The sequence below is a fragment of the Rhinatrema bivittatum genome, chromosome 2, assembly GCF_901001135.1.
Source record: "Rhinatrema bivittatum chromosome 2, aRhiBiv1.1, whole genome shotgun sequence".
Taxonomy (NCBI): domain Eukaryota; kingdom Metazoa; phylum Chordata; class Amphibia; order Gymnophiona; family Rhinatrematidae; genus Rhinatrema; species Rhinatrema bivittatum.
The window spans coordinates 529,866,943-529,939,031 of NC_042616.1; the positions used below are offsets into that span (position 1 = coordinate 529,866,943).

Below are 72,089 nucleotides of genomic sequence, written 5' to 3' on the forward strand. Positions count from 1 at the left end.
CGCTTTCTTTCTGTACACTTCCTTCTCTCTCCTGGGCCTCCTGTTCCTTCCTGGAATTGGCTCGTTGTATGCCTTCCTGGGGAGCTCCACCTCCTGCTGTCTTAGGCTTAAGGTGGACTGGGCCAGATCTCTGGATCCGATCCTTTAAGTTGTTTTGGGGTTTTCTCCTGTATATTCCTTCACATGCCCTCCCCCTTAGTTCACACTTTTTAGGTTGCGTGCTTGCCCTTCCTAGGGGTATACTCCTAAGAAAACCCCTCTTACTCTCTTCCTTCCCAGTGCTGGGCTGGGGCTGTTTAACCCATCTAAGGTTTCCCTTCTCCATCCCATTTGCGAAACTGTTCAAGGGTTCGCAGGATGCCCACTGTTCCTCATTTGTTCTTTACTTTGCTTACCAGGTATCTGGAATACCCCAATTCCCTTTGGCAACGGTGCCATTGGATTCTTGTTGACAGGCCATCTGGCCTGGCTCAGTTGTCCATAAGCTGACCCCACAGGTTTCTAAATTTGGGAGAACTGCACCCTAAAACCACTGGATACGGGAGCTCGGGAAGTATTCCCACGTCCATAATGGTTTGCCCCACTGGAGTTGTCAGCAAAACCAGACTAGTTGGGTACTGCTGTTGGTCACCATGTACACAGGTGAATGTCACCTTCCTCTTGTAATTAATTTGATCTTTCTGGGCTAAGTCTTTCATATGAGGGTCTTTTTGCATCCTAAATCCACTAGAGCCTGGGAGGGCACCTCATTCAGCTCCACTGAAATTACAAAGTTTGAAAGTTCCCCATGTGGTCCATCTGCCAAGTTACAGCTTGCAGTTTTGCAAAAGTATTTGCTCATTCTTGCTCCCACTCTTCATTCTCCCATTGAGGACAGTTCTTCCTTTTTTTTTTTTTTATTCTTTATGCATTTTTATAAATTATAACAAGAATTCCTCTTGAAAATGAAATACAGAGATATTACACTTTCTTTCAATCTCAATAACAGGAAATTATACAGAAAAAGGAAAAAATCTACAAAATCTCTGTAACAAAAGTCCTCAAATAGGGGGGGGGGAGGGTTTTTCCCAACCTAAAAAGAATTATAAGGACATTACCCCTTATATTTAACCAAAACAAGCTTAATAGCTACAGAGACCATTTAAACTATGAAGGACATGCAGTATCAATATTGAAACTTACTGGTGTTACCACTGCCTTCCCCAACAAAAATCACGTCAATTAGGGGGGGATTAAAGAATATATACGTATCGTTACTATATTTTATAATGCATTTGCACGGAAATTTCAAGAAAAATGCCCCCCCAACATGCAGAACTTGTGGTTTTAATAGCAGAAAGGCCTTCCTTCTTTTCTGTGTCTCTCGAGAGACATCCGGAAAGACTCTAATACTGCAGCCAAGAAATACTTCATTCCTGTGACTTCATTCCTGGACCATGACAAAGAGCCACTCTGTCATGGTCCAGTGCTAAAGACACTATCAGTGTCGCTGGTAGTGCCATTTCAGTATCTGATCTCTCCAAAAAATTTGTTATATCCAAGGATTGATTTTGCACCAGTTTATTTAATGTTCCTCCTTGTAATTGCTCCCCATATTGTCTTGGTTTGGATAAATAAAAGATTTTTGTAATCGGAGGTACTGCTGCTTCTTCTATTTTTAATTCACAACACAAAAATTCAGCCGAAGGGGAACTCTGGTAGAATAGCGTTGAGCAACCTTCATAAATGGCCTCAGTATATTTGTGGCTTATTAGTTGAAGCCTATAACATTCTGGGCAAGTATAATCATAGGTTGCATACACGCTTTGATGGCACCAGTAGGTGCTGAAAAAGTGACACAACCACTGTGTGACTTTAAAAACACTAGTGTGTGTACACTTATCTTTGTTTGAACGCAGGAGAAGGGCAAAGAAGTCCTGAAGCGTGGCCTCCGACACCGTGGTGTTTCGGAGTCTGTTACTCCTTCATCAGGGACCTTCAGGAAAAGATGAGCCTTCAGTATATTTCTGCGTGCAAAGATAAAATTATCAGAGTTCGTAACATGCTTTACTGCAAAGAATGCAATGGCTTGGTTTGGAAAATTGAACTTACTTCGCAGTTTCTCGGTCAGTGTGTAAATTCTGAAGCGGCGATTATCTGTGCGCTGGAACAAGTGAACATCTCTTAAGAATAAAGCATAATAACTTGCTCTAATTTCTCAAATGGTGTTTAAAAGTTAACCAAACTTACGTGCACTGTGGAGATGACACCTGCCAGCTTGCCGTTCAAATACTGACAACTTGCGCGCCAAGAAGACGCTGACTTTAAAGGGAATCTGTCGAATCGTTGTTTGACAGGAAATGACGTACAAGATTACAAATATGGTCATGTCCATAAAAGGCAAATGACGTGGTGGGAGAACCCCTGGGTGACTAACTCCAAATAAGGACAATGACGTCATGAGGACGGCCATCTTAAAAAAATTTTTGACGAACAAGGAGAGTGATAAAACCACATTGCAATAAAGCTATGAAGACGATAGCGTTCAAAATTTAAATCTGACGTGACAACACCAAAAGGCTACTTACAATGAAATTTGAAATTATTAAATTATAGAAAACCATTCGACTTTCTCATTAAGTCCGTGTGGCTCTATGCTTTGTAGTTTGAAAATCCATCCATTTTCTTTATAATTCAGCAAACTGGAACGATCTCCACCTCGCCAATTTGGAGGGATATGTTCAAGTATCACCCATTTGAAATCTGAGAATGTGTGTGTGTGTGTAATACAATGTTGAACAACAGGTGCTTTTATATCCTTGTTATTAATCCTACTCCGGTGTTCAGTGAGACGAATGCGTATCTTACGTTTGGTACGTCCCACATATATTTTCTTACAGGGACATTGTAAAGCATAAATCACACATTCCGTGTTGCAGGTGACTTCTTGCTTGATCCGAACTTTAAATCCTGTCTGTGGATCTTGCCAATGGGTGCCCACATGTGCCTGAGGGCAAAAGGAGCAACTACCACACGGGATTTGTCCGTTCTGCAGAGGATGAGATACTATATTAGAGACTGCCTTGACTACCCTCTGTTTAATGTTGGTCCCACGGGAATACGAGAACATGGGAGGATCTTGAAAAATGGCATGAGGACTTAGAATATGCCAATTGTTTAAAATGGCTGTTTTGATATGAGTAGTGAGATTAGTGTATGGAAGTACGCAAATTAAATTCGGTGTTTTTTTCTTTTGTTTATATTGTAAAAGTTGCTCTCTGTCTGAGAAGGTGGCTCTCTTGTATGCTCTTTTGATCACGCGTATACTTGCCCAGAATGTTATAGGCTTCAACTAATAAGCCACAAATATACTGAGGCCATTTATGAAGGTTGCTCAACGCTATTCTACCAGAGTTCCCCTTTGGCTGAATTTTTGTGTTGTGAATTGATTCTGGTTTTCAGCTGACATCACGGGTATTTTCTAATTTCTTCTATTTTTAATACATCCAAAAGATACCATTTAAATAAATCTCTTGGGGGATTTAGAGGAACCTGTGGAAAATTAATGAACCTTAGGTTTCGATTTTTACTTAAATTCTCCAGGTTCTCTATTTTCCTAGCTGTACTATTTTTGTCCTTAATCAATACAGCCTAAGTTACATAAGAACATAAGACATTGCCTTACTGGGTCAGACCAACGGGCGAATTTTAAAAGTCCTGCTCGCGTAAATCCGCCTGGATTTACGCGAGCAGGGCCTTGCACGCCGGCGCGCCTATTTTCCATAGGTCCCGGGGTTTTTGGAAGGGGGCGTGTCGGGGGCATGTCGGGGGGGGGGGGGGCGGGACCCGATGACGCGGCGTTTCGGGGGCAGGGCGCGGCGTTTCTGGGGCGGGACCGGGGGCGTGGTCCAGGCCTTCGGACCAGCCCCCGGGTCGGAGCACGGCGTAAATCTACGGACAAAGGTAAGGGGGGGGTTTAGATAGGGCTGGGGGGGGTGGGTTAGGTAGAGGAAGGGAGGAGAAGGTGAGGGGAGGGCGAAAGAGAGTTCCCTCGAAGGCCGCTCCGATTTTGGAGCGGCCTCGGAGGGAACGGAGGCAGGCTGCGCGGCTTGGCGCGCGCCGGCTGCCCAAAATCGGCAGCCTTGCGCGTGCCGATCCAGGATTTTAGAGGATATGCACGGCTATGCGCGTAACTTGTAAAATCCAGCGTACTAAAAGTACGTGATCGCGCTGTTTTTAAAAATCTACCCCCAAGGGTCCATCCAGCCCAGCATCCTGTCACCAACAGTGGCCAATTCAGGTTACAAGCATCTGGCAAGTACCCAAATATTAAACGATCTCCTGCTACTGATGCCGGTAATAAGCAATAGCTATTCCCTCAGTCAACATGATTAACAGTTTTTTGACTTCTCCCCCAGGAACTTATCCAAAACATTTTTAAACCCAGCTACACAGACTACCTTAACCACCTCCTCTGGCAATGAATTCCAGAGCTTGTGTATTGAGTGAAAAAGAATTATCTTGGATTTGTTTTAAATGTGCTACTTGTTAACTTCATGGAGTGCCCCCCAGTTCCTTCATTTTCTTTTGTCTTTCAACTTTTTTTTCAGCTCAGCAAACTAGACCAAATCCTTCCCCCTGCAAACAAAAAAAATGGAAATTTTGAGGCTGCATATCCCTAAAATATACTACTTTTGATACTTAGAATTCAGAATGTTCTCAATTTATTTCATAAAGCATTTCTTATTAGCAGATGTTTCACCTAAAGAATAACAAGAGCCTCAATGAAAAAAGATTCCTCAGCAACATAAATGAACACAAAAAAAAAAAAAAGATATTTGGCCCCATGTGAATATTATAATTGACTACCCCAGGCAGATTTACGCTTGTGCACAGTTTTGTAGAATACATAGGCTGTAACAGCAGCTAGCAGGTAAATTCAATGCTCTTTCCTCTGCGATACTGCCTAGTCACTTCTGTAACAGAACTCTACAGTATAGTGCATGAGCTTTCACTTCCTAGTTTACATTCTTTTGTAACCCTGGCAAGTTTCATAGGGAGAATCACCTGCTTAAAGAAAAGTTAATTTACCTCTCAAATTTTCACATGAAACAGGTAGGAATTTGAGATTGAGGAACATACATCTGTTACAACTTCCCGAGGTAAAAAGTTTTTGACAGTAGTGGCTAGCAAATAGTTCATATTCATTTACAGTCACAGGCATATGCAATAGTCCTCCAAAAGAGTTTTTATTTCATTTATCTGTTGTCTGTTTGACACTACTTGGCTTTCCAGTTCCACTGTAGTGTGAGTCAACACTTTTACTTTTTCTTCAAATTGATTCATTTTATTATTTAACGTGTGAACCTGCTGCAATATAGAGGATCGTATTTCAATAATGGTTTCCCATATAGTCTCCAGAGTAAAAGTGGAAGGTCCTACCATCGATGAAATATTCTGTACAGGGCTCTCTGTGGCCTCTCCAGATCGAACCAATAGTGATATTCCTGCTCCAACGCCAGTCCATCCCTCGGTGTTACTTGGGCTTGCTGGGAGAGCCGTTGCCCCTCCGATCCTTGCCAGATCACACTCCTCAACACTTCAGTTGCTTGGCATTTGCGTCGGTTCTGGGGCATCTCTCTCATCCACTGGGTTTCCTGGTGGGGTCCTTACTGCGGGGCTTAATGGTGATATCGAGCATGGGAGAGAGGGGAGCTCCTCTTCCCCTCCCCTAATATCCAACGGCTGCCGGCTCTCCGTGTTGCTGTCTCTATGCACGATGTGAGCATCCATGGGTCCTGAGATAGGCGTTGACGCAGAGGGAATTGCAGGGAAAGGTTTTCCTTGCGGCTTGCGCTTTCTCCCCATAGAGGTAATTCAACAGCAGGAAAATTTTAAGAAACTCAGGAGCTCACCAAACGCACAGCTCTACTAAGAGTCCATCTTGAAACCACTCCCCAGGACAGTTCTTCCTAATGTGCTCTTTTGCTACACTATGGAAGCATGCCTGTGGAATTTGTTCCTCTTGGATTTCGACAGTGTCCACAAAAGGTTCAGCATTCCCTCCAGGTGGCTGCATTCTCTCTTGCACTGCTCCACTAACTTGTGCTCCCATTCTATGTCCTCTAGCCATAGATAGTCCTTGTTAGCATGGTCTTCTGTCTTATAGTAGGAGCATGCCCGCAGGCTCAGTTCTCCTTTTAATTCCGCGCTTCTTACAAAGGGCTCCTCGTTCTCTTACATAGAAACATAGAAACATAGAAATGATGGCAGAAGAAGACCAAATGGCCCATCTAGTCTGCCCAGCAAGCTTCACACATTTTTTTCTCTCATACTTATCTTTTTCTCTTAACTCTTGGTTCTATTTCCCTTCCACCCCCACCATTAATGTAGAGAGCAGTGATGGAGCTGCATCCAAGTGAAATACCTAGCTTGATTAGTTAGGGGTAGTAACCGCTGCAATAAGCAAGCTACACCCATGTTTATTCCCTTTACCCAGACTATGTCATACAGCCCCTATTGGTTGTTTTTCTTCTCTCCTGCTTGTTCTTTTTGCATTTGGTACATGGTGTGTCTCCTCATCACAGGTCTAATTCTACCAGAGCCCACTGTATTCCTGGATTTTAAAGAGTTTCTTAATGACCTGTTTGAGTGGCGGGGTATACCTGTTGACTGCTCTTCTGTCAAGAATGGGTGACTGTGGGTCCTTCCTGAGCCTAATGAATTTCCTTTTCTTGACTCCTGGTTTTTCTGTGATATTGGGGAATTATTTTCTGAGTAATGCAATGTGGGTGTATTATTTTTAATTGAAGCTAATTGATTTTTAATGTCAGTCAACTCCTTTTTCAGGGAAGAGAGTTGTGCACAAATTGGGCAAGCTCTAAGTTTCCAGATGCTTTCCCTCAGAATAAAGGCTCCACAGCAGTTACATTGGATAGTCCTCATCCTGGTAATTTATGATTTGTATGTCCTTGACTGTTACCAATGTACTAATTTATGTCGCTGCCTATGGCAAGTTAGGCAGTCTTTATTAGAAAACAAGCCCCAGGGGTGGGTGGGAGTTAAACAGTTAAGCCTGGGACAAGCTGGGTAAAGCAGGGCACTTCTGGACGGTTATCTTTGCTTTTTGGTCAATTGTTTTAAAAAACAGTCTTTATGCCCCAATATTTTAGTTTGAATAGATTATTTCTGCCAGCTAACCCCAAACAGAGAGATTATAACAGTTTACAAGCTGGAGAGAGTTTTTGTTGGGGGGGGGGGGGGTTCTAACTTTGTGCAACAAACAGCAATTTAACTTACTAGAAAATTATTATCTTACTATAAAGAAAATTAAAACAGTCAGGAATTAGGCACAGAGGCTTTCTGCACAAATACAAAGCAGTAAGCACTGTGCAAGCAAACAGCAATGAACTTACTGGAATAATATCTTACTATAAAGAAATGAAACACACTATAAATAGGCACAGAAGCTTTCTACACAACTTCAAGAATAATCAGAAATACTTAGCCACGATGCAGGTTCAAAGCAATAAGCAGAAATACTTAAGCCACAATGCAGGTTGCACAATGAATATACACGTCCTCCAAGGGAAATCACTCCAGCGTGTGCACCTTTCTTTACCATACAGGCACCGTTCCTCTTTATGCTGCCCAGCACAAAGTGAGCATCCAGAATCTCATTACTTGTTTCGGCAGGCACTTTCTAAACCATCGTCCTCCTTTGGAATGTTTTCCTTTACTATTGGGTACTTTAACCTTTGGTGCTAGTTGGGTTACCAGGCTAACCTCCATTGGCTTGCCCATTTTGAAGCAACAGTTCCTGGCCAAGTGGCCTAGTTTCTGACAGTTGAAACAAGCAGAAAAGCCTGACAGTTGTAAGTACAGAGGCAGAGCTATCCTGATCTAAGGATTGGTGTTGGGTCCCTGGACTCCCATTGCCATGTCAGAAAACCTGGTTGGGTGATCTTTCCAGCCTCTGTACCACTGGCCTCAGCTGAGCTTGATGGAAGGCATCTGCTACTTCCAATATTTTCTCCCTAGACTTTGACACAAACAATTCCATATAAGTCGGACCAGCCCATCCAGGAAATGCTCCAGAAAGACCTGATTAGCTACCTTTAGGCTTGATTCACCTCTGGCTGTAGCTATTTCCATCCAGCATTTTTTAGCCAATGAAAGAGGCTATGTGGGGTTTCCCCGGGTTGCTGCTGGTAGGTCTTTGTTTATAATCCGCTCATAGTTAGCTCTCCTATTGGAACTGACTGCTTGAAAGGCTGCTTGACTCTTATCAACGAGTAGATTTGCTCGGAATGTGGTCCAGCTGGATTCTGGTCAACCCGTCAGGCCAGCAGTTCTTTAAAAATTCTTTAAAAACACATCTGGGTCTTTCCTTGCTTTCATCTTAAATAAAATAGGAGGTGGAGACCATACCTGCATCATTGTGGTTTGCATTGCTTGTGTCAACTGGGTCAATAATTTTGGTCGTTGCTCACCAATACCAGCTACTGGGCTACTTGTTAGTCAGTGTGTGGACTGCCCCCCAAGTTTTCTGCTGCACCTCGGTGAGGGCCTGCATGACTCACTCCATGCCAGCTCACTAGCTCTAGTCCCACAAAAGTTTGCTGAAGGGCTCTGCCCTGTTCTGGAACATTCAAACACAACTTCTTTTCTCCTTTCAGAGAAAAAAATTAAACAAAACCTGCCGGTTTGGCACTGAGTCACTATAAATATAAGTTCCTGACTCCAGTCAAATTAAACTTTCAGCTGCCACTGCAGTGAGACCTAATAAAGGAGCAAGTAACAGAAGGAAAAAAAGTCCCCTTTTGGTGTGGTTTCTCTGCATGTGCATGGCTTTAGCACAGAAATCCCCAAACTGACACCATATGTGGTATTGTGAGCAGTCTTAGGGTAGCCAGAGGACAGATTCAGGCTGGACTCTGGCAGAAATCTTGCATAAGCTTCTTTATTAGTGACAATAAAACAAACAAAAGCAACTCTGCTATTCTTCGCAGTTCAACAACACAAAGGTAGTATTACAACCTATAGTTCAGTAGTGTTTTATTTCTCTAGGCTTCCTTTTTTTTCCCTTGAACCTGTTGTTCCCTTCTGGACCCAGCTAGTTATACACCTTCCCAGGGAGCTCCACCTGGATTATGATTTCCTGCTTTTAGGCTTAAGGTGGATCAGGCGTAAATCTACGGACAAACGACTCGACATGTAAAGTATTGTGAATAAGTGTAACCAAAGTTAACTTACTTTTTCTTTCTTTCAGCCCTTTCAGCCCTCTCTGCCCTCCTCCTCTGCCCTCCTCCGGAGGCGCCGTGGCTCCCCTGCCTCTTGAGGGCAGCCGGCGGCGAAAGCGGCTTCCAGCGGCCCCCGCCGGCGAAGACGGACGAATGCATGCCCGTAGTGCATGGGCGCTCAAGCCAGCGAAAGCACATGAACAGGCGTGCGTGACCTGACGGCGTACATTCATACGCTTCGCTGGCTTGAGCGCCGAAATTGACGGGCCCCTAAGCCAGCGAAGCGTATGAACTTACGTTGTGATGTCACGCACACCTGTTCATACGCTTTCGCTGACTTGGGGGCCCGTCAACTTGGGCGCTCAAGCCAGCGAAGCGTATGAATGTACGCCGTCAGGTCACGCACGCACGTTCATTTGCTTTTGCTGGCTTGAGCGCCCATGCACTACGGGCGTGCGTCTTCGCCGGCGGGGGTCGCTGGAAGCCGCTTTCGCCGCTGGCTGCCCCCGGGAGGCAGGGGAGCCGTGGCGCGCCTCCGGAGGAGGGCAGAGAGGGCTTAAAGGGCTGAAAGAAAGAAAAAGTAAGTTAACTTTGGTTACACTTATTCACAATACTTTACATGTCGAGTCGTTTCGGGAGGAGGGGATTTTAGGTTTTTAGGTTTTCTTTTGGTTAAAGTTGGGATCCACTTCCTGGTACCTGTCATTTCAAATGTCATTTGAAATGACAGGTACCAGCGCACCCAGGATACTGTATAGGCGCTGTATAAAGTGCCTATACAGTAAAATGGAGTGTGCTTTATGGACGCGCGTTGGACGCGGGTTGGACGTGGCTTGCATTTGCAAGCAATTTAAATAGAGTATCGAGCGGTATGTGATCAGAACTGTGCGTGCGGCGAACGAGGGTGCGCCCGGCACTGCCGCACTCTTTCTAACGCGTCCTTACTGTATCGGCCTGTTAGTTATTCAAAAGGAACTTTCTCCCTCCAAACTCTTTAAAATCAGGAAAATTCACTGTTGCCACTCAAAGATTGGTAGCACACTACCTGGCTGGTAACCTAGTCTCTTGGATGAACTCCTCCATTCCTTAGACTTTGGAATAGGAAACCTTCCTGAGTCTGGATGCAGGTGGCCATTCTCTAAATAGAAAAGAGAGGCAAACCTCCATCTGCCTTCCTGAGCCTAAAGAGACACAGCCTCCTGCTGTCTCTGTAGTGATCCACCCTAGCCCAGAATCCCCTGCTGGGTTAGGACCTAAGGAGGACTGGCACAGTAGCTGTGGCCAATCCTTTAAAGTGTTCTGAGAGAGTTTCTTATATAACTCCCTCATAGATTTAATGCCTGATCTATTAAAATAATGAGAGCCAGTGTTAACACGGCTGCATTAAAGAGAATATGATCATGTTAATGCTGCCATGTTGGGCAGTTCAGTTTTCCCAATGCTAACTGTCCCAAAGTGTAAGAGCTAGTTAGAGCAGGGAACACCTCCCCTCCCCCAAAATAAAAGATGGGTTTCCAGGTCCTAATCTCCATTTCCCCTACCCTGAAAATCAAAGATGGGCCTCCAGGTTGTGGCCCCATCCAATCCCCACAAAACATCAAAGATGGTCTTGGCCATGAACCGCCCACTCCTCCACTTCCTGAAGTTCAAAAGTGGGTTTCTGGACCTCATATCCGCTTCAAATCCCATCCCCTGAAGATCATAGAGAGACCTCTGAACTCCCAAAACCATCCACCACAGACCTTAATCACCTCCAAGGTGCCACAGAATTCTTCACCAGCAGAAGATAACTGGTTTTCCTATTGTCAACAGCAGTACCAAATTCAAAATGGTGCTGCTGACATTATGACCTCTGCTAGTGAAGATTTCCATGGACCCTTGAGAAGATGGTCAGTGAGTTGAGAGACAGAGAGCCCCATCTTTTAGGGGTGTGGAAGACAGAGGGGTTAATCTGCATGTGAGTTAGCATGACTATGTAGTATATGGGTATTAACCAACTCTCAAGTTAACACACATTTAGCATAAACATTAAGGATAACATCCATTATATTAATCTCTAAATCTTGAGGTTAATCTTATTTATTTACTTATTTATTTATCTATTTATTTATTTATTTAACATGTTTATATACCGTTTTACCAAAACAAGATTGACCAAAGCGGTTTACAATAATAATAAATATAGAAATTAAATCAAAAGTTCAAATAAAATAAAATAAAATAAAATAATAAAACAAAGTTAGAATAAAATACAATCTGCATCTCGATCAATAAAACCAAAAAATTTTTAAATAAATCAAAGAGTACTAACATACAAGGCAGAAAGAAAGGATATAGCAACGAAACTATCGAAATAGTTAAAAAATTAAAATTAAAAACCTCCTGATGTTTGCGTATTGACTTTGAATAACCTCTTATGTGGTTAAATTAACAGCTACTGAGAGAGCTCAGACTTTCCAAATGCTTCCATGAAAAAGTAAGTTTTTAATGCTTTCTTAAACTCATTTCTGTTAGATATTTGTCTTAAGGGGTCCGGCAGAGCATTCCACAAAATGGGACCGGCCACTGAAAAAGCTCTTTGCCTAGTTATGTTTAAAGTGGCCATTTTAACTGTAGGTACTTCTAATAAGTTTTTTCCGACTGATCTAAGTTCTCTAGTGGGCTTATATACTCGTAGTGTAGAACATAACCAAATAGAATCTGAGTTATTTAGTAAAGAATGTATTATCATGATGATTTTGTGCCGAATTCTGAATTTAACTGGTAACCAATGTAATTTTTGTAGGATAGGAGAAATATGCTGCTTCATGGGAGTAGCCATGAGAAGCCTAGCAGCTGAATTCTGGATCAGCTGATGACAGATTCAGGTAGACCCATGTATATCCCATTACAGTAATCTATACCTGAAAAAATCAGTGCTTGCAGTACTGATCGATAATCGTGAAAAAAACAGCAGGGGGTGAAGTCGTTTTAGTACATGTAGTTTTAATCTTAGCCATGTAGTCTTAATCTTAGACTTGAAGTGTTCCAGTATGATTAAAGCAGATCTTCAGGATAGATATGCAAATTTATTACCCCTCTTTTTGTGTAATAAGGCCTAGGGCATCAGCATCCTTTATCTTTACTTACAGTATCTATCTTCTCCAAGTCTACTGCTTATCATATAAACTGCACTCACCTGTTCCTTCACTTGCAATATTCCTTCCTTTACTTGCCATACCAAATGTTGAGTTGTATGCCATTCTCACCTGACTTTCCTTTATCCATTCCATAAATTAGCGAAGCAAGCTAGACAACTGCACAAAATGTCAGACACCTGTAATGATGCTCTCAAAGGAAATGCCTATGTTCTTTTAGACTCCCCCCAAATCAGCCCAGAAGCTAGTTTTCTGTTACAGTAGTTGGGATGTGAGTCTGTGAAATGGCTGGTGATTAATTCCCAGGGTCTCTGTGTTAGAACATGTTTAACTGATGAAGCTAAAGATAGAAATCAGTTAAGTGTTTATTTTTGTGACTCTAAATCATCTCAATTTAGAAGAATTCTCTTTTTACAAGAAGTTAATGTAATATGACCCAAATAGGAACTATTTTAGAACTGAATCACTACTTCTTCTTAACTTTGGAGGTTTTTATTTTTCTGAAATGTAAAAATACTCTTCCAAACTGAGGGCAATTGAAGCCCTGACTGATGCTTATAAATCTTACTTTTCATTTATTACTGAATATTGTCTCCTTACATTTTTTACATTATTTTGAAGCACTGTTTTTAACAAAATTAGATTTTTTTAAAAATGTAATTAGTTGTAAAATCTGCAATATAATTAGTTTCAAATAGCCTCTTTCCATATGTGAGGTATAATTGCCATTAATGTGGTACCTGGTGTGAGGAGCCAATCCCCTGATAGTTCTGTTGATGGAGTCTTCTGCCCTTCAAAATTCCAGACCTTGTAGAATACCCAGCAAGGAACCTGACTGACATAATATCCTTCATAAGACTGGGCCCGCAAAATAGAGAATTAATTCCCAAATGGTAAAATGCAAATAAAGAGAGTGCAGGATTACAAATGAAACTCTTTTTTTTTTTTTTTTAATTTGCACTTGACAAGAAGTTTAGACAGAGCAAATCATTATTATCAATATAGGGCTGTTTTGTGGTAATAACTTTAGCTTGCTGAATGTTTCATAAACTTTAAGGTCATGAAATTCACTATTAGCTCATGCACTATAACCACATTAGAGTGCATTTATGGAGAACTGCTTACCTCAATACCATAGATCCCACTGAGTTTACTTTTCCCTAAGGTTTTTTTCAAGACAAAGCTGTTTTTTGGCTGACATACTCGGCTCCAGCATGCTGTGCTACCACTGGCTCGCATTGAGTCTCCTGCTATTAAGTAAGTGCCCATCATCTCCTGATAACGTTAGATTGGTTTAGAATCCTATAAACAATTCCTAAGGCTTTTGCATGCCAGGTAAAAAAAGATAGCCACAACTTCACATAGGGAGCATTAAAAACCCAACAGGGTAGATTAAACATGATTAAGTTTGTAGGTTAACCAGAAAACCAACTAATGAGGTTACAGGTCTCCACTGTGGAAAAGTTTTCTCATTGTGGGCTTCTTAGGGGAAGAAAATGCATAAAACTCCAAGCAAGAGGCAGAAGATTAACATATTTCCATTAATATTTAATCGTTTTTAAGTGCTAAATAAAAAACAGTCTCATCCACAATTACAAGCATTTCCTTTGCTTTCACACGCTTTGCTGCCCCAGCTATGTGTCCTAAGGTGCAGACTGTGGACACTAAATATGAAATATTTTTTGGCATTTTATATCAGAAATTTTAGGCTGGCCTTATTCCAGCCATTATCCTTTCCTGGCAACTACTGCTTGTTTGGACAGTAAAGTAATTTTGTGCTGATAAGTTAGTGGTTATTAAGTGAGTTAATTATGTACCTTTTTTTGCTAAATTGTCTTCCATAATTATAGAATAACCGAAATTGATGATAGCCATATTTGTGTAATTTGGATTGTTTGGTTAACTTTTACCTTCTAATTTTTGCTCCCCTTCTCCCATCTGTTTCTGGATGTTTTACGCCTATTAGGGTTTGTATTTTTTTTTAAGGTATATCGGATTTTCTTGTAAGATGGTCAAATGAATTTATTTTGAAATGTAAATTTTAAACACCTACTTTATTTGCTGGTATTACTGACGTCGGACAAGTATGAATAAAGGTCAACAGATACGTTGTAGGTGATATTGTTTTACTGGACTAATTTAAAACATTGGCAATTAGCTTTTGAGAGCTATGTTCATTTTATAAGGTCAATGCAAAACATCAGATAAAGCTTGCATATTTAAAAAGTTTCAACAAAATTGCAAAATAAATAATTTCTTTGTTTGATTATGGTATTTCTTCTTTAGTATCAACTCTGCCGAACCCTTTCAAAGTCATTTGAATTCTAAAGCATGCAAAGTTTGCTCCTTTGTTAGATGTTTGACCTAAACCAGTGATGATGAACTCCAGTTCTCCAGTGCCACAAACAAGCCAGGTTTTCAGGATATCCACAAATATGCAAATCTTTCTCATGCATATTCATTGTAGATAGCCTGAAAACCTGGCCTGTTTGTGGCACTCGAGGACTGGACTTCGCCTTCCCTGACCTGGACTCAGGGATAGTTGACATTGTTGATTTATTTATTTATCACATTTATTAATAACTTCTATCAGCTACTCAAAGTGATGTGCAAGCATAACAAATATTTAAATGCCTATAAATAATGGTGCCCCACAATGTCCAAAAATATCATAACTCATCAAAAACATCAGAAGCACTGAAGTATACATAATAAATCGTAACCCAAACTTAAAACCTAGCCTCTCCAATCCTGTAGCCAGTGTCAGACTGAGAAAAGTTGATGCCCAGGGAAGGCTAGTAATTCGGTCCAACCCCCTCCAGTAATTCGGTGCTCTGCCCCTTTAGTAATTTGGCGCCCCCTCTTCATTTATTTATTTATTTATTTATTTATTTATTTAGTGCTTTTATATACCGACATTCATGATACAGATCATATCATATCGGTTTACATGGAACATAGGGAAATAACATTAACATAGCCAAGGATAAACGAAAGTTACAATAAACGAAATAAACGAAAGTTACAATCCATGACCTCTTATGCCCTGTGTGAGAGTGCAACATTGCTTTCTTGTAGCTCCTCCCTTTTTCTCTCCTCTCCTCCCGTTACCTCCTTGCAGACCAGTTCCCGGGAGGTGGAGGATAGCTCTGCAGGCCCAGTCCTCCGCTGCTGCCATCCCCTCCCCTCTCCCTCAGAAACGGGGGCAGGCACTCTCCTCTATTCTGTCATAGGCCATTGTGTCCTGCGCATATGTAGTCCTCTCCTCTGCTCAGATGCTTCTCCTGATGCCCTATTGGATGGCACTTTGGGCATTTGCCCAGTTGGCCTGCCCCTTAATCCAGCCCTGCCTGTTACCACTCCACTCTTAAAAGTCCACTCTCCCCATCATTCTGAAAAACACTTACCTCTCACATAAAAATTTACCCTGCTGGAAAAGCCATTCAAAATAATCATGCTTCAATAGATTTTCTAAACAAATAATCCTTTTGAATACAATATGCTCTGGGACATTTATTCAAAAGTTTTGGGTCTATCACTGAGAATGCTCTAATTCTTGTTCTTTGTAATTGAGCTTCTTTCACTGAAGGAATACACAGCAGTTCCTCTTGCAAAGATCGCAGTGCCCGAGAAGGGGGTATAGCCTGATAAACACATCCACAGATATTCAGGACCCAACCCATTCAAAGCTTAAGTGTCAAAATGTGGATTTTAAATTGCTCCATGTATTCAAATTGGCAATCAATGCAATGCCTGTATCAACAGGATAACATGATCTCTATACCTCACATCCATCAACAATTCTGATTGCTGTGTTGTAGACGAATTATAGTCTCCCTAGGGCCACCCGAAGTAGCCCCAAATAGTCTGCATTACAGTAGTCCAGGTGAGATGAAATTACCAGCAGCCAGACTTTCAGTCAACAGAAAAGCTCTTAATTAGCGACCAAATGAAGATTTTCAAAAAGCCCCTGTACTGTAATTGAAACTGGAAGATTGGAAAGACAGACCAGAATCAAGCCACAGGCCTAGATTTCGCACAGCAGGGGCAAAGAAAAAATGCAGCTAAAGCACTTTGTGAGGCAATCTATAGGAAACTTCCTCAGACTACCTTAAGGGACTGGGCACAGCTGTCTCGCCTGGTCCTCCTTAAGATCTAGACCCACAAGGAATTCTGGGTGAAGGGAGGAGCCCCTCAGCAGAGTATAAGAAATCAGGGCCTAGAAGGGTTAAACAGGCCCCAGGGAACAGGCAGGAAGCTACTGTGTGAGAAAACCTGCTATGTTTGATGACTGTGCTACCAGAGCTTTAAGGTGAGCTGCATCATTTGTGTGTTTTGTTTTGTACTTCATGTTTCACTCTAAATAAATTGCACAAAAGGAAACAGCCAGAGTCTGTCTCTGTATTCCTTCTGGCTGTTCCCAAGCCACTATCGCCCAAGTGACCACACACTCATATTTTCCCCATCATGTTCATACAGAATACGGTTTCTGTTATCAACCTACATGTGTTTTTTTTATTTTGAGTTTAACCAATCTGCTCCCTTTTACCTTTTCACTGATTGTTTTTGTTTTTTTTTGTATATAATTTTTTTATTGAGAAGCTACTGTCTGAAAGGACTTAGATACTATAATATATCAAAAGCAACAATCAAAATACATTCCTCCCCTGTATTTCAAATTGATTGAAATAACGTTCAATTCTTAAGTTTAAACAACCCTACCCCCATCCCATCCTCCCTTAGGCCCATGCCCTATATCAAAATACTTAATATTAGCTTTTGTCTAAATAATATACATTTTAATGTCAATTACATGTTTTTAATTTAAGAAAATTAACTAATTTTCTCAAACTTTCCCAGTGTTATATAATTTTGTTAATCTCTCAGATTTAGCTGACAGGTGAACTAATATGTATTAGGATCGTTGGATTAGCAATCACCATTCGTATATACCAACTTAAATCCAAAGAATCTTAAAGTGTTTAACTAAATGATGAAGCCTATTATGATGGTCATATAATCAGCGTTCGATTGTTGGTAACAATGGTTTATGTGTCGTAAATATATATAATTTTGCTAAAACATATTTGTATGATGCTGTCAATTAAACAAGAATATGCCATTCCCTACAGCTATTTTCCAATGTTGCAAAACAATTCTTAGAATAACAATATAGCAGCATAGCATCATTTTCGCATGTATTTCTACTTACAGTTTTAAGGGGAAGGCTTAGCAAAACTAATTCTGAGTCTGAGGCATAAGAACAGCAGGGATAGGCAACTCTCGTCCTCAAGTACCAAAAACAGTTCTGGTTTTTAGGATATCCACAATGAATATACATAAGATAGATATATTTGCATATAATGGTGGCAGTGCATGCAAATATGTCATGCATATTTATTGGGGATATCCTGAAAACTAGACCTATTTGCGGCACTCAAGGAATGCGGTTGCTTATCCTCGCATTAGATTAATCATAACTGATTAAATACAGTTTAACACTATTTTCCAAAATCTATAAATTGATGCCAATGTCGTGACTAATATACTTAATTACTTTCTATCTAATACCCCCTTTAACAAATATTAGAAAAAGAATTCCACAAAATGTATAAATTCTAGAGAGTGTAAGATACACTCTATGGATGATCGTAAAGGATATTAACTTAGAGTCACTATCCCTCACATAAATTCTCCACAAATGTAAGGTTTCTCGTCAAATTGTCTTGTCAAAACTGATCCCTAAATCCTTCTTCTAATCTTTCTTCAATTTATCAAAACCAATTTCACAACCTTTTTAAAAGACTTGGTTAGAAATAACTTAAGAAGATCCAAGTCTTAATAAATTTATTCCAAACAGTAACTAACCATGAATGAATTTCTCTCAATTTTCGATCGCCAAGGCTTATTCTCAGTTGCAAGTATGTCCAATATTCTATTTCATTCTATTGGAATTCAGATTGAAATTAAGAAAAGGTCTACAGGCCTCCTATTAACATAAAACTGTCTTAACTCCCTTTTCTTCAGTCATTGCCAGTAACAGGGCTTTTTAATCAAATGTCAGCTCTGGGTTTCACCACAATGGGCCTCTAAAGATTTTCCCAGCACTAGTATAAATAGCTTTTGTATTTCATACCATATTAACCAAGAAGATTTTAAAATAGGGTTAGAGATCACTATCCGGCTTGCTTTTTAATATATTTTACAAAGTAATGGTCTTAAATATTCTACTTCAATAATCACCCAATCTAGCCTTTTTTCTAATGGCAAATGAATACCCAGTTGTAAAATCCAATAATAGAATTTGACATTTGAGAGCCCCAGCTCCATGGCATTTTGGAATAGCTGTAAAACTCCTTTATTTATTTTCATTTATTTTCCCATTCAAAGAAACCAATTATATACTTATTTTTTTATCATCAGGTAGTACTCATCCTCAACATACAAGGAAAGTGCAAAAAGAGAGAGTTTAACTGAGCCTGTGATATTATTTTGTCATCCAAAGCAAGGGTAAATGTACAACCCAATATAATTCAAATTCTCCTGTGATACATCTTCCTGAACCTCTTCTCTTCTGGCCTTGTTCTGGTGCTTCGTTCAGCTCTGCTGTCCTGTTCCAGGGTTCCTGTTCCATACCTCTCTCCTGGGTTTCTGGTCCTGAGCCTGCTCCAATGCATGTCGAGATGCCCCCCAAGCTAGGCCTGGTTTTACCTGCCTTGGCTCATGTAAATATGGAGAACAAGTTTTTATTCCTCCACCTGGATTGGTGGACAGCCCCTGTAAGAGGGACTGTATTCCTTAGCAGCCCTCCATAGCTGCAGCTCAGAGCCTGTGTGTACTGAAAAAGGGCTCAAGCAGAAAATGGCTGCAAACACGATTGGTTCCCCTCTGGTGCAGAGAGGGCAGTTTTAGTTGTGATGGCATCTCCTGCAGAGAGAAAAAAGGGTCCAATTGGATAAGGGAAAAGCCCATGGAAAGGAGCTCTTGAAAGGAAGGAGCAGAAAACAGGCAGAGAGAGAGGGCTAAAAAAAACAAATAAAAACAGATCAGTGTTTCTGCTGGGACGTTTGCTGGTGACTGTGAGGTTTGAGAAACTAGTTTGTCTCTGTGAGATTGAGAAACTGCCAGGGTTGCTTGTGTGTACAAAAGGGAAAAGAATCTAGTTTCCAGTCCCTGCTGAGAGAGATATCAGAGGGCTGTTTGTGTTGTGTTCCAGTGAAACTGGAGAAGAGTAGGTAGGGAGACAGCTACTGATTGGATCCAGCTCCCGCAAGAGACCACTAGAGAACTTCTTGGCACTGAAGAAAGAAGATCAGTGAGCTAAGTCTGGTGCACCACATAAATTAACATTTTCTGGCCAGAAAACACATTCAATTTATAGACCATATACCAAGTTGACAGAAATACAACATTTGAGTGATATTGCTGGCAGAACTATTTACCTGAAAGTATAAAAGCAGAATATTAGTGCAGAACCTAGAAAAGAAAACAAGATTTTAGAAAATGATTCTTATTCTTAACATGTGCTTATTTTTGAGAGTATAGTAAATGAGCAAAATCCTTATCTGACAATTTTGAACTGTTGCAGTACCTAGAAGGAAAAGATAATAAATAAAGGTTTTGGAAATTGTTCAGAGTAAGCCAAGCACTGCATGAACAATATGTGTTAGTGTTTTCCATTAAAGTGTTAACTGGTAAAGAAAAAGGGGAAAAAGTAAAAACCTTGTTAAGTGTTGGCAATATTGTTTTTTAAACTTGTTTGACATTAATTAAACTTATCAGACTTCTTTAACCACCCTCCTGCCAGCCAGATACCCATTTCAATAATCTGGCATTGGAATAACAATTCTAAATTTAACTTTTGAAAGTGGCTGTTCATTCTCTACATACATTTTTTTTTTTAATGTAAACTTGTACTTTCCTCCTCCTCCAGATCTCCAGGAGAACCATAGACCAGGTGGTGTACCTGTAACTTTTAACAGACCTGGTAGGGGAGAGGGCAGTTGTGGGACCCCACTCTAGTAAAGATCTCTGTGACCCACCATTTGTCCTATGCAGCCAAAAGTGTGTACATTATGAAAGTACGTGCACCTTTCCTGGCAGCTAAAAATCCACTTGCCCAGATCTGGCAGGCTTGGTTGGGTTAACTCTATGTTTACCCATGTTAAGGCTCCTAAGCTTTTGAAGTTTTACCCCATAGTCTATAGATGAAAAAGCTAGTAAAAAAACATAAGGCACTCTAAGCCAGTATTTCTTAATCCAATCCTGGAGTACCCCTCTACTTATTCTGGTTTCCAGGATCTCCATAATTATTTATTTATTATTTAAAAAAAAATGATAGCCCACTGCATCCAACTTCCTGCATGGGGTCAGAAAGTAAAACATACATAAAAAAGATGATAATAGACAAATTATTTAATATGCATGAGCTAGATTTCCATACAGTGGAGGCAATGCTTGCAAATCTATCTGATGCTTATTTACTGTGGATATTCTGAAAACCAGATTATCCCAGGACTGACCTGTGAAACACTACGTTAGGCAAATGCAAACCCAGTGACAGAGAGGAAGGGCTTGTGCAATGTTCCTTCCTTCTAGACCCTCTTTGAATATGGAAAACATACGCAACCCATGTTTGTATTTGCAGATTTAAAAATAAAAAGAATGCAAATGTAACTTGGGTGGTCCCAATGCTTACGTAAATCTAACATTTACAGGAAATGTGGGTCAAGGGGCAAGGTTTGGTAAAACGAATATAAATGCAATCTGGTGCACTGCCAAGATAGGAGATAAAGTAGGGATATTTGAGAGCATCAGGAATGCTTCCAGTATATCATGCATGTCAGTGGCTTTTCCTCTAGTCAGTGAGGACAAATGAAGAACGAGAAAATTGTCCCCTAAAATACTAATGTGCAAACATTCTTTCTCCATTTTGTTGCACGTTCTGTGCAAATAGTATGAGCTGCTGGCATCATGTACTGGGAAACTTTATTTCCCCAGAGGCCTTGGTCAAGCCTGACTCCACCTCCAGTGTGAAATGGCCAAATGCTGGTGCAGTGCGAAGCAGAATTCTGTTTCTTTACCCTGCTGTTTACTCCTGCTCCTTCTAGCTTCCAGCTCAGTTGGAACCGGGACTGGGACTGACACCAGGAGCTTTCATTCACAATTACCCAGGGATTTCTCCCTCCACCTTATTTTATATCCCCCCTCACAATTCACTTTGTCCCAGTCACTGCAGAGACGGTCCCTGAGATCAGGGGCCATGCGCCGGGGCTCCTTCCAGAACCTGCAATCCTGGGAAATAATCCAGCCTATTAGATGTTAGGGGTGTGCATTCGGATTGACCGCATTAGTAAAACGCAACTCATATTTTTTTTTTACTTAAAAAATTGATTCGACATAAACGATCGGATTTCCCACATATCGAACATAGATATGTTCGATATGTGGGAAATCGCGATTGTTGAGCCAAAATAAAAATATAAACCCCCTCACCCTCCTTAATCCCCCCCCCCCCGACTTACCACAACTCCCTGGTGATGGAGCGAGGAGTGAGGACGCCATTTCTGCAATCCTTGGCGAGAAGCCATTGGTGTTGAGCCCTTTGGCAGGAGGACCTACCTGTGGAGTGGCTCTTTAAAGAGCTGGTCTGTCGGCAGCCCCCAATGACATCAGCATGGAGCGGGTTTAGGGCCAGTTTCTGTTGCGATGCTGGTGCTGGGCTGAAAGTGGATTGCGGGGAGGGGGGAGGGGCCCAGGATGGAAGAGGGGCACTACTACGTGCACCCATGCTGCAGCTTTCCTTCCCAGGGAAGAGGCACATGGTCCCTCAGAGTGGATCTTCAAAGAGCCATCTTTTGGTAGCTCCTGATGAAGTCAGTGGGGGAGGTGTTGGGGTGCTGGGATGTGGGTTGATTTCAGAGTGAGGGAGACACAGGAGGGAAGAGGAGTGCCACCACAGTCACCCCTGCTGCAGCTTCCTGTCCCTGGGAAGGGAACAGTTCATTCCAAGCTTTCCAAAACCAACTAGATGGCTTCCTAAGACACCAAAGCAGGTTTTAACAAATGAGGCCTGGCCCTCAAATTGGCAATTGCAGCTGCTAAAGTTGGATTCTTCACCACATTTACCACTACTCCAGAGGCCAAGTGTCTCACCAAGATCTCCAGAGAATCTTCAGGAAAGTATCTATCTACATTAGCTTTTCACTTTCCTGATTCACTGCCTGCAGTGCTGGATTATGTCTCAGTCTTCCAGCTCCATTGCTCAGCGTCCCAGCTTTTGTTGCCCCCCTCAGCCAGAGCCCCCTCCCTTCCAGACATGAACCCAGACGAAGGACTCTTGCCACTGCCACTAATGTCTCGAGCAGGAACTGGAGGCATTGCTCTATCATCTGGACTCAGCGTTGTCTCAAACTCCAGTGGTGGTGTGGGGGGAGGGGCCTATTCCTCCAGCCTCAACTGCAGCAGAGACATCAGACGGCTCAGGAGAGAAGCATAACACAAAGGCAGTAATCGTAACTGCTGCCGGGAGGTTGCCGGAGGCCCAGAGAGATGCCTTTTCATGCTCCCCTTCCATTTAACCATGGAGAAAAGATAAAAAGGTAAAGTTTGCAGCACCGAGAGGAAGCTCAGTGAAATGCATCCCCCCTCAAGCCTCCATATAAGATCCCCCCCTCGATCTATCTGTTCTGAAAAAAATGGAACCATTTGGCTAAACCTAAAACCTGTACCCAATCTGATTTTGTATTCCAGTTACAAGGGAACTTTGTACTATATTTTTTTTTGGGGGGGGGGGGGGCAGCAGTTTCCTTCTGTACTTTTGGGTTTATCAAAACCATCCTTCTGTGGGCTATGGCAACACGAGACTTCTTTATAACTATGTGGTTTTCCCCTCCTTCCCCTCATTTTGTGTTTCCTCCAAGCTTTGGCCAGTCACTGCAGCAATAGTCTTTGACTTGGGGCAACAGACTGCAGCTTCATCCATTAATAGGAAGCAGAAGCCTGATGTTGGATTTGAACCCAGGTCGTCTGGTTAGCAGGGCACAGCACTTCCCACTGAGTCACCTGGCCAACCTCTGATAATGTTTTACATAGTAATTTAATAACATAGTGGATGATGACAGAAAAAGGCCAGCGGCCCATCCAGTCTGCCCAGTTATCCTGTCCACGCTGCTAAGGATACATCCTAGCTGCCATCCACAGAGTATGACCGCCTGCAAGATTTCTCCTTATCCAGGTCAGCCTTTTTTTGTCTTCCTCCACTGCACTCTGATATGTTGGATAGGACAGCATACAAGATCCCCACTTAGCATACGAGATCTCCACTTAGATTCCCCAGTGCCCACCCTTCCCATGTCTAGTCAGAATAATCTAAATACCCAGCAATTCTAGCATGACCATTGCCCAGACATCCAGCCTCCTAGGGCCCCTGTGTAGCCTGCCAGATAGCCAGGCCTGAGCGACTGGTTTCTGCTAGGTTTTCTGGTTATTGCTTCTAAATTTTTATGTTGCACTTGTGTTACTGTAAGTACTCTGGTTAGAGCATCATTAAAAAAAAAATGAAATAGTGTTACTGAAAAAAAAAAAAGATATGTGCTTTTCAGTATCAAGCACTGTTTCCAGTATCAGGAGGTCACAGAAAACAGAGGGAGGCATTACAATAGGTTCTGAATGGTAACCATTCTGTACCTCAGTACAGGGGCTAGGACTTAAGAGGATCTCACCAGGCACTTGCTAGCCTGGATTGGCCATTGTTGGAAACAGGATCCCTGGTTTGATGGACCCTTGGTCTGACTCAGTAAGGCAATTCTTATGTTCTTATAATCAGGAGAGAAGTTAAAGGTTCTTTGAATGGCTCAGATGTCTGTATTTCACAGGACTGAAACCTGTCTGGTAGTCAGAGATGATAGTGCTTTCTATCCAGCCCTTATTCATTCTACAGGAGGTCAATACTGAAAGATAAATGCCCATGTGAGTTCCGGATAAAACTTATCCAGCTAACTAACATGGGATATTCAGCAACACAGCTATGCCGTTCAATATCTCTGCACAAATCATCACTTATCTGGGTAAATAGTATTCTACAGCTAAATTAAACCTGCTCTATGGCTGGTCTAACTTATCTGTTTAACTTAACCGGATAAGTTCAAATATCCATTTAAATTAAGTGGAAATATAGTGCCACCCAGAAACTCCCATTACTATCCCATAGAATATCCAGCTAACTAATTAGCTGGATAAGTATTTTTCTGGCTAATGGAGAATGCCGATCATAGCCGGATATTCAGCGGCCCCCACTTAGCTGGATAAATCACTGCATATCTGGCTAAGTAGCTTTGAATATCAGCCTCTAGAGTTTTATGCTAAATGACTTTTTTTTAACTGCACAGAATGAGAAAAATCCTTTAGTTTGCTTGCTTTCAAACACCACTGTTTGTATTTTTCTAGCCCACTGCATAATGCTGTGCTAAGTGCAAGTATTGTTGGTAATGCAACACAGAATGTAATGAAATCATATCCATAATTATTTCATGATAGCACATAACTGCCATTTTATCAAGGAAATGAGGGCAAAACCATTATGTTCCTCTTAAGACAGGAAGATTAGAAATTGGTTTCTGTGGCTTGATGTTATATTCAATTAAAAAAAAAAAAAAGACCATGCATACTGTATAATTGATGTAAACTTACTACACTAACATTTTGTTGACTTTATCTACTAAGTAATCTCTCCTCCCCTTCGCCAACCATATTTACAAAACCAGTTCACATTTAAGCCTTAAGGCACAATTATAGTTTGCCACAGGAATTTTCTAGGATGACTGGCGCTATCCAGCTTCCAAGTAACTGATAGGGATACCTTCTACCTTTTCCCCATCCAAGCACATGAAACTTAATACCAGTTTTTCTGAAAAATAAAGGCCCAATGGTCTGTCAAGACTGAGTTAAAAGGTTTACTTTATATTAGATGGTTTGTCTCCCCTTGTAAACATTTTTAAAGCAGTAGTACTAATTGATAGCTTTAAAATGATATGGGGGATAATGTACTAAAGTATGTTAAGCCTTACCATGTGTGATAAAGGGGTTTTCAATAATAAAAAATGACTATAACCACATGCCACATAAATTATTTAAATATGGAAAAGAAGGTATCATATGGAAGTACTTTTTTTTTAAATTGGTACAAAGGCCCAATTTGACAATGTATGTACAGTTATAATCATGTACCCAACAAGCATACACTAACAGATCACATTTGCCGATGACACAAAATTATTCAAAGTTGTTAAATCACAAGAGGATTGTGTGAAATTGCAAGAGGAGATTGCAAAACTGGGAGACTGGGCATTCAAATGGCAAATTAAATTTAATGTGAACAAGTGCAAAGTGGTGCACTTGGGGAAAAGTAATCCAAATTATAGCTACACAATGCAAGGTTCCACATTAGGAGTCACCAATCTGAAAAGGATCTAGGCGTCATCAATGAAAATATGTTGAAATCTTCTGCCCAGTGTGCAACAGCAGCCAAGAAAGCAAATAGAATGCCAGGGATTAAAAGGAAAGGATTGGAGAATAAAACAGAGAATATCATAATGCCTCTGTGTGCAGTTCTGGTCATTATATCTCAAGAAATATATAGCAGAATTAGAAAAGGCACAAAGAAGGGCAACCAAAATGATAAAGGGCTTGGGATGATTCCCCTGTGAGGTTAGGACTCTTCAGCCTGGAGAAGAGACAGCTGAGGGGAGATATGATAGAGGTCTATAAAATAATGAGTGGAATGAAACGAGTAACCATTAATCAGTTGCTTAAGCTTTTAAAGAGTGCAAGACTAGGGGACAAACAATGAAGTTATTAGGTGATACTGTTACGGGAGCGCTGGAGGCAGTCCCATTTCTGAAGAGGTTGTGTACCCTTGGGACACGACGCGATTGCAGAGGAACTCTGGGGAAGTGCCGAGGCAGGTGAGGAGTGCCCAAGCACGGGCGAACAGGCTGGAGATACATGAGCCCTGGCCTCTGCCGAACCTGAACGCATCAAAGAGACCCAGCAATGCAATGTTGGTCTCTGGAGTAGCCCTCTGGCCACTCGATAGCCCTTTCGTACCTGCTGTACAGGAACGGCAGATGCGACAGGATGGACAGAGGCTGAGGGCTGGAACGAACAAACTCAGACGAAGACTCAGGATACTTGACGGACTCGGACAAAGACTTAAGTTGCTTGAAGATTCTGACAAGGTTCGGGATTAAGGAGAGTACTGAATAAGTACTGCCCCGTCACGCGCCCTACACAGCCAGTCAAGGCAGGTCACGGACCACGTTGATGATGAAGCAGACTCCAGACTCAGATGCAGACTTAGATTTCTTGGAGATACAGGATGATGGAGAATGCTGAGTGAGTGCTGCCATACTGCGCACTCTACACAGCCATTCAAGGCAGGTCGCGGACCACGCTGAAGGCGAAGCAGACACCAGGTGAAGCAGTGGAACTTAGAATCAAAACATGACAAAGATTCAGGAGAGGCCTGCACTGAGATGCGCCCTCCACAGCCTGTCAAGGCAAGACATGGGCCATGCTGGAATGGAGCAGGTTCTGGCGGAGTCTTAGACATGGACAGAGGCAGATGCAAGGAACTCCGAAGACCAAGGCTGGATTCAGGATTCAGGATACAAGACTCAGGATACAAAGCTCAGGACTTGGAACTCTGAACTCAGGACTCAGAACTTTGAAAGCAAGAGTCTTCCAGAGGCTTGCTCTGCTGACAAGAAGGACATCTGGATATGAGATCATCTGGACACAGGGACATCAGGAGAACAGGACATCTGGGACTTCAGGGGATCTGGAGAAAAGAACAACTGAAACATCAGTACATCTGGAACTTGACAAGATAAAGACACAGGATCAGAAGAGAGACCATGACAAAGAAATAGAATTCCAATGAAGCACATAGTGTCTAGGAGAAGCTGGAATGAAGTGAAGTCCTAAGGAGGACTGGCTCCTTACGAAGCCAACGAAGCAATGAAAACAGGCCCTACTTATAGGGCTGACGATAACCACCCACGATGACATCATCAGGAGGGGCCAGGGGGACTGGCCCTTTAAATCTCAAGGAGAGGCGCGGCCCCGCACCTAAGGAGGCAGGACCAAGGACAGCAGCCATGCTGCAGATCGGAGCAGGAGAGGCACTAGGCCGTGAAGCCAGGCCCAATGTCAGAGGTGGCTCCAGCCATGGAAATGGAAGCTGTGGGCGGCTCCAGCTGCTGAGGAAACACAGGCGTTCGCGGCCTCTGGGCCGCAAAGAGGAAGAGGACATCATCGGTTCCTGCCGCGAAGAGGAATGCTTCAGGATGGCCTCCGGGCTGTGTGGGGATAGCGTCTGCGGCCTCTTGGCCGCAGGGTGGCGAAGTGACATCGGCATCTCCCTGCCGCTGCGTGGCAGCAGGAATGTCGGCGGCCTCCAGGCCATGTGCATGCAAATCTATCTCATGCATTTTAATTGTGGATATCTTGAAAACCTGACTGGCTATGTGTGCTTGGAGCACTGCTTTAGGGATTTTTTTGGGTGCACATAAAAATAATCACATTATTCAAAATATGGACATTCAGGAACCATATAAGAAAAAAGTGTACCTGAATGCAAAGTTTCTAATATCCAGAGTCATTATTCAGAAACAAAAAACAATACAGCCTGTTTCTGATGTCCAAAAACTCTGACACTGACAGTGTTTTGGCTCCAAATCTGCCTACTTCAGATGCCACTGAATTGTTTATTTCATCTTTTACAGCTGAACATGATGTCTCATAGTCATGCTCTGCTGAAAAAAGATGAGCAAAACAATTTTGTGGCCTTTAAGCAGACAAAGGGAGAAAGGAGACAGAGAGATGGCAAGAGGGAGAGAAAGATGCAAAGACAGAGATATGGAAAAAAATGGATGGGTGAAGAAGTAAGTGAGAAAGTGAGTGAGAGGATAAAAGAGGGAGAGGAAAGGGAAAAACAGAGAGATGTTTCAAAGAGAGGGATAGTGAGAAAAAGTGAACGAGAAAAAGTGAGAAAGTGAACGAGAGAGGGAGGAAAGAGACTAAGGGCCTGACTTACTAAAGTTTTTCCCATTCTATGTTTATGGGGGGAAAAAAAAGTTTAGCAAATCAGCTCCTAAGTGAGGGAGGAAGAAACTCCAGAACAGCAAGGGAGACAGATGGACCAGACTCAACAAGAACCACAGTTAAAGAGGCCGTGCAGGCAGAAAAGAACCCAGTTTTGTAAGCCACGTACATCTGTACTGTGTTTCCAATCTGTTTCTGTCCCAGGACAACCTTCGGCCTTTACTCCATGACCCAGAACTAACTGAGAATGGCCTCCCTCTGCTTTTGCTGAACACAACCAGTATTGAGATCTCATCTGGTGGAGTGGTCCTTTCCAGTCCTTGTACCTCCTTTTACAGTGCTCAACAGTATACTGGAACGTCTCCAAACATGGCTGTGGAACAGTCCTCCAGAATCTGTCCTTTGCTGGTTTGGGCTTCTTCCTGGACTCTTTTGCTGGGAGCGGTGATAAGCGTTCCAGGGCTAGGTCAGGAGGAAGATTATTTTCCTAGATGTTGAAAAGACTTTGGCAGATCCTGGGTAGTGGTATCCCTACTCTAAGAATGATGGGGCACCGGCTTCGGAGCTAGGGGCCAGCTTGAAGACCTGAAGCTGGACTGGAGCTGGTCAGTTTTTTTTTAGGCTGGAGCTGGAGCTGGAGCTGCGATTGCTGGAACCAGAGAGGAGCTGGAATCAGAATGGAGCAGGGCTCCGGGGCTTGGAACTGGAGCTGAGGTTCTGGAGCTGCTCCACTCCCTGCTACCTTAAAATACTGAAAGTTTACTGAAAATAACAAAATGCAGTATGTAATTCAGTTCATAAGAGTAAAACAATCAAACCTCATTCCAATGATTTTGAGAAAGAGAGCATTTTTATTAATGTAATCTTGTTGATGGCGTCCTTTTCTTGGTTCTAAATTTGATTACATAATCTCAAGTCTATTTGAATTCCTAAGCATGTGTGGGGATTGGAAGGAGGTCAGTGCCAGGATTAATTGTTTAAAAGAGAAATATATCACTTTCTCAGCCCTTTTCATTATGCCATAATTGATGACTTGTTAGATATACAAATAAAACAATTCAGGTTTAATAAACAGCTTTTTTCTCTCAAATGCCTAATTGTCTTGGAATATTTATTATTCGGTAACATCAGTTAGAAAATGTTATTAAGCTTATTACAGTAACATACTTTTTTATTTTTTTTTACATTTTTCCTTCATGGCTCCAGAGGTGGGGCCCGATAAGAGCAGGCAAAGCTGGTGCAGTAGTATGGAGCTTCTCTGGAAGCAAAGCAGGGGTTCCTGGAGCAGTCTGAAGCTGGAGTTGAGGGTCTGTTTGACTCTGGAGCCAACCTGGAGCTGGAGCTAGTCTGCTGGAGTCTCTGCAGAGCTGCAGCCGGAAAACCCAGGGCATTGCCAACCCTATCCTGCTCTCCTTGACAGCTGTGAAATCACTGTAAAGGGTTTATGCAGTCTGTGAACTGGCATTCATGGGGTTAATAGTTCCTCCTCTCAGAGGCCAAAGTGCAGCTGCTCTTACTGGTGGCTCAAGACAAACTGCTGTCTGAGGAGAAGGATGAGATGGCGCTACTCCGCCCCTCCCCCCCAGAAAAGGCACGGCACAGCTGAAATCATCAATAGGACCAAAGGTGGCGGGGGAGGGGGGGGGGGTTCTTAGTAGTTTGGCCCTTTCAATAATTTCAAATGCTGCAGAAGGCAGAAAACAGGGCTTCCAGAGGAGTTCCCAGAGCAGAAGCAGATAAGAGTGTCAGTGATAATATTTCTAGGAAGCTGGCAACCCTGCTACACTCCCAGGAGCTCTAAGACCTGTCACCCACCTTTTCCCCAGCATTTGCCCCCTGGAGGAGAAGGGTGAGTGGTGAAGGACTGTGAGTGGTGCACTTTCCGGGCAGACCAACGGTATTAGATGCCCTGGGCGATCCTTACAGTCTTGCAACTTCCCTCCCATGGCCCTCACCACACAGACAATTAAAAATGATGCATTTATAACCGATTTTACATGGAAATGGGCCTTCAAAGTTTAGTTTTCTGAAATAAAAATCTCACAACGACATGTATATTATTTTTTACATGCACTGCTATGGTGCCAGCCACTGCAGTGCATGCAGAAAAGACACTTGGAACCTAAATGGTATTTCTCATATTGTAAAGCACATTGAATGTGGGCTTGGCCCTCAGAAAGCCCTAAGTAAACTCAATTATAATATAATAAAGCTCTCATACCAAAACAGCACAAACTGCCAGCATGCGCACAGTAACAGCCCTACCTATGGAAAGGTAATGCAGCAAATATTACACCAGGCCCTAAAACTCCAATACACCTCCCATTAGGAAAACAGAACAAGCTAAACTGCTATAGATCCTGACACAGAAACTACTCACATCTAAAGAAACTGCGCAGGAACCATATCTCGATCACACATGCAGAATACATTCACCAAATATACAATTTTTATTTATTTAAAAATTCTTCAATACCACTTATACAATTGCTTAATTGATCTATGCGGTTTACAATTTGATTACATACATAAATTTCAAAATAAAACAATTAAGTAAAAGATAGAAAATATATACAGACACACTATCAGGCCGATACAGAAAAACGTGCGGGAGAGCCGGCGAGCGCCTTCTCTCCCGGCGCACGCACAGGCCACTGTCCTGGGCACATGATTCAGGAGGGTGGCCTATGCAAATTAGGGCCCGCGGTAAAAAGAGGCACTAGGGACACTAGCAAGTCCCTAACGCCTCTTTTTTGACAGGAGCGGTGGCTGGCAGCGAGTTTGACAGCCAACGCTCAATTTTGCCGGCGTCGGTTCTCAAACCCGCTGACAGCCACGGGTTCGGAAAACGGACGCCGGCATAATTGAGCGTCCATCTTCCGACCCACGGGCCGATTTAAAATTTTTTTTTTTTTTTTTTTTTTAATTTTTGGTGCCTCCAACTTAATATCGCTATGATATTACGTCGGAGGGTGTACAGAAAAGCAGTTTTTTCTGCTTTCCTGTACACTTCCCCTTTGGCAAGCGTTAATTTCTGAAAGTAAAATGTGTGGCTTGGCTGCACATTTTGCTTTCTGGATCGCGCGGGAATAACTAATAGGGCCATCAACATGCATTTACATGTTGCGGGCGCTATTAGTTTCGAGGGGGTTGGACTCGCGTTTTCGACTCGCTATTACCCCTTACTGTATAAGGGGTAAAGCTAGCACGGCAAAAAGACGCGTCCAAACGCATCCAAACGCGGGCTAACTGTATCGGCCCGTATATAGTTAAAAGTCATAAATAAGAAATATGAAATTAGCATGAGATATTAGGAGTATTCCCAACAAAGGTAAAAATGAAGAAACATGAAACTGCAACTATGTGATATTGTAGGCAATAGTGCAAAAATATGTTTTAGTGCTTTTTTAAATTCTTTACTATTTGATATAGTATTAGGGATGTGCAGCCCGAAAGTTTATGTTCATAAGTCCATAAGTCGAATGGGGGGCTCATTTGCGGTCAATATGGACATATGGAGAATTCCATAAGTTGAGTCTATGTCCATATGTGCAAATAAAAATTTAAATAAAAATTTAAACCCCTCACCCTCCTTAATCCCCCCCAAAACTTACCAAAATTCCCTGGTGGTCCAGCGGGGAGTCAGGAAGCCATTCCTCCCAGTGGTTTTGCGAGGAGCACGTGACGTCCGCGTCACGTCGATGACGCGGCCGTCACGTGGTCCACCGGGATTTCGCTCCCGGAGCCCTCGTTTTGAACAAACTGAACTTTTGGCCAGCTTGGGGGGGTCAGGAGGCCCCCCCAAGCTGGCCAAAAGTTCCTTTTGGGCCCAACGAGGGTTCCGGGAGCAGAACCGCGATGGACCACGTGACGTCGGCGTCACGACGGAGTGACGCGGACGTCACGTGATTCCCCTCGGGTCCGCTCCCGGGACCCTCACGGAACTTTTGGCCAGCTTGGGGAGTTTTGGTAAGTCTTGGGGGGGGGATTAAGGAGGGTGAGAGGTTTAAATTTTTATTTAGATCAACAATCGTGATTTCCAACGTATTCAACATAGCTATGTTGAATAAGTTGGAAATCCGATCGTTTACGCCTCATCATTTTTTTAAGTTAAAAAAAAAAAATAAGTTGCGTTTTCCATTTAAGTTCAAAACGAATGCACACCCCTATATAGTATAGACAGATGCATGCAGACAAAAACTGAACTGGAAATCACAAGAAGCCAGACTCTATGCAGTGCAACAATGGAAAAATGGAAACAATACTCTTCCTCATAAAACATAATAATAAAATCAAGAAATATAACACAGCAATCATAATAATAAAAACATAGTACTAAAAAAGAATACATATTTCAAAACAGCTGACAAATAGATCATCATTCAATAAACTCATTAATTTTTTTTTAAATTTCAAAATATTAGACACTTCAACCACCCCCCAATAATTAAAAGCAATAACAATAAAAAATTGCATGCTCTCCATACCTGGGAACTTTGATTTCCAGTCACCCCGAGATTGTTATGGATTAGTGGGGGAAGGGGGCAGTAGCATCCTAGGCAGCCATGTACAGGGGCGGATTGACCTATCGGGGGATCGGGCTTCCCCCGGTGGGCCGGTCACTCCTGTCACGTGATTTTTTTTTTTTTTGTATTATAAAGTTTCCAACCAAAGTATTAAGTGGCGCCGCGAGCAGTGGTATCCCAAGGGGAGCCAATGCCCCCAGGCGCAAGGAGGCTCATGCAGCCGCTGAGCAGCGACAGACAGATGGGCAGGGCCATGGTGAGGCTCACGTCACCAAGGCCCGAAGAAAAAGATCGCGTTTAAATGCACCGATGCTCCTCCTCCTCCTTCCTACCTGTGCAGCCCTGGAAGTAAACGTTGCCGGAGCCGCGTGGGCAGGAAGGAGGAGGAGCATCAGCACGTGCAGAAGAGGAGCAGCAGCCCGAGAAGAGGAAGAGGCCCAGTAGCAGGGCCACCGTGGCCCGAGAAGAGGAAGAGGCCCGGTAGCAGGGCTGCCGCGGCCCGAGAAGATCAGGGCCGCTGCAGAGCCCATCCTGCGGCGACCCGCGAAGAGGAGGCACAGAGGTGAGAGAGAGGCTGAGGGTCTGTAGAGTGTGTGTATGCGTGTAGGAGATGAGTTGAGAAATTGTGTGTGGGAGTGAGGATCTGAGTGTTCGCAGAGACAGCATGTGAGAGCCTCTGTGTGTGTGAGAGAGACAGCATGTGACAGTGAGAGCCTGTGTATGAATGATTGTATGAGAGACAGCATGTGACAGTGAGAGGGTGTGTGTGTGTGTGTGTGTGTGTGTGTGTGTGTGTGTGTGTGTGTGTGAGAGAGAGAGAGAGAAAAGCATGTAAGAATGAGAACCTGAGTGTGTGTTTGAGGGAAGAAGATGGAGAGAAAAGGAATAGAAAAAAAGACAATATAAAAGGAATTGGCAAAAAAATAAGAAAGGGAAGGTGGAAAAAAAAAAAGCCTGTGACCAACCGATTAGAAAACTAAGATCAGCCAGCAAAGGTAAAAAAAAATAAATTACTTTTTAGTGATTGGCACATGTAATCTTTGGGAATGTGCAAGAATAGCACTTTCTCTATGCGGATCTCACAATGTACGAGATCAGCATGGAGAAAGTGGAAGCCCACGGGGCCTGCACAGAGGAGGCAGCAGAATGGGCTTCAGTGTCAGTAGCAGCAATCGGCACCTCCCCAATAGCCATGCGGCAGCAGTGACAGTGACAGCAGAGGAATGAGAGAGGTTCCGAGGTTGTTGGCAAAAGAAAGAGAGGGGGGTCTGCCTTTAGTGTGTGCATGTGTATGAATGGGACTCTGCCTGGGGGTGTATGTGTGTGAATGCATCGGTGCCTGCCTGGGGGTCTGTGTGTGAGAATGAATGTGTGCATGCCTGGGGGATGGGGAGGGAGTGGTGTGAAAATGAATGGGAGCCTGCCTGAGGGGTCAGTGTGTATGTGTGTTTATGTGAGTGTGAGAGCATGAGTATGTATGAGAAAATCCAAGCGAGTAAGAGTTTGTGAGTGGGGGTGTGTGTGTGTGGAGGGGGAGTGTCTTAGAGCCTGAGAGTGTGTCAGTGTCAGTCAGAGCGAGAAGTTATGGTGGGTATAAGAGCATGAATGTGTATGTATGTGACAGTGTATGTGTGAGAGAGAATGGACATGTGAGTATTTGTGTGAGAGAGAGAGGATAACCTCCTAATCCTCGACAATATCAGGGTGACTGGAAATAAAAAGCTCCCACAGAAGGGGACAGCAGGGGCTTTTTAAAATCCTTATTAGTTTTAATTATTGAAAGTTATTTGATATATGTGCTGTTTTGAAATATTTTATTAGTGTTTGGGACATTGTAAAAAATGTATATGATTTTAATTAATAGAAATTCTATTTATCAGTAGTTTTAAAATATTTTTTTATTATGGTTTTACTATTATAACTGATGCGTTATGTTTCTTGATTTTATTTGTTTTATGAGGAATGGTGGTCCTATTTTTCTATTGTTAATATATGTAGTCTGGCTTCTTGGAGTTTCCATTTCAGTTTTTGTCATTTGTGTTACTTCATTTTGTATTCTGTATTTGGTGAGAGTTTGTGTTCTGCATGCAAAGACTGAGATGAAGCATTCTTTTAGCATGTGGTTTCTCTGTAGGGATCTGTAGTAGCTTGGCCTGTTCCGTTTTCCTGATAGGAGGTGTATTGATATTTTAGATTCTGGTGTAATATTTGTGGTATTCTTTTTCATAGGTGGGGTTGTTATTCTTTGAGTGTTGGAAAATAGTACTGTGTTGATATGGGAGGACCGTACCGAAATATAGGAGTGTGTACATATATATATGTAAATTATATTGTATATGTAATTGGGTACCCATGGGCCAGTATGGAGAAAAATCCCCTGGACCACTATTTTCCCACAATCCGCCCCTGGCCATGTACTCTATCCCACGTACACATACCATACCAATACATTCTTCCTCCCTCTCTAATTCCCACCCTTTCCCATCTTTTCCTACCACTTACCTCTTCTCCTCAGGCACAACCTCTTCTCTTTCTTCCACACTTACTCATCCCTTTACCTTCTTGCTCACTCATTCCCTTCACTATCCTCTTATTCCCCCACCTTTTCTTCCTCTCTCTTCTCACTCAACCACCTTCCCTCACACAACTCTCCCTCCTCTCCCAGATCATTCACTCTCTTCTCACCCCTCCACCTCTCATTCCTTCCTGCTTATTCACCCCTTCCACCCTTTCCCTCCTCTTTCACCCGCTTCTTACCCTGTCTTCCCTCTCTTCTCACCTCCTCATCCCTCCCATCTCTCTCACCCTTTCCCTCTATTCTTTCATACTTACCCCCTTTCTTTCTCCCTCAGGCCCTTCCCTCCCACTCAGCCCACTTCCCTTCCTCCCTCTTTTCCTCCTACCTTTTCTTTCTGTTGGTGGGGTGGAGACACCATCAATGATACCCTGAGATTCTTCTGCTGACCTGAGGGTGGTGGGAACCCTGTGTGAACGAGACTCCTCTGCAGACCTATGGATGCGTAATCAAGCTGCACCGCGCCAGGCTCCTCTGCAGCGATGTGAGGGGGGTGGGAACCCCCGTGGGTGCATCACTCCTATGCAGCCCCATGGGAGGTGGGAAACCCCGCAGGCACGTTGTTCCTCTGCAGGCCTGCGGGGGGCCATGAAACCTTGCGGGTGCATGTCGAGCTGCACCACGTTTTTCTCTAGACCCACAAGGGGTGGGAACTCCCGTGGGTGCGTCATCGAGCTGCGCTGTGCGAGGTTCCTCTGTGGGTGCATCATTGAGCTGCATGTCTTGAGGCTCCACTGTAGGCCCAAGGAAGGTGTGGATTTGCTCTGCATCACCCTCGGGGCTATTCCAGGCTGCGGCATCTGAACCTGGCGGGTTCTTGTCTAGTGGCAAGATGAGGCGGTCGCCAAAGGAGCATTTTGGGGGGCTCCCAAATTGTTGCCACCTGAAGCGGTCACCTCACCCTGCCTCATGATATAACCCTGGCTGCTCTGCATGTCTAGAAAGCTAGGTAGAGCAGTGAGGTGTTAGGCAGAATTCTGCAGGCTTTACTGGAAACTGGCTGTGTTATATTAAGCATTAGGGATGTGAATCGGGCTTCGGACGATTGAAAATATCGTTGATATGTTCAAAATCGTCAGAAATTGGGGGCTCCCCCGATATTAATCGTGGGGGTTCTCTTATCATTTTGGGGGGGGCGGGAAAAATGGCACACAAAAATGACCCCTAAACCCACCTGACCCTTTAAAACTAATCCCTTTGCTTCCCCCACCCTCCCGACTCCCCCAAAAAAACATTTTACAGGTACCTGGTGGTCCAGTGGGGGTCCCGGGAGCGATCTCCCGCTCCCGGGCTGTCGGCTGACACTAATCAAAATGGCGCTGATGGCCCTTTGCCCTTACCATGTGGCAGGGTATCCGTGCCATTGACCGGCCCCTGTCACATGGTAGGAGCATTGGATGGCCCGCGCCATTTTTAAAGATGGCGCCGGCCATCCAGTGCTCCCTCCATGTGACAGGGGCTGGCCAATGGCACGGATACTCTGTCATATGGTAAGGGCAAAGGCCATCGTCGCCATTTTTATTAGTGGCAGCCGACGGCCCGAGAGCGGAAGATTGCTCCCGGGACCCCCACTGGACCACCAGGTACCTGTACAATGTTTTTTGGGGGGTTGGGAGGGTGGGGGAAGCAAAGGGATCAGTTTTAAAGGTTCAAGGTGGGTTTTTTGTTTATCGGCTTGGGCGCAGCCGATAAACAAAACCGCGATCGGGCCCGATGGAAAAAAACCCACATGTGAATCAGAACCGGAATCCGAACCGATTCTGGTTCCGATTCACATCTCTATTAAGCATGTCTATTGGAATTCAAGAAAGCTATATCTGTAGTTGCTGGTAACTGAGCTTTTCATTGTTTCATGCCTTCCCTTTGGGACAGCCTTCCAAAGGAGCATAGACTCACTAAGCAAGATGCTTATAATCTAGCCATTTAACCAAACCTATGGCCCACTTGTTAACTTAGTTTGGCATATTGAGGGCTTGGTCATTTGACTTTTTGTGCTAGATCTCAATTCTAGAGACCATGGTATCAATGTTACCCAGGGTTTCAGAGATAAGGTGACAGGGGAGGGGGGAGCCCGGGGGACTTACCACTGCTTTGATTTTGATAATTTTATGGCTGGTTACAGAATGGTCCCTCTGACTGTTTATGACAGGGTTAGACAGCTCCAGTCCTGGAGTGCCACAAACAGGTCTGATTTTCAGGACATCCACAATGGATATGGATGACATATATTTCCATACAGTAGAGGTAGTGCATGCAAATATAGATCATTCATATTCATTGTGAATATCCTGAAACCAGACCTGTTTGTCGAACTCCAGGACCGGTGTTGCCTGCCATTGGTCTATGAGATTAAATTTGTTTTAGAGTGCTATGTTATGATTATAATATATTGTTTTATGTTTATTGCTTGATCTAATCTATTGCTGTATTTTGCTTAACATTATATTTTTGTACCTCACCCAGGCTGTTTCTGTGATAGAACAAGTAATGAAATCTTTTTAATAAATAAATAAATAGGAAGAAGTGACTCACAGTATCGATCATCTGCTGGATCAAGCAGCCCATGAGTTAACACTCACTTCTACATCTAACAGTTATGGATGAGGTGGAGACAACTTCATGTGCATTGTGCTGAAACTCAAGAGAGGAGCACTTGGGCAGAATCCAGAGGTAGCATTGAGAGAAGATCATCTTCCTGGTGGCTGTAGAGGATCGTAAGTATTCCTTTGGGAAATCTTAGGACTTAAAAAGTTTGGAGAGAGATGAAATAGTGGGGTATATTCTTTTGAGTTTGTGTGTGTCCAAAAAAATAAGCAAGTCAGAGGGAGTTAATTCTAGTGTCTGTCTTTTCCTCACGTCCACCCATCCACCCCAGCTCATTCTTTGATTTATAGGTAAGAGACACTTTATTATTAAAAATCAAGCAGGCTCTTATCTAAATTATATTATTGCAACAGCCCTTATTATGAATTTAATCATCCCCTTGTAGGTCACTATCAGTTGAATTAGTGAATACATCTATAAATGTAAAAGTCTCTAATTGTACAATTCCTACTCCCGCAACAACCTAACTTTAACTAGGACCTCAACAAAAATTAGGTGAAGGCAGCAGTCCAGCAGCAAGAAGGGGGCCTTCCAGTTTTTTGCATCACGTGTCACATGAATGATTTTTTACTCGCTGGTGAGAGGTTGTATGTGTACACCTGGAGCAAAGAACTCATGGCTCCAAGAGAATGAGTCTAATCTCTGGAGGCTAGGGTTGCAGACCTGGAGGAGTTGAGGCAGACAGAGAGGTATATTGATGAGACCTTCAGGAACATAGTAGCCAAATCTTAAATCCAGTCTGGTAGATCTGGTGCTGCCTTGGATCGGAAAGGTCTCCTGGTTGGAGAGCATCACCTTGGTGTAGCACGAAATGATCCTATAGCAAGGACCTGCTGTCCAGGTGATGCATTGTCCTTTCGCACTGAGGATGAGTCTCCCAGGGCTACTGCCCAGGAGGGAAGGGTTAGGTTGGTCGTCGTAGTTGATAATTCGATTATTAGAAATGTAGATAGCTGGGTGGCTGGTGGATGTGAAGACTACCTGGTAATTGCCTGCCTGGTGAGAAGGTGGTGGCCCTCACGCATCACCTAGATAGGATTTTAGACAATGCTGCAGAGGAGCCAGCTGTTGTGTTGAATATGGGCACCAATGACTTAGGAAAATGTGGGAGGAAGATTCTGGAAGCCAAATTTAGGATTTTAGGTAGAAAGCTGAAATTCAGAACCTCCAGGGTGGCATTCTCTGAAATGCTCCCTGTTTCGTGTACAGGTCACCAGAGACAAGCAGAGCACCGGAGTCTCAATGTGTGGATGAGATGATGGTGCAGGCAGGGAAGAAGGATTCAGTTTTGTAAGGACCTGGGCAACCTTTAAGGGAAGGGGGAGACTTTTCTGAAAGGATGGAGTTCCACCTTAACCAGAGTGGACCCAGGCTGCTGACGCTAACTTTTAAAAAGGAGATAGAGCAACTTTTAAATTAGAAAAAGGGGGAAACCCGACAGTTACTCAGCAGTGCATAATTCAATGGGATATATCTTCAAAGGATACTAATGAAACAGAAGAGTTAGGACATCCCAACAGAAAGATTCCAATAAAAGCAGAAGCATTCCATGTGCCTATAAGTAAAGAATCATCTAAGCAAAAAGATTCCAAATTATCCCTATCAACTAAAAAGCAGGTTGTTAATACAAATAAAAAAAACACACTTTGAAATGTCTGAATGCCAATGCCAAAAGTCTAAGAAGCAAGATGGGAGAGTTGGAGTGTATAGCAATGAATGATGAGATAGACATAATAGGCATCTCAGTGACCTGGTAAAAGGAGGATAAACAATGGGACAGCGCTATATCAGGGTACAAATTAAATTGCAATGATAGGGAGCATCAACCTGGAGGGGGTGTGGTGCTTTATGTCCAGGAGGGTTTAGAGTCCAATAGGATAAAGTTCATACAAGAGACTAAATGCTCAGTAGAATCTATATAGGTAGAAATCCCGTGTGTGTTAGGTAAGAATATAGTGATAGGAGTATACTACCGTCTACCTGGCCAAAATGATCAGACAAATGATGAAATGCTAAGTGAAATCAGGGAAGTTAACCAATTTGGCAGTGTAGTAATAATGGGAGATTTCAATTACCCTAGTATTGACTGGGTAAATTGTAGAGACATAAAGTTCCTGGATAGAATAAATGACTGCTTCATGAAGCAATTGTTTAAGGAACCATCGAAGAGAGGGAGATATTTTAGATCTAATTTTTAGTGGAACGCTTGATTTAGTGAGAAAGGTAACGGTAATGGGGCCACTTGGCAATAGTGATCATTATATAATCACATTTGAATTAATGACTGGAAGGGGAAAATATGTATATCTACAGCTCTAACACTACATTTTCAAAAGAGAAACTTTGATAAAATGAGGAAAATAATTAGAAAAAAACTGAAAGATGCAGCTGCAAAGGTTAGGCGTGGTTATTGTTTAAAAATACCATCTTTGAAACGCAGTCCCAATGTATTCCACACATTAAGAAAGGTGAATGGAAGGCCAAATGACTACCAACATGGAAGGTAAGGGGAAAGAGGTCATTTTAGCCAGAAAAAAGTCCTTCAAAAATTTGAAAAGGATCCAGCTGACGGAAATAGGTAAAGCATAAGCATTGTCAAGTTAAATATAAAACTTTGATAAGACAGACTAAGAGAGAATTTGAAATGAAGTTGGCTGTAGAGGCAAAAACTCATAATAAAAACTTCTTAAAATATATCCAAAGCAGTAAACCTGCAAGGGAGTTGGTTGGACTGTTAGATGACTGAGAGGTTAAAGGGGCTGATAAGGCCATCGCAGAAAGATTAAATGAATTCTTTGCTTCTGTGTGTACTAATGAGGATGTTGGGAGATACCAGTACTAGAGACGGTTTTCAAGGGTGATGATTCAGATGAACTAAACCAAATCATGGTGAACCTGGAAGATGTAGTAGGTCAGATTAAGAAACTAAAGAGTAGCAAATCACCTGGACCAGATGGTATGCACCCCAGGGTTCTGACAGAACTCAAAAATGAAATTTCAGATCCATTAGTAAAAATATGTAACATATCATTAAAATTATCCATTGTATCTGAAGACTGGAGAGTGGCTAATGTAACTCCAATATTTAAAAAGTACTCCAGGGGTGATCCAGGAAACTATAGACCAGTGAGCCTGACTTCAGTTCCGGGAAAAATAGTGAAAACTATTTTAAAGATCAAAATCACAGAGTATATAGAAAGACATAGTTTAATGGAAGACAGCCAGCATGGATTTACCCAAGGGAAGCCTTGCTTCACAAATGTGCTACATTTTTTTGAAGGGGTTAATAAACATGTGGATAAAGGAGGCTCTCTTTGGCATACTGCAAGTACTTAAAAGGGCATTAGCAGTAAATATGAGAGATTGAGATCACTTCTAACATACCCTGGCTAATGATTGAGGGTCGTTCCTGTCAAGGTATGTATAAAATAAACCCATTTGAAGACACTGCCCCAAGAGTAAAAAGTAACCTCAACTTTACTTAATTAAGGACATTTAATGATGAACAAATGGTAATACATATACAGGATGCTGATGCACAAAAGATGCAGAGCAACAAACCCTAGGAAATAGTCCCAGAGTTACTCTAAACAAAAATGTTCCAGTTAAGGAAAAAAGACAAAAGAAGAGGGGAACACAAATCTCTTTCAATATATTTTTGAGTGAAGAATACTGAAGTGGTAGTGTACAAAAGAATAAAGAGACAGACCTTGAAGGTAGAAAAAGAACACAATCCTGTGCTGATAAATTCTTTGGTGCAGACCTGAACTTAGCTGGTAATGTCCTTTATCTCTTATCTCAGAGGCACTGAGGTTACAGGTCTGCCTAACTAAGTTATAGCAATGCACTCAGGGGTAATTAGTAGATATTTCTTCCCATGGAGTGAACTCGCCCACTTGATTTCCACAGGCAGAGCTCCAACACAGCCACACAATTGATTGTATAATTGCATTTTCAGCTGCACAGCAAATAGTGGGAAAGCCTGACCTGAAACCACACATCTAATCCTGCAGGCCAACTACTTAAAGAGAGGAACAGGCAAGATTTTCAACAGAAGTAAATGTCATTATGTTCAAGAGGCAAAACTTCTTACATGTATAAAGGATACAAAAATAACTCCACCATATGGAGTATCAGCAACATTTATTTCACAATCATTATAATATCTTTTACAGATAAGGCAAAGAGAGTCACCAGTTGTTATACTGTAGCACTAAACAGTGCAAACACCACATTTCTACGTACACTTACACAGCAGAACAACGCCAAGTGACAAAAGAGCCAAGTATATCAGGAGAAGATACATCATCTACTTTAGAGAGAGGATAAAGGCACATAGTTAACTAAGGAAGGCAAAAATGACAAGAGGCAGTGTCTCCTGCAACATACGGGCACAGCTTATACAGCCACAGAGAAAAAACAAGATGTGGGAGGCATTACATTCAAGGCAAGATTCTGCTGGTGTGCCTTTTGCCTGTCAAACTGAGAACCTGCCTGTTTGCTTTCCTTGTACACCCCTAGTTCAGAGTCCTCATCCTCTCAGGTTGTCTGTCGGGTTTGGGAAGACTGCGTGTTAAGAGTGAAAACCTCCAGATGAGCTCTCGGGACTCTGATGCTTTTTCTCTGGGTGTTTACAAGTTCTGTCACTGTGCTTTGACTGACACCAGGGCTGTGATGCTGTCTTCTAATAGACTTAGTTTTTGGGTACTAATAGACTTAGGGGTAGATTTTCAAATAGCGCGAATTGGCCTACTTTTGCTGGCGCATCAGGCGCAAGCAAAAGTAAGCTGGATTTTAGTAGATATGCGCGGAGCCGCGCGTATCTGCTAAAAACCTGGATCGGCGCGCGCAAGGCTATTGATTTTGTATAGCCGGCGCGCGCCGAGCCGCACAGCCTACCCCCGTTCCCTCCGAGGCCGCTCCGAAATCGGAGCGGCCTCGGAGGGAACTTCCTTTTGCCCTCCCCTCACCTTCCCCTCCCTTCCCCTACCTAACCCACCCACCCGGCCCTGTCTATGCCCCCCCCTTACCTTTGTCGGGGGATTTACGCCTCCCGGAGGGAGGCGTAAATCCCCGCGCGCCAGCGGGCCTCTTGCGCGCCGGAACGCGACCTGGGGGCGGGTACGGAGGGCGCGTCCACGCCCCCGGACCGCCCCGGGCCGTAGCCACGCCCTGTACCCGCCCCCAAAACGCTGCCGACACGCCCCCTAAACGCCGCGACGACCAGGCCCGCCCCCAACACGCCCCCGACACGCCCCCCTCGGAGAACCCCGGGACTTACGCGAGTCCCGGGGCTCTGCGCGCGCCGGTAGGCCTATGTAAAATAGGCTCACCGGCGCGCAGGGCCCTGCTCGCCTAAATCCGCCCGGATTTGGGCGGATTTAGGCGAGCAGGGCTCTGAAAATCCGCCCCTTAGTTTTTGGGTACTTGCCAGGTTCTTATGGCCTAGATTGGTCACTGTTGGAAACAGGATGCTGGGCTTGATGGACCCTTGGTCTGACCCAGTATGGCATTTTCTTATGTTCTTATGTTCTTATTTGGTTGAAGATTGGTTGTGTCTCTAATATCCTGGTGTGGAACTGTTTCACCTCCCTTCTAAGTGTAAAACACTCTTAAGGACAAAACTATTTCGGGCACTGTCACGTGAGTAGCCAGATGGTAAAGGGTTTCCACTTTAATAGATGTTATGGAAATCGTTTGAACACCCAGAATATTTTCACCATGAAATAAATTAAAAGAGAAAAATGATCCCAAAGGCATTTTTTTAAATCAAATAACATTTTTTTTCTGGCAAATAGATAATTTTTTAGGTTCTTCACTTCTAGAAACAAGTGCGATTATCAAACAGAATAAACATTTCAATAATGTCGATATTTTCAATGAGAAATGATTTACTTCTGATATGCAAAACAATTTTTATATTTGACTCTCACTCTAATTCTTAAACACAGTGTTTTGAATAGAAACCGGTTCCTTTACAAGGATTACTTCTCCCTAGGGATGTGCATTCGTCTAGGACAAATAAGACAAGTTCAACGAAATTGTCTAATTTGTCTTGTTTCGGCCACCCTGAAAAACAAAGGAAATTTTCCTGAAATTTCGTTTTTCGGGGTTAGCACGCGCTTACATTGAAATGTTAGCGCGCACTAATGGGAAGTTAGCATGCGCTAACAGGACTTAGCGTGCACTAACACAAAATTTGTGTCAGCTGAAAAAAAAAAAACTAACCGCGGGAAATACAAAATTTCCCGCGGTTCCCCAATAACGAAGCTCGAAACGATCGGGCCATCCAATACACATGTCTACTTCTCACCAAGATACCATCAGATAAGTATTTTTCTCAATTAGTTACTTAATGAGAACAAATACTGAATTTCAACTTTAATTTAAGAAATCTGATTTTGTGTTAACTTTTTATCATGCAAGCATTTCAGGATATTTTAGAATTCTCCAGGTTTCCCTTCAGATAAGTATGAATGTTCTCTTTAACCTTGTTTAACTCTTCAATGACAAACTATGATCTCTTGTCTGTCCATGTGTGTTGTACTAGTGTAATTTACCAAATTTGTCTCTTTTTGTTGGTGCGCACTTATCTTTATTTTATTTCTGGGTAATAAATTATGAGAGCTCAGCTTGTGAACATTGGATAAAGAACATTGACCCAGGAATGAAATGAAGCTTTGGTGGCTTGCTATCAAGGAATAGACAGAGTATGCTGCTTGATAGCGCAGACTGGACCTAGTCTACCACTCTTGATCATGAACTCTCAGGATACAGTGGTTTACCTACTATGTTAACTCAAAACAAATCAATAGCAAAGACTGACTTCCTCACACCACCAGTCTTCTGCAGCTTGCCATGTTGATAGTTGTGTCTTGATGTCTAATTGAGGCTGGAGTTCTTACTAACAGAAATCAAAAGATATCAACCCCGTCTAATTATGCAGGCTTTGTGAGAAATTATAGAGTAAGAAAAATAATCAATGACTCTTTTCTCACATTCCACACTTATAAATTTGCTAGTAAAGAAAGGAAGAAATTATGGGATTTTTACCTTCCAAATTCCAAAGATTTTTCCTCTAAAGAAACAAAATAGAAGTACCTTTATCTACAGGTCCTGTGACCAAAACTGCAACACCTTTATCTACAGGTGGAGTGTATAGAATTTGAATATTTGGGACTTTATGAAATATTTTTTTCTCTGAGATAGAATGTACTTCAGTTAAATCAGTTCAGAATCAGATCATCAATCAACAACTCTTCCTCACATTCACTTAATTATCACACAGGCCAATACAGAAAGAAACGAGGGAGAGCAGGCGAGTGTCCTGTGCGCGTGATCCAGTAAAGAAAAATATGCTAATTAGGGCCCGCGGTAAAAAGAGGCGCTAGGGACACTAGCGCATCCCTAGCGCCTCCTTTTTGACAGGAGTGCGGGCTGTCAGCTGGTTTGACAGCCGACGCTCAATTTTTCTGGCGTTGGTTCTTGAGCCCACTGACAGCCATGGGTTCAGAAACCGGACACCGGCAAAATTGAGCATCTGGTTTTCAACCCGCAAGCCGTGGGCTGATTTTAAATTTTTTTATTTTTTATTTTTAATTATTTTTTACTTTTTGGACCTCCGACTTAATATCAACATAATATTAAGTTGGAGGGTATACAGAAAAGCAGTTTTTACTGCTTTTCTCTTCACTTTCCTGGTGCCGGCAGAAATTAACGCCTACCTTTGGGTAGGTGCTAATTTCTGAAAGTAAAATGTGCGGCTTGGCTGCACATTTTACTTACTGAATTGCGCGGGAATAACTAATAGGGCCATCAACATGCTGTTGCGGGCGCTGTTAGTTTCGGGGGGGGGGGGGGGGTTGGCCGCGCATTTTTTACACACTATTTATTTATTTATTTATAACTTTTTTTATACCGAAGTTCAGGTAACAGAATTACTTATCACTCCGGTTTACATTATAACAATTAGAAAACAATGACAACATATGTCTTACAATGAACAAGGGAGTGAACAACTTGGATAATATAACATAACATGGTAGGAGCACTAGATGGCCCGCGCCATTTTTAAAGATGGCGCCGGCCATCCAGTGCTCCCTCCATGTGACAGGGGCCGGCCAATGGCACGGATACCCTGTCACATGGTGACATGGTAAGGGCCATCGGCACCATCTTGATTAGTGGCAGCCGACGGCCCGGGAGCAGGAGATCGCTCCTGGGACCCCCACTGGACCACCAGGTACCTGTAAAAAGTTTTTGGGGGGGTCGGGAGGGTAGGGGAAGCTATGGGATTAGTTTTAAAGGGTCAGGGTGGGTTCATGGGTTATTTTTGTGTGCCGTTTTTCCCACCCTCCTCCAAAACGATAAGAGAACCCCCATGAACAATTTTGTGGGGTTTTCCTATCGTTTTGGGGAGCCTCCTATTTCTGATGATTTTGAAAATATCGTACGATATTTTCAATCGTCCGAAGCCCGATTCACATCCCTAGCAGAATCTATATGGGTAGAAATCCCATGTGTGTTGGGTAAGAGTATAGTGATAGGAGACTATACTACCGTCCACCTGGAGGGTGGCCAATGTAACCCCAATATTTAAAAAAGGCTCCAGGGGCGAACCGGGTAACTATAGCCTGACTTCAGTGCCGGGAAAAATAGTGGAAACTATTCTCAAGATCAAAATCATAGAGCATATAGAAAGACTTGGTTTAATGGAACACAGTCAACATGTATTTACCCAAGGTACGTCTTGCCTAACAAACCTGCTTCATTTTTTTGAAGGGGTTAATAAACATGTGGATAAAGGTGCACTGGTAGATGTAGTGTATTTGGATTTTCAGAAGGCATTTGACAAAGTCCCTCAGGAGAGGCTTCTAAGAAAACTAAAAAGTCATGGGAGAAAGTCCTTTCATGGATTACAAACTAGTTAAAAGACAGGAAACAGAGAGTAGGATTAAATGGTCAATTTTCTCAGTGGAAAAGGGTAAACAGTTGAGTGCCTCACGGATCTGTACTTGGACCAGTGCTTTTCAATATGTATAAAAATGATCTGGAAAGGAATACGACAAGTGAGATTATCAAATTTGCGGATGACGCAAAATTATTCAGAGTAGTTAAATCACAAGCAGACTGTGATACATTACAGGAGGACCTTGCAAGACTGGAAGATTGGGCATCCAAATGGCAGATGAAATTTAATGTGGACAAGTGCAAGGTGTTGCATATAGGGAAAAATAACCCTTGCTGTAGTTACACGATGTTAGCTTCCATATTAGGAGCTACCACCCAGGAAAAAGATCCAGGCATCATAGTGGATAATAATTTAAAATTGCTCAGTGTGCTGCAGCAGTCAAAAAAGCAAACAGAATGTTAGGAATTATTAGGAAGGAAATTATTAATAAAACAGAATATGTCATAATGCCTCTATATCGCTCCATGGTGAGACCGCGCCTTGAATACTGTGTACAATTCTGGTCTCCGCATCTCAAAAAAGATATAGTTGCAATGGAGAAGGTTCAGAGAAGGGCAACCAAAATGATAAAGGGGATGGAACAGCTCCCCTATGAGAAAAGGCTGAAGAGGTTAGGGCTGTTCAACTTAGAGAAGAGACGGCTGAGGGGGGATATGATAGAGGTCTTTAAGATCATGAGAGGTCTTGAACGAGTAGATGTGAATCGGTTATTTACACTTTCGAATAATAGAAGGACTAGGGGGCATTCCATGAAGTTAGCAAATAGCACATTTAAGACTAATCGGAGAAAATTCTTTTTCACTCAACGCACAATAAAGCTCTGGAATTTGTTGGCAGAGGATGTGGTTAGTGCAGTTAGTGTAGCTGGGTTCAAAAAAGGTTTGGATAAGATCTTGGAGAAGTCCATTAACGGCTATTAATAGCAATGGCTATTCCCTAAGTAAACTTGATTAAGTGCATCAGTAGCATGGGATCTTCTTAGTGTTTGGGTAATTGCCAGGTTCTTGTGGCCTGGTTTGGCCTCTGTTGGAAACAGGATGCTGGGCTTGATGGAGCCTTGGTCTGACCCAGCATGGCAGTTTCTTATGTTTTTATGTTCCATTTAGTCTAGTACTCTTTCACAGGAACCTATGACCTGGTCTCTCCCCTTCAGTCTTCAGCTCAACTCTGTCAGAAGCTTCACAACATGCTCAGTGAAAATCCTCAGCAGAGATCCCTACCCCTCTGATGTCATTTTAGGAAATTGTACTTATCTACTTCAGGAAACCCCTTAGCTAAGGAAAACATCCTTTAAAATAATTTTTAGTAAGCTCAAAACATTCTTTTTCAGTAAATTACTTCTAAAATCTTCCTGTGCTTTGGCTTTATTTAATATTGTAAGACAGATCTAGTCACTTAACTGCTTTGCATAAATACTGAGATAGTCTAGTGTTGCTATAGTGTTACCCCAACGTTGCCTAGGAAATGGCTTAAGGAGTTGTGTTTTCCTCTGAGAGCTGAATGGAGTTTATTTTTTACCACGTTTTACATTGCCTTTTAAAATGAATAGGGAAAATTAATTGAATTAAACCAATGAGAACTCCACTCACACAGTTTGAAACTACACCAAATTTTCAGGTTAGCTTCTCAATAAATGTAACAATTGTCCTGTGTCTTTTCATAACCATATTAGTTATTTTAAGTACTTTTAAAGCTAATTATGTTTATAACTTGAGAATTAAACATTTTCCCCCAAACCAAAGTCAAAACTGTTTTTATAATCCAATCTGTTGACCACCACCATCAAACCCCAGTTTCTGAAATGGTTTTATCACTTTTTAATCTCAGGGACCCCCTGGGAAAAATAGGTGGAATAACTCAATTAATATCCATTTTTGACCCCAAATTCTTATGGTGTCAGGTTACAAGAACCCCTAAACCAGACCAACACTGTCAAATATTAATTTTTATTAAAATTAAAAAGTTTAATAAACTTCTTGGCGCCAGGTTCGCCAGGGTGCTTCCTGGGGGCTGAAACTTAGGTGAAAGCCTCCTTTCAAGCTCTCCACCAAAAACAAGCTTCTTCTTATATTTTTAAACTCATTGGTTTTAATTTTTTTTTTTTTTTTTATAACTTTAAAACTTTAATTTGCCTTCAGGGCAGTTCCTCGCTGACATCACTTGCAGACGTCAGCGAGGACCCTTGGGCCCGCATTATAATTGTACCTGGGCTTTGATTACAGCCCCAGTGCTGTCTGCTCCTTTACTCTCCCAGTATCTCCAGCGCTGCCACTGCACCATGGCCCCAGCCGCACTGAAGCGGCACTAATTTATTTTTTTTTAAAACTTTGCTGTGGCACTCAGGCCTCTCTTCAGGCTGCTGGGAGCTCCCCAGGATCCTGCGACCCCCTCCTTTATTCTTTGCAGCCCACCACTGCTTTAACTTTAATCATGGCTTAGCCACTGCCATTAGCAATGGTTACATGGAATAGACTTAGTTTTTGGGTACTTGCCAGGTTCTTATGGCCTGGATTGGCCACTGTTGGAAACAGGATGCTGGGCTTGATGGACCCTTGGTCTGACCCAGTATGGCATTTTCTTATGTTCTTATGTTCTTATGGCTCACTGCCCTGTGTGTGTGTGTGTGTGTGTGTGTGAGTGTGAGTGTGTGTGTGTGTATGGGGAACCCTGGAGTGACCGGCCCCTCCTTTCTATGGCAGCTCATCACTGCTTTCAGTTTTATTCATGATTTCGTGCCACCAGCAGCAACAGGTTGCCACTGCTCCGAGCCACATCTATGCCTTCCTGGGGGAGCTTCCCCCACTAGAGGCTGCTGTACTGATTTGCAACTGCTTGTTTAAGAGCAAATGACCCCTAATGTTGTGTGGATTTTTAGTTTGGTTTATAGAGAGAGAGAGCATTTCCTTTCAGTTCTCTTAATTTTTTTTTAGAGTAAAGGCCCAAAGCATTGGCTGAGGAGTCTTAGAAAATAAGAGTGATTTTCATCTCACATCCAGTGGTTGAAATCTTCAGTGATGTTTGCAGTTTATTATTTCTGTGGGATTTTGGTTCGGGAGCAAGCTTTTTTTTCCATATTCGGGAACGATAGCCTAAATACTCAGATCTTCATGGTGTGGGAAGGAGGAAGAAGGGGGGGGGAGACCCAAGGAATATTTATTACCTCAGGTACTGGGAGATAGGGTATCGGGGCTTGGGGAATCTCAGCTGTGAAGGAGGGGTGGAATTATGACGCAGGGCACAGGGATAGTGCTGATAATTATGCCAGCTACCCCTGTACTTAGTTTTGGTCACATAGATAAAATGGCTAATGCTGAAAATCAGTGCTAGGTGCTATGATTCTCTCTCCTGACCTAACCCTGCCTACCTGTCTACCCATTTTTCAGGCCTCAGAATTTAGGGGCCTTGTGAATTTAGGGACCTAAATTCAGGCAGTCAGTAGGGAACATTTTTCACTAAGGTAGATGTAGGTACTCAGCTCCTTAAGTTAGGCATCTAGATTTTAATATCTACTTATATGACTGGAATGTAATCACTGTATACTCCAGCAACTAATCGGAAGCACTTTGTAGTCCATTCCTTCACAAGCTTTTGTTGAATGGTCCCGGTGGTGGGCCTTTTTCAATTAAAACAATCTAAATCTGGCCTTCATTTTTCATCGGGGTATCATAGTCTGTCCACACACTTTAGCACAGATGTGATTCTAGCTGGATGGCATAGCCAGATCCAATTACTCTTGGATTGCATATATTTTTCTTTCAGTTAAATACAAAAAAATTATGTACCCAAATGTTTAATTTTCCTGGTGGCTGAGGCTCAGTAAAAATGATTAAACTGTCACAACTGTAAGTTCAGTCTATGAATTAAGTGAGGCATGACAGACTATTGTTCTTAGTTTCTATGCTGCTTTCTTGTATATGGTTTTACATCGACTGGAATTTTAACATAATATACCCCTCATGCGATCTGGTTTAGAAATAGCACTGATGCTATATATCAGTGAACAGAGAAAAAGATTTTACACCCAAATTTCTAAAAGAAAAGAACAGAACATATTTCAGTGTTCTCTAAGCCCGCAAGTAAATAGGGTCCTCCACATTTCAATAGCAAGAAAATATAACACACTTGAATTCTCAAATTCCAAAATCATGGAAAAAGAGAAGACAAAGGTGTTTATATATTTATATATATATATATTTTAAGATTTGTGAAAAAGTAAAGGGATACTCCTGCATAGTATCATGGTGATATACACCTCCAGAGTGTAGAATTCTCCCACATGTTTTGCAAGGGCAATGATCCTTTGATTGAGCAGTTTATTACAGACCAAGGGGGAAGTCTATCTCAGCAAGTGGTATCAGAAACAGACAGGCTCCAGAGAAAGAGATCAAGAGCATGTCAGGCTGTCTCACCCTTCAACTGTTTCCTTCCTGGTTTCCTTTCACTTGCAAAACTTTTTGTGATGTTTACAGGCAGAGTTGCTCCTCATATCTGGTGTAGGTTTGCTTTGTTCTCTCTCCCCGCTTCCCACTGAAGAGGCCATTTCGCCCCCATTTCAGTGGGTTACCAGATTAAAACGTGGTTCCTCTATTCTGGATAACATGTATACGGTACTTATGTTTCTGTAATGCGCTTTTCCTTGGGGGATTACAAATTAATTTAAGCATTTGATTTAGCAACTCTACGGGCTGGAGAGACTTACAGGCTGATGCAATACGGTGCGCTGAGAGTTCCGCGCAGTTCAATGCCTCTTAAATGCACATTTTCTGCATGTAATGCTAATGGGCGATGCAGCAAGGATTTGTACGTGTAGAGAATCTGTGTGCATAACCATGTAGAAAAGCATGGCACCCGCTCATGTAAATCTAATGCAAATGAGGTCATTAGCCATTACTCTCCTATGCAGGGAGGAGCATACAATTCCCAACAACCCAAAGCATCCTTTAATAGCCCTGGAATTATAGCTCCAGCTTAGAGAAGGAGTACAGTTAACTCGCAGTCATAAGAGCCAGAATCAGCAAAGGATTTCTCCAGCACAATGGTATATCTGTGTTTCTTTTATCTGCTCACCTATCTCTTGCATATAGATTCCAGAATAAGAAGAGTCAGAGAAGAAAGAGAACAGGATAGAAGAACCACAGGAGAGAACAATGAGGATAGATGAAGGAGAGAGGAGCGTGTGGTTCAGAGAGCTGTGATCCAGAGGCAGTGCATATTCTGAATGCAGACAACACTTCTAGGATTGCCAGAGACAGATGTGGTGCAAAGGTGTCATTTGAGAACAAGGGCTATTTTGAGTGTTTATGAGGATCTTTGCAGAGCGAGAGTTTTATGATATCGCTGGCATGCTGAATGTGATCAGTGTGATAGATTGCACCCATGTTGCTCTCATCTCTCCAGCCAAGTGTGAGAGAGCATTCCGCAACAGAAAACACCTCCACTCAGTGAATATCCAGGTAACGTGCGATGCGCATCTCAAAATACTGAACATTGTCAAGATTTCCTGAGAGCTGTCATGATTGATACATCCTTTCTCAGTTTGCACTTGGGCACAATTTTGCAGATGGGAAATATGGTGATAGCTGGTTGCTTGAGTCCTTCTTTCGGGTGTCACAGGGGGTGGGGCATATCATTGTTATTGCTATGCATTGGGGAGGTAAGGAGCGAGGTTATACGATTGGGTAAACGTGATGGTTGGGGAGGAGGATAACATTGGAGTTTTGGTACTATGTTTGCACCATCATTGGTCATCTCTTTGGGGAGGGGGCGATATATGTGATTGAAAAAGAAACATGGTCAGAGGAGTTTACAGGTTCAGTGCCTGTGGAAAGCAAATTTGATGTTAGCCACTTGATTGTTCATTAATGCTGATGTGTGATTGATTTTTATTGTTCTCTTTTACAGGTGATATAGGAATTAAATGCAAGCCATGGTTGCTCACCCCTCTCCAGGCTACACGTATTGATGCCAAAAGAAGATACAATGAGGCGCATAAAAGCATGAGATCAGTAGTGGAACAGACATTCAACTTGCTGAAAAGTTGTTTTCAGTGCTTGGACCATTCTGGATGTGCACTTCAGTACAGTGTAGAGAAGGTAGCATACGTAGTTATTGCCTGTTGTATGCTGCACAACATCATTTTGAGGTTCGGCATGCAAGAGGAAATGGCTGTCGACTTGGAACCAGATCCATGCTTACATCCAGCCATGGAGAGGACCCAACCATAAGGGGCAACAAGATTCGCCAGATGATAATTGCTGACTAATTTTCATGTAAGTTCTGTAGTCCCCTAGTATTTACCCCTCAGCTCTATTTGTTAGACCGACAAGGAGGAAGATGGATTATCCAAGGGTGAAGTGAGTAATCACCATTCCCTTGTGTTTAATTTCAGGAGGCATAAATTGAAAGTGACTTGATAGACTGGACACCCCAGGAAGCATAAAAGTTCTGTTTACAGTTTTTCTATCTGTTATGTATGTCTCTTGCCATATTCCTTGTTAATAAAAAGAATTTTAACACCACTAATGTGGCCTATTAATCAGGAGTGGGAACCTGACTGGGCAGGGGTCCGAGGAAACCTGACTGGGAGAGAAACTGTCTGGCTAGGGGGTGGATCTCTCCTCACTAGATGTACATCTACACGTGCATACTCAATCTGCACATGCAAGACTGGATGTGCATTCAGTTTGTGTGTTTACATAATCTGCATGGCTCGGGAGCCCTAGAAACCTCAATGGGAGGGAGCCTGACTGGCTAGGGGGTGATACCTCCTCACTGTAACAGTTTTGCCTGCTTCACAGTCTTCCCTTCACCAGAAGTCCTCAGTAAGCCTTGCTCACTACCATGCCAGTTACTTCCTCACAAATCCTACTGCGCCCAAGCATTGGCCCTACTTAACCCAATCTGTTCAATGATTCTCATTGAGTCAACTTGGCTCTCTCACCTTGCTATTCTGTCTTGCAGCTTCTCTTGGCCTCTTGCCTTGCTTTTGCCTCTTCCAGTCCTTATGGCCTTGCTCTATGGCCTCTCAGGTCTTCCTGCCAAACTCTGTGCCCTCCTGGGCTTTCTAGTTGTACCTTAAATCCTCCGGGCCTACTAGGATTCCCTTGCCAGCCTTGTGCCCTGTTGGGCTTTTTTGTTTCCTGTTGCTTGTCTAGTCCTGTTCTTGCCCAGTCCTTGTTCAATTCTGTCCTTGTCCAGTCCCTGTCTAGTCATTTCATTGTCTGGTCCTTGTCTAATCCAGTCCCAGCCTGTGCTCTGTGTTCAAGCCCCAGCCCTGCCTCATCAAGCCTGATGTTCCATAGAAGACTAGTCCCATGGCCCCCAGAACCCAAGGGCTTAACTTGTAGGGAAAGGGGTTAGTTAGGCAGACGACCAGCTCCAGTCCTGATCTGCAGCCCTGTACTACCTCTGTGGGGTGCTTCCTGGTTCCAGCCTTCCAGTCCATGACACTCACTGGAAGTACATCTACACTTGCATGCACAAGACTGTATGGGTGTTTATATTATGCTGTGTGTGCGTGGTTGACTTCATCATCAATGGGTGGCATACAAAATGCACACAGAGACTGGAGCAGCCATGCCGTGGGACCGGAAGCCAGATTTCACTGACAGCTATGTCAAATGTCTTACGGGGCTCATAGCGAGTAACAGCTTTGAAAAAAAACCTCTTCCCAGGGGCTGGAAAAAAAATGGAACCAAGGACAGTCAGACAGGGATTGGCTAGAGGTGCAAAGGCTATTCAATAGCCAGGCCTGAAGCCCAAGAGAGGTAAGCATATATGGTTCATAAAACCTACTTCGGCCGATGATTTGATTGAGAGCTTGATTCAGGATAATATTGCTTTCTAATAAGAGTTGTATAACTTTACACTCATTTCAGATTGAGGATTTAACGAAGAAGGCAAGGGGGCTATGCGGCATGAGAAGAACTGGCAAGACGCCTTGCAAGAAGAGCAGGAGGAAGAGGAGGATAGAGGCAAGTCATTTCAAAGGGCCAGCTGGGCATGCTGCTTTGGGAGCACGAGAAGGTTTGAAGGGGTGGGGGGCTCAGGGTTACAGAGAAAGAGAGAACGAGAGAGGCAAACAGACAGACATATAGGAGTGGCAGCTGACGTGGAGTTGGGGGCCTGGATGGTTACTGGGGAGGAGTAGAGCCGGACATTGCCTTTCTTTTTTCTTGAGGATTTTATCTTTCACTTTCAGATAGCACATCCATGTCATCTTCTTTGGGAGACGGGGATGAGGCACCACTACCACCACCACCGAGAAGACATTTGAGGTGCTTGCCTCATTGGCATCAACAACCACCACCACAGCCCGATATTTATTTAAACATTTTTATATACCGAACATATTGTATGCACTTCAAGTCGGCTTTCAGATAAATTGGGGACAAACCACTATTACTTTGTCCCAAAAAACATGTTGACTGTTGTAAAATAAGAAAAAAAACATTATAATAAGTAAAGTTAAAAATAAAAATTAAAAATTAAGTTTAAGAATTAAAATACACCGAATAATGTCCACTGGAATTTCTAAGATCTCATAAAAAGTTCTATACTATGTGTTACAAAATAATAAAATACATTGTTATTAATAAGATACATCACTAATGGTAATATCATTAAAAAAAAACCTAAATTTATAAAATTTAAAAAAATGTATTTATTTGAATCAGAATTCCATGGGAGAGTCACTAAAAAGGATATTGGCCTGCTCAAACAACCATGTTTTTAGCTGTTTCTTAAATGGTTGTATACTAGCCTCTAATCGAATGTTAAGTGGGAGAGACTTCCAGAGCCAAAGAAAGAGCCCTTTCCCTGACTGCATTTAAATTGTGCCGATTTCGGTGATGGAACTGTGAGTAATGCCTTGCCCAGAGACCTTAAGTTACGTGAAGGAGTGTGAATATGAAGGGCTGCGTTCAGCCATTCTGCATTGTCACCATAAACTGTTTTGTGGATGAGAGTCAAACATTTGTACTGAATTCGGGCGTGTATGGGCAGCCAATGAAGGTCCATCAATATAGGGGTAATATGGTTGAATTTCTTGGAATTGGTTAACAGGCGTGCGGCAGCATTTTGCAAAAGCTGCAAAGGACGGATAAATGCTGAAGGAAGGCCCAAAAGAAGGGCATTCCAGTAATCAATCTTAGACAGTAAAAGAGCTTGGAGAACTGTTCGAAAGTCGTTACTGTGCAACAGGGGTTTCAGTTTCTTTAAAGTTTGCAATTTGTAAAATCCATCTTTAACTGTGGCTTTTATAAAAGCCTATAAATTACGTTCACTATCGAATATAGCACCAAGGTCCCTGACTTCCTGCTTGATTTTGTAGGGGGCAGGTTTAAGCTGATGTGCAAGGAAATTTTCTCTGTCACTTTATTGCAAATATAAAGAATCTCGGTTTTAGAATAGTGTGGTGTTGCCACCACCACCATCGTTGGTGGCAGTAGAAATCCCCCCACCCCCATAGAATAACCTGGTTCTGGATCCCAGGGAGATGTGGATGAGGACCAGGTTGTGGTCTTCATATTGGAGGAGGTTCCCTCAACTGCTTCGGAGCATGGGTCTCGGGCAGGAGGCACATCAGCTCCTGCAGAGCCCATCTCTGGAGCAGTGTTGGTGGCTCTGGAGGCACAGCAGCTGACGCTTGCTGACATTCAAGGGGGCCCTGGGTGGGATAGCGGCCAACTTGGAGTAGTTGATCTTCTGCCAACAGCAGGCCATTGCGATGCTGCAAGCTATATCAGCAGCTCAAGGCCTCATGGTGCTGGCCCATTTGGCATCAAGTTGGCCACCATCTGCCTAGCTGAGATGGCTCTTCTCCTCATCTTCCTGGGCCCCCTCCCGCCGCTGACTCCTCCCTAACTCCGCTCCGACTCCTCCCCTCCCCCTAATTTTAATGTTACCGCCTTGAAAAGGCCCTTTTCGTGTGCAATAAGGGCCTTATCGAGAACAAGCATGTAGTCTTATGAAACAATAACTGTGTAAACATAAATAATATAAACAAAACTGCATAATTTCAACCCTCCAAATTAATGATTAACCCTTCAAAAGAAACTAGTGCATTACAAAAACAAAAACGTAACTTCTCGATAGATGAACTGCTCATATACAAGAAGACCATGATCCGAGATAAGCAGCACAAGTGAAGTCATGATTGAGGGTTCCAATGCTTCAGTGACAATGCATTTTTGACCGAAGAGAACCCTGTTGGATGCGAGAACTAGAACACAGAAATGACAGCGGCAAAGGAGGGAGCAAAAACACCAGAAACAAGAATAGCAAGAAATCACCAATCAGCATGGCAGAGGAGCACAGGAGTAGAGGTCAGGCAGCACCTGTCGAGTGCAAGAAGAGCTTGTCAGACACAGTGCAGGAGGAGGCGACAGAATAAACTGAAAAACCAAAATGCAAAGGTGGGTGTGAAAGCACTTACCCGAAAACAGCATGGCAGAGGAGCACAGGAGAATCTAAACACCATGGTCTGACAACATTTTCAAAAACATGTCAGTGTTAGCACCGCACTGGAAAGGTTGGCTGTCATACTGGTGATGTTATGCCCGGTGGCTAATATATCCCGCTGCATCTCATGCATTTCCGCTACATTCTCCTGCCGCATTTGATGCAGTTCTGAGTGCAACGCATGCCATCCGTCTGCCACAGTGCAGTCATGCTGCTCCTGCCGGGACATCATCTCAAATGCCAACTGGTCACTGACATCCTCCAGGGCTAGGAATGAAGGGAAAGGTGCCTGCTGCTCTACAAAACCCCTGCCCGTGGGTTCTGATCCCTCCCCAGTGGAACAGGTGGTGTGCGGTTCATGGCTGACCTCCTCCAATGTTATGGTGGCTGTTTCATCTGGCCATCCAGGGACTCCACAAGGGAAGATGGCTGACTAGCCAAGAGCGACTGACTTTCAAAAGAAACAGGAGGGGTTTCTTCAACTCCATCTATGCTTTCATTAGCTGGTTTTTTTTCCCCATGCTAGTCACAGTCATTATATTGCCCTCGCAGTGTGCATCTTTTGGAAAGGAACAGAAATAGATACATAAGTAGCAGCACCTCAACATTGTTTTTTGCCTTTTCACCCACTAAAACTCCCCCATGCCCAAAGAGAAGAGCTAAAAACAAACCTATTTCCACGCACCTGGATCTTTGAGAGAATTATAATTATAATATCGTCCTACACTGGAGAACACCACGGGCCGCACCAGCTCAAGGGATGAGGGCGGACCTCCCCCAGTCTTTTGCTGTGCCGCATTGATCTTGGCTGCTTTCTCCTTCACCTCCTGGTGTGCATCGCGCCAGCAATGTTGCATCTGCTTGACAATGTGGACCTTCACAGCCAGTGTGCTGTAACATCTGTGGCAACAGAGGTCCAGATCTGTCTTTTGATTTTTTGGGCCCAATCAGCATGGCCTAGTTGGCATACAAATGCTCCTCTTCTGCATCAGAGAAGAGTGCGTCGTGAACACGTTTCCTGGGCAGGACACTGGGCCGCTTCTGTGACTGTCCGCCGGGCCCTGCCTGGTCCTCTTGCACAGCCAGTGGAGGCTCAGAAACACCCCCCCCCCCCCACCCTTCCTTTTCTCTCCTACCCTGAGGACCTGCTCGTTTCTCATCTTTTCTTCCACTTCTTTGACGTTGCGTGCTGCCTGACCCACCACCCGCTACATTGTTGTTCATATTGCACCGGAAGATAAAAATAAAAACAGCTGGTTGCTGAAATAAAAAAAAAAAAAAAGAAAAGAAATACCAAAGAAATCAGCAAGCAGCATTACATATACCTCTCCACGCGTCACTTCAACAAAAAAGTAGAAACCCGACCTACAGCACTGCCTTAAAAAACACTCGAAAATAAAGAAAAAAAGGTCATAGGTAATAAAATAAAACAATAAAGGATCCATGGAGAGCAGAGGCAGCGGAACACCTTCTTGGTTAGGGGGGAACCAAGCTCCTCCCCCAAATCCACCACAAGCTGCTCCCACATTCCCATCGCCAATCTTTTTATTTTACATTTAGCAACAGCAGGAGGAGGAGGAGGAAGAGGAGGGGGGTTAGCAACAGTGAGAAGAGAGGATGGAGGCCAAAAGAAGAGGAGGGTGAATGGGACAAGAGGTGAGATGTGAGGTGCTGGAAGGGGAATGGGGGAGAGATGTAAGTTACTGAAGAGGGGAGGAGAGGGAGCAAGAAGGAATTGGGGATAGGAAGAGGCATGGGATGCTGAAGGAGAAGGGTGCTGGAGATATAGGTGGGGTGTGAAGGGGAAGTAGGAGAAAGAAGAGAGGTGTATCCCCAAAAGAACAATGAAGGCTCTGGGGCCCCAGCAGAATAAGTTCTATATTGGGCCTGCCAAGCCTTTGTGGTTTTTCTTTTGGGGGTTAGGGTTTAGGGGTTACAGGTACGGGCAGGGATAGGGGTGGGGGCAAGAGAGAGGAGACAGAGCAAGGGGAGGGGGTGGAAGCAGGGGAAAGGAGAAGGAGAGGCTGAAAGGAGAGGAGGAGGTGGAGAAGGGAGGCTGAAGGAAGAGGAGGGGGTAATGGGGCAGGCTGAAAGGATCAGTGGTGGAGAGAAACAAGGGCTGAGGGGAGAGGCTGAAGGCAGCAAGGGGTTAATGCTTGGAGGGTAGATTGAGCCATCCACAGCGACTATTGCTTGCCAGAAGAAATCCTGGGGGGGAGCCATGGCCCCTGTGGCCCCCCCATTCTGAAAACTATGATGGAGAGCCCAAGGACCAAGGCTACATACCCCTTAAAAGATACGCTGTAACAACAGGCAAGAATACGAGTGGATGGAGCTGAAAGAGGCTAACAGCTTATTGTCACTAACAAATCCAAAACCGCAGCATATATCCCGCTACTTCAAAAGCCACAGCACTGCCCCTTCATGAAACAAGAAATAAAAGAATTACAGTATAGATCCATATTGCAATATAATGATAAACAGACAACAGAACTGCTGACGAAATAAAAAAAAAAACCACGTGGGAGAAAAAGAACAGAAAGACAGATAACAGAGCGGCACCTTACCATCATCAACCTCAAAAATGTTCAACTCTTACAGCAGCTGCAGCAGTGCCCTTTGATGGACCTGGAGATCAAAGAGTGAGGCTTACAATTAAATACTGCAATAAATAACATACAGAACCACTGTTTTAATAAAAGAGAAAAATAAGACTGAGAGGGCAGAAGATTCCCTGATAACTCACCACCATCTATTCCTAGAAAGGACATCCTCTTAATGATCCACAGATCATGTTAATACAAAATGCTGCACAAAAGCAAAAAAACCCCAAAAACTCCAGGAAAGAATGAAAAGAAAACAGTTATGGAATTGACAATTACAAATACATACCCAGATGCCACAAGTCGGAAAATTATACCAGGAAACCACACCAGCTTGCACTGCGCACACCTCAGCTCTAAGACAAAATGGACCCTTTTGTCCCCTTGACCACCCTTTATAGCCTGCACCAGGTGGAGGTGACATCATCAGATTCATGATTTTTTCCGGCATGAGAATCAAGTTATTTTCTGCTGGAAAAATCCAAACTTCTGTCCCACTCAGAAATAAATGCGGATTTTTGACGTATATGCGCCCGATGCAAAAAATACAAACCACGTGGAGTTTAGATGCACTTATGCTGGATACAATAAACTTTTGTGCTCAACTCACCCCACTTGTGCGCAGTTCTCCACGTATGTGCTTTTTTCCCTTGCTTCGTAGATTTGCATCGGGAGTTCAGGAGAAGTGGTTGCGTGTGCGCTACTCATGTGCGCGCTGATTTTCTGCATGCATTATGTACCCACATATTATTGCTTCGACCCCCTTAGTGAGGTAAACCCACCTCCCGCAAAACCAATTCTGTTTCTGCAATGGTACTGCATGCTGCTATGCCACCTGTGACTAGGATAAACTTGTTAAGACTTTATTCACAAAAAAACATTTGCACCAGAGTATAGGGAACAAAATAAAGCCCTGCTTATAATATTGCTAACATATGAGTGTATTTGAATAGGTTGTCCCAGAAACGTGTACAAAATATAGTCCAAAATAGGATGTCTAGACAAACTCCTACTGTCTGACCATTTCTGTATTTCTTAATTCAGTCAATCTTGCCAAATAAATTAGTGAGTAAGCAGCAGTACACTTTGCATTATGTCATAAAGGTCTGACAAGGCCCAGATTGCAGTTATAAATTTCAGTCTGGCTACTGCAGCAGCAGCTTCTTTACCCAACACCCCTCCCGGCTGGTTACTTACTGGGCGAGCTGTGGTGTGTGCTCTGGATCATCATGAAATAATTTGCAGGCTGAAAAAAACCCTAAAAGCCACAGGTCTGCCTGAAAAAAACAAACCCATGCAAACAAAAAAAAAAAGATCTGAAAGCACTTTCATTCCTTCAGTTTACATAAAGCAGTTGAAGGAAAGCTGGAAGGGAACGTTTGGGGGGGAAATGACTCTGAGGTAAATCCCATAGCTGCATCTCAGGAGGCGGGGCAGGGCCTTTAGAGCCAGCAGTGCTGGTGAAGTGAACAAAGGTTGATATTATAAACTCCAAGCATCCCTGGAGTTAAGAGCACTAATCGAGATAATCCCACCCAGACTCACTACATTACCTCTCGTCTGGGTTCCTGCTGGCTGTCAGGCGGTCTATAGACCTCCAAAGATGATCCCTGCTGCATAAAAGTACTTTATTCTTTAGAAATGACTGGTGGCTTCACCCTATTAAAAAAAAAAATAAAATGATGGGGGTGGGAATGTGAAGGGAAGAAGAGGGATAGTAAGGAGTAATAAAATTCCCCTCATATTTGTGACGGGGTGTAACGCGGGCAGGGAAATGAACAATCAGGCTATAGGAGATAGGGCTTTGCTGCTATCTTGGCCGCTGTAGAGGAGCTGCTCCTTTGGCTCAGAGGGAGCCAGGGCTGCAGGAGAGCATCAGAGAGAATATCTCCGGGGGAAGCTCTGCTTATGTTGGATGAAGCTTAAGAACAGCATATTGAAAAGTTTAACCACATGGAGACAAAGCTGATGGAAAAGAGGAAAAAAAAAAAAACCTGGAAGAGAAAAGTTAAGCTCACAGAGAAGGAGAGAGCAGGGCACACGGCCTTGAGTGATAACTGCTCCCCATAGCTTAAAACCAAGGCCCAAAGTTTCAGGTCCACTGTGTTCCTCCGTCCTTTCTCATCTGTACCAAGTGTCAGCACAAAATTTTCCCCCACCCTGGTCAGATTAAAACTACACCATCCCCATTACCCAAATACGCACAACTCCAACCACCTCTTCTCCCTAAACTGCAGTCCACTGCTCCTCCATTCACCCTGGAGTTTGGGCTCCCAGAAGTGGCTGCAGCAGATAACGGGAGGGAGAAGCAGGGGAAGGAGAAGGTAATCAAAGTGGCAGTGGGTCTGAGAGAAGGCGAGTAAAACAGTGACAGGCAGGGGGAAAAGGAGTGGCGTGGCAAGAGGCAGAGAAGGCTTAGGGGATCGGAGAGGTGGCCCCTGAGCGGAGGAGCAGGGAGCAGAGTGGCAGCAGGTGGTGGACCCTATTGTCTTCCTGTCTCCTCCCTGAACCATGTCATGTTCTCATCTTCCCTCCTACCCTACATTGCTCGTGCTCCACTGTAGTTTACAACTGGTGTGCAGAAGAGACAAGGTTAGTCCACGCTCAAACTTCCAAGGCTGTCTCTATTCCCCCAATGTGCTTTTATTTTCTGCAAAAAAGGGTATAGGGGAGGAGAAAGAGCTATACATGTGATCTGGAGCATTACACTCTTTGTGTTCCCACACAGCTTTGCTATCCGGCAGTAGCCAGGACTGCAAATCTGCCCGGGCAGCATAGTTCTCAAAAGCTAGTCATAAATGTATTTGTAGATACCGCCTAGGTCCCTAGCTCAGGCTCTGGGTTAGGACTTAGAAGGACAGAGTGCACCATCCTTGACCAGCACCTCCAGTGAGGATGCCAGATTGTTCAGCCCAGTAGGCAGAGCGGGAAAGCAGTGTGGCAGTTTCAGTTGGCAGTTTTGAGTTAGCCTTGTAGAAGGAGGAGGAAGAGGAGGAGGAAGAGTGTTGTTTTTTTTGGAGTTTCCCCAGTCTCCAAAATTAGGTCCCACAGCCTAATACCTAGGAAAGGAGAAAGGCACGACCCTATCCAGTACCTAACCATTCTGAAAGGGGGTTGTCTCGGTGGAGTGAGAAATTCTTGGGAAGTTTGTTTTGAGAAGAATCTCTGTGCCAGGCTTCAGGAGGATTTTTGTCTCCTGTCTGGAGGAGGTCAGGGCAAAGAGCTGAGATGTCCTCATTTCAGTACAAGGAGGATCAAACAGTGTCTTGCTTCAGAGCAGTTTTGTGGTGTTTTGGAGACAGTTTCTGTTCACTTTTGTTAGAAGGAATTTTTGACCACCATTCCTGCCCAGGAGAAGTAACCGAAGAGCGACCCTTTTTGCTGCTTGCAGCAAAACAGACTTTGTAGAAATGTTTCCAAGGGACCTGAGAGGTCCCTTGGAAACATCAGAGGAGAACAGGAGACTCAGGAGCCTAGCCTCCACGAGCCTGGCTTCCACTCCCTGGAAGGAAGAGGTTTTTTTCCAGTGCCTGCCAGCATGAGGGCAACTCACTAGAGGAACAGGATTGAGACTGTACTATTCACATCAGGTTTTAGTTGTTGAAGATTAAATGAGAAGACTCCTGTGATTGACTTTGAAGATTTGTCCCAGTAAAGTTTTGTTTTGCAACATCCCACTCGAGTGTCCTGTGAGTCAGTGGTGCTGGAGCAGAGGTTGTGTCCGGGAATCGTCAACCGTGAGTACACCTGAAGGAGAGAGAGAGAAAGAGAGATTTTCACCCCGCAAAGCCTTCTGTCCTGGAGGTTCAGACTTCTCCCCATGTGAAGAATCCCTTTCCCAGGGCAGTTGTGAGACTGTGTGAGGACTTAGGCCCCTTGCACTTTTTCCCGACTACAAACCTGAAGCAGGGGGCTACATATTAAATTAATCCAACAAAAGGGTACCATTTACCACTTGATTATTTAAGATTAATGCTGGTCTTATAGAGGTCCAGATTCAAAAGTTATCCATCTAAATGGCCAGTTTTGCCATATTCGGTCATTTAACCAGCTATAATTTAGCCAGATAAAAAAATGGGCAATCCAGGGAGGGGCTAGTCATCTGGTTAACGTAGAAAAATTTTGATTATCTCTGGCTATATTGGCCCTGCTCCAGAGGTGGTTTAAAGTTACTCAGCCTTGTGTGGCCGGATAACATTTTACTTAACCGGATATCTTCAAAGATATCCAGTTAAGCAGCGCTGACATTTCCCCCACCTTCCACCCCCCCCCCCCAAAAAAAAGTGCCTATGGCCCAATTGTGAGCCTACCCATATATAGTATAAATGGCCCCACACCTTTCAGCCTAAAAAAAAGCCCGATCCTTCTCCCCACAGCAACCATTGCCAGAATTTCAAATCATCCAAAGGGTCAGAGGTGCTCCAGCCCCCCCGAGAGGGGTTCCTCCTCTCCCAGCCCTCTTAGTAATCTGAAATGTCCTTTATGATCCTTCCCTTGAAACGTTTGGGGATCCCTGATGAAAACAGCTCCTGTGTTTAATTAATCTCATCTTGACCCTATGTTTTGTTTTGCCCACATGTAACAGATTACAAGGACCTACATAAAACAACACCTACCACATTTTGTGATTCACAGTCTGTAGCTGTATGTAATGAAAGATGTTTTTTTGAAAGTCAGATGAATAAAAAATTGAGTTTCCCATGGTGAATGGACACATTGTACATCCTTTGCACTTTATATGTCCCAAGTTACAATCCCTCTCCAAAGAAAACAAATCCTTTGCATGTGCTATTTCATCAGCTGATACCACTAGGTCTCTACTATTTCTCCTTCTCCTAAAGGCCATAAATGGATGCTGTTGTAGGGATTGATGAATTTACAATAAATGCCAGTGCTGATGTATGATATGTCTAATACTTGAAGCCAGTGGGAGAGCAACAAGACACACATGCTAATTTTTCAGATTCTTTTTTATTTTGTCTCAGTTTTAACTGCGTGTGATCAGAAAATAAAGCTCTTTTAAATGTCTTACCAGTACAAGCTAATGGGTTCCCCTTTTACTAAAGGTATCCTATATCTGTAGTGCCTTTAATTTAAATACCTTTGTTATTGTATACAGGTACCATAATCTTAACAACTAAATAAAGGTAACTATCTCTTCAATGATGCTGGATGACAACTAATATCTAGCAATAAATTATTATTATAATCAGTCTGCTTATGATTTATAGTGATGGCAAACCCCATGGGGATCTTTTGAATCTGTTTATCCAGAAAAGAAATGGTCCTCTTAACCATCTGAAAAGTACATTTTAAGTTTGGATCTCAAGAATTTAATCATGTAAATGATATGTCAAATTTATTTATTTAGACCTTTTTATATACCGTCTTTCCATGTGTAGATCACAATGGTTTTCAAAGTGACATTCATAGTTATAACTCAACAAGCAAACAAACAAAGATTGGTTACAGAGGTGTTATTCATAGACAGGCAATATCAATCAAGTGAAATTTTCTAGTACATATTAAAATTGGTCTAGTACAGGGGTTCTCAACCGGTGTGTCGCGCACTTCCTGGTCTCCCGCTGCTCTTCCCTTCCTCTCCTTACCCCATCGAAACGCCCACAGTTTTTCAACAAACACTGCTGCCGTTCCTGCCCGTGCTATCAGCACTTTCAAGCCCAGAGAGGAGCGGCACCAGTGTTTGTGGAAGCCGGCACAGCAACATGGCCTTTTCTTCTTCCTGCCCCTGCGGCCTGGAAGAGGAAGCGATGTTTACCGGGCACGTGGGAAGAAGATACGGCCGTGCTGCTGCCGCAGAAATCGCATCCCAAGGCTCCCAGGACTCCCCTCGGCTCCGCAGAGGTAAGAAAGCAGCACTCAGCTGTTTGCCTGTGCTGCGATCATCGCGGTGCAAAGCAGTCAGCTGAGAACGTGGCCGCAGGGATTTCCTGCCGCGCGGCTGTTTGGGAAATATGTTGATTAGCTGTCCCAGGTCTGCAGCGTTTTTATATGTCCCCTGTTCCAGGCATAGAGGTCCCGCTGATGTCATCACTGACATCAGCAAGATTGTGGCCTAAATCGTAAGGCCCCCCCAATGCCTTCTGCAGTTTCCCTCTCTCCTTCTTGCAGCAGTACTAGGCTCAGAGACTCATGACTGTGGTCATGTTCATTGTGGGAGGGCTGGCAGCTGTAGTTGCTCGACACACAGCTGTCCACTCCAGCCCTTCCCTTCGAAAACATTTCCTGCCTCTCCCCAGGCTATGGGGAACCTGCAACTGGCTCCTGCAGTTCAAAACGCAGCCTCATCATACCATGGGGAACCTATCATTGGCTTCCCGGGGCTCTGCACATCCACAGCCTACAGCCACTATTCTCAGCCCCTCCTACCTGCAGCCTCTGCACTGAGGGAGCGTCCCCTGGCTCCTGCAGCTCGAACCGTGGCCTTTTTGCTCTTAGCCACTCACCTGTGTGACCAACAATGGCCCACAGAGAGACTGTCACTGATTCCCGCAGCCCTTGCACATCATGCTACTCGACAAATTTCCCAAACAGCCATGAGGCAGGAAATCCCTGCAGGAAATCCCTGCAGCACTCAGCTGACTGCTCTGTGCTGCAGTGATCACAGTACAGGCAAACAGCTGAGTGCTGCCTTCTTACTGCTGTGGGGCCGGGGGTAAGTCACTCCTGCTGCAGTTCCCAGTTTGTCACGTCTCTGCTTTAATAGCAGTATACCGCCTGCCTTGTGCCATAGCTGCCATATGTGCTGGGGGTGGGGGTGAGTGAGTGAGACAGAGAGAGAGTGAGCCAGCATGTGTGTAAGTGTGTGAGAGAATGTGTGTGACCGAGACTGTGTGTGTAAGTAAGAGAGAGAAAAAAAATGTATGAAAGCAAGAGAGTGGTCAGGGAGGTGACTGATGTGTGTATGAGAGAAAGATCAGTCAGGGGTGTGACTAGTATGTGTGTGAGAGAAAAAGAGATTGGTCAGGGAGCTAACTGGTTTGTGTGTGTGTGTGTGTGTGTGTGTGTGTGTGTGAGAGAGAGAGAGAAAGATTGGTCAGGGAGGTGACTGTTGTGTGTGTGTGACAGAAAGATGACTGGTGTGTGAATGACAGAAAGTATGTGTGTGGGGAGCCAAAGAAGAACTTTTCTTCCAGCATAGCCTTACCGGGGTAGGAGTGATCCTAGCCCCGAAGGGGCACAGCTGATTTTCATTTCCTGCCTGTACCGGAATGGCTACAAGAACAAGCTCACTGCAGCGATTACCTGGGGAGCCAGAGGAGAACTTTTCTTCCAGCACAGCCTTACTGGGGTAGGAGTGATCCTAGCCCCAAAGGGGCACAGCTGATTTTCATTTGTTGCCTGTACCAGAAGGGCTACAAGAACAAGCTCACTGCAGCGATTACCTGGGGAGCCAGAGGAGAACTTTTCTTCCAGCACAGCCTTACTGGGGTAGGAGTGATCCTAGCCCCGAAGGGGCACAGCTGATTTCCATTTCCTGCCTGTACCGGAAGGGCTACAACGTGCAGCTTTGCCCGGCTTCGCCCGGATTCGTTTGGATTTGCTTGGATTTGGTGGATATTATTATCTTCCAAGCCTGAGTGTTTGCTGTTTGGTGAAAAGAAAAGAGACTCCAAGGGGACCTTTTGAAATTTTCTTCAGGTAGGCTTGGTATTTAGTTTTCTCCTCTCTTACCCCCATTAGAGAAGATTTTTGAAATAGAATGCATTACAGCTGCTAGGTGCCTTCTCAGTATGTAATCTCATTATACTACACCAATTTAAAATAAATAATGCCTCATACTAAGAGGAAGGCTAAATTAAGTCCTTCCTCTGGTAATATACCTATTGAGATGAGTCAGAGGAGTGTAACAGAGTGGCTGGAACCCCCTCATGGGGCACATTTAAAACTAATCGGAGAAAGTTCTTTTTTACTCAACGCACAATTAAACTCTGGAATTTGTTGCCAGAGAATGTGGTTCGTGCAGTTAGTATAGCTGTGTTTAAAAAAGGATTGGATAAGTTCTTGGAGGAGAAGTCCATTACCTGCTATTAAGTTCACTTAGAGAATAGCCACTGCCATTAGCAATGGTTACATGGAATAGACTTAGTTTTTGGGTACTTGCCAGGTTCTTATGGCCTGGATTGGCCACTGTTGGAAACAGGATGCTGGGCTTGATGGACCTTTGGTCTGACCCAGTATGGCATTTTCTTATGTTCTTATGTAGATAACCCCTGTAGAGGAAACCGCTGTGGAAGTGCTAGTAGAGCGGACTGCACCCCACCTGGTTGAGGAGATCTCTTTAAGTCCAGGGGTGCCGGCAACACCTCCACCACCTGGGATTGCTGGGGAATCCCCAGAAAAAGAACCGGGTGATTCTCAGGAGGCTTCAGGAGTACTGGACCAGAGTTTTAAACAAGGTTTTACATCTAATCAAATTAATAAGGAACCCCCCCTTGAAGTATCTGGATCAGAAGATTCTGTTAGCCCAATTTTGATCCCCAAAGATGAAAGTAAACCTAAGATAGAAAAGTTGGGTATGATAAAGCATAAAGATACAATTAAAGTTGTTAAACCTAAAGTGGACTTTGTGAAATTATATAGCTAAATTGGAAACTTCTATTTTGAATTTGACAGATGTAGTAATGAAAGCAAGCAACACAATGAAAATTAATTCAGAAAAGATCGAGAGTCAGCAAAAGGAAATTCATAAAATTGAAGAGCGAATTACTAAGATTGAAAAAATTCAGTGTAATCAAATTAAGGTAGAGGAGCAAAGTCAAAGAAAATTTGAAAATTTGGATAATAACATGTGGATACTGAATTTAAGAGTAGTTAACTTCCCAATTATTAAGCAGTTAAATCCTGTTGATTTATTCAAATCATATATTTCACAGATATTAAAGGTCCCAGACCAGGCTATGCCTGTAATTGAAAAAGCTTTTTATATAGGGAAAATGAAGGAACAAGAACAAGATCTAATACAGGGTGAGGAAAAGATCAATAAAGAACAAGAAATTTCTGATGGAAATGTAATTAATATTTCAGATTTGCTTCAAAAATCTCAAGAGGAAATTGAGGTTAAATTGCGTAGAACACTACTTGTGAAATTTGCTTTCATTACTGATAAAGAAAATGTATTAAGGTTTTTCTTCCGTAATAGATTAACTCCTTTCTATGGGCAAAAAATTTGGGTATATCCTGACCTTGTTAGGAATACCCAAATACGTCGGAGGAAATTTTTGGGTATGAGAAAAAGTGTAATTGACAAGGGTGGTAACTTCTTATTAAACACCCTTGTAATTGTGTGGTTAAGTTTGATGGGAAGGTTTATTAGTTTCTAGAACCTCTACATCTGGAAAACCTCCTTGAGAATATGATAACACTGGCTATAAGTAAATAAGGGGTTTCTTTGCATTATACCTAATTGATAATGTAATTATATTGTTTCGCTCAAAAAAAATAATCTTCTCTATTTTTTTTCCTGTGATGAGATCTGGATATATACATATGTTTTCCTATAAGTGCTTTATCTTATGTAACATGGTATATTGTACAAATATGTCCAGTATTTTGCAATTAGCAAGTTATTGTTTGTTATTGAAAAATTCTTAATAAATAAAAAATTTAAAAAAAAGAAAAGAAAGTGTGTGTGTGTGTGAGAGAGAGAGAGAGACAGAGTAGTCATGGACCCTAAGGAAGAGGAGCGTCAGAACAGAGCTTCAGCAGCCTTTGCTGCTTCTGGTGTGTGCTATTGGCCTACAAGGAAAAGGAGTAGGAGAGTTGTCAGAGAGAGTAAGTAAAGGTGGCTTTTTAAGTTAATCGTTCTTGATTGACTGTCATTTTAATTATTGGGTATTATGTGAAATGTGTCTGCTGTTTGAAATATTTTATTGGTGTTTAGAGAATTTTTAATAATTTTGTAAGTTTTTAATGATCAGATGTTATTCTATTTATCAGCTGTTTTGAAACATTTATTATATTTATTATTCTAGTTTTAGAATTATTATTTTATATTACTTGAGAAATGTATAAATAGAAATGTGGAGACAAAAACTGAACTGGAAACAGCAAGAAGCCAGACTGAGTATATGCAGTGCAACAATGGAAAAACAAAATTATTAACTTGATGATCACTTTATTCTGTATTTGGTGAGGGTCTATCTATGTTCTGCGTGTGTGACCCAGGTAAAGGTATTCTGCAAGCTAGTAGTTTCTGTGTAGGGATCTATAGCAACTTGTTCTGTTTTCCTCATAGGAGGTGTATTGGTGTTTAGGGCCTGGTTAACTATTTGTAGTGTTGCCTTTTCATAGGTAGGGTTCTTACTGTTTGAATGAGTTACCTAATGCAGGTGTAACTTTGTGCACATTAGTTTGTGCACATTATTGCAGATCCTGGGAGTCTATTAGGTGCTATATTTCTGTTTCCATTTCTTCAGTTTTGCACTGCATGCAGAGTGCCTTTTTTGGGTTTCCATTCCAGTTTGTCTACATATTTGTAATTTGCAATCTTTCTGTACTCGGTGAAGGTCAATTCTATGTGTGTGATCGAGGTGAAGTATTTTACTAGCATGTAGGCATTGTTATTTGTATCAATATTATGTTGTGTGTGCCAGCCGTGGCCAGGCTCTCTTACCCTCTGTTGCCTAATCCAGCATCTAGCTCCACTTCCCTTGTGGCTGTAGGCCACTGGCTCCGTCCCTGGGCCATCCCCAGCATTCTTGGCCTACGGCAGACTCCTGTGCTCCGCAGCGGGCATCTCCGCGTGGTCCGCAGAGAGACGCCGGTGTCCAGCACCGCGCCCCTCCCTAGGCATGCGCGCGTGCATCTCTGCTTCCTTTGAAGGGCCCATGGCGGTGAACACAGAGGAATCACCAGGAGGCAACGAAGTACACGACCAGCATGGAGACCTGTTGCAAGGGCGACTAACAGAAGCTGAGCCCAGCCTTATATACCGGAGCTTCAGCGACATCATCATCCAGGGCCGCAGCCAAGTTCCCGCCGCGGGCCCTTCAAAGGAAGCAGAGATGCACGCGCGCATGCCTAGGGAGGGGCGCGGTGCTGGACACCGGCGTCTCTCTGCGGACCACGTGGAGATGCCCACTGCGGAGGCCTGGAGGAGCTCACGGCTGCTGCTGGGGAAGCCGACCCATGACCTGCAGAGGAGCTAGCGAGGTGAGCAGACCCGTGCGCAGGCTGGACTCGGATGGGGCGTGCAACAGTACCCCCCCCCCCCCCCCCTTCTAGGCCTCCCTCTTTGCGCCCGTGGCTTTTCAGGATAATTCCTATGGAAGGTTCTGAGGAGCTCTTTATCGAGAATGTTGTGGGAGGGTTCCCATGAGTTCTCCTTGGCCCCATAACCCTCCCAGGCTAAGGGGTATTCCCATCTACCTCGACGCCGACGGACGTCAAAGACCTCTCTTACCTGGAGTGACGAGTCTGGTTCGGTAACGATCCATGATGAAGCTGCCACTTGCTCCTGTATTGACAAGAGCAGTGGTGGAGAAGGAGTGGACCTCGATGTCCAGAGAGACTGGAAGCAGGAGTTGGGGGCCAGTGACAGTAGTGCCTAAGCTCGGGACCCCCGCCGGCCTCAGGCATTGCAGTTTTCCAGACGGACTGGACAGGACTGCCGAAGATGTATGGAAGTGCCACAGTAAAGGCAAAGACCCTTCTTCCTCCGACGGAGACATTTGGTCAGAGACAGTCGCCCACGGTTCACCTCCATAGGTTCCACCATGGGAGAAGGTGGTGGTGCTGGAGTCTTGGATGGAGGACTCTGGATACGCGTGGGACATGGTGTAGGAGAGCGGGAAGTCTTTACTTCTAGGCGCCTTTGCTGGAGACGATGGTCGATCTTCCCAGTGAGAGAAATAAGGTCCTCTAT

General features: G+C 43.3%; 1 long non-coding RNA gene across 1 annotated transcript; it reads left to right on the forward strand.

The window, feature by feature from the left end:
- The first annotated feature begins 16,588 nt into the window (after positions 1–16,588).
- On the forward strand, positions 16,589–53,650 carry LOC115086202. Its single transcript, XR_003855148.1, has 4 exons — positions 16,589–16,670; positions 38,081–38,277; positions 52,223–52,591; positions 53,040–53,650. It is a non-coding gene; the product is annotated as an uncharacterized LOC115086202 (long non-coding RNA).
- Positions 53,651–72,089: the final 18,439 nt, after the last annotated feature.